The sequence below is a fragment of the Electrona antarctica genome (genome assembly GCF_951216825.1).
Source record: "Electrona antarctica genome assembly, chromosome: 1".
Taxonomy (NCBI): Eukaryota; Metazoa; Chordata; class Actinopteri; order Myctophiformes; family Myctophidae; genus Electrona; species Electrona antarctica.
In genome coordinates this window covers 59,356,182-59,428,270 of record NC_136806.1, presented here as the reverse complement: position 1 = coordinate 59,428,270, position 72,089 = coordinate 59,356,182, and the positions used below count along the sequence as shown (strand labels likewise).

General features: G+C 42.9%; 3 protein-coding genes across 5 annotated transcripts; all 3 read right to left on the bottom strand.

Moving 5' to 3' along the window:
• Positions 1-32,208: 32,208 nt before the first annotated feature.
• Positions 32,209-56,520, bottom strand: cenpi (centromere protein I). Its single transcript, XM_079521237.1, has 20 exons — positions 56,265-56,520; positions 54,088-54,225; positions 53,338-53,462; positions 52,448-52,555; positions 50,130-50,178; positions 49,842-49,888; positions 49,219-49,308; positions 48,972-49,103; positions 48,418-48,564; positions 43,158-43,278; positions 42,586-42,677; positions 41,891-42,008; positions 40,541-40,605; positions 40,042-40,160; positions 37,504-37,639; positions 37,236-37,363; positions 34,640-34,688; positions 33,830-34,033; positions 33,009-33,050; positions 32,209-32,683 (listed from the first exon to the last, which is right to left on the bottom strand). Exons 1-20 carry the CDS (start codon positions 56,416-56,418, stop codon positions 32,552-32,554), a joined length of 2,196 nt encoding a protein of 731 aa, XP_079377363.1. The 5' UTR covers positions 56,419-56,520; the 3' UTR covers positions 32,209-32,551.
• Positions 56,521-58,115: 1,595 nt separating this feature from the next.
• tmem35 (transmembrane protein 35) lies at positions 58,116-60,384 on the bottom strand. Its single transcript, XM_079523668.1, has 2 exons — positions 60,190-60,384; positions 58,116-59,393 (listed from the first exon to the last, which is right to left on the bottom strand). Exons 1-2 carry the CDS (start codon positions 60,307-60,309, stop codon positions 59,025-59,027), a joined length of 489 nt encoding a protein of 162 aa, XP_079379794.1. The 5' UTR covers positions 60,310-60,384; the 3' UTR covers positions 58,116-59,024.
• Positions 60,385-60,648: 264 nt separating this feature from the next.
• arl13a (ADP-ribosylation factor-like 13A) lies at positions 60,649-69,567 on the bottom strand. 3 transcript variants are annotated; one of them, XM_079522324.1, is made up of 10 exons: positions 69,428-69,567; positions 67,238-67,348; positions 67,065-67,135; positions 66,693-66,945; positions 65,529-65,634; positions 63,636-63,844; positions 62,959-63,064; positions 62,566-62,842; positions 61,971-62,087; positions 60,649-61,625 (listed from the first exon to the last, which is right to left on the bottom strand). In XM_079522324.1, exons 1-10 carry the CDS (start codon positions 69,439-69,441, stop codon positions 61,570-61,572), a joined length of 1,320 nt encoding a protein of 439 aa, XP_079378450.1. In that variant the 5' UTR covers positions 69,442-69,567; the 3' UTR covers positions 60,649-61,569. The 3 variants fall into 3 exon arrangements, with proteins under 3 accessions (XP_079378450.1, XP_079378449.1, XP_079378451.1); XM_079522323.1 differs by lacking the exon at positions 69,428-69,567 and adding an exon at positions 69,296-69,404; XM_079522325.1 differs by lacking the exon at positions 69,428-69,567 and adding an exon at positions 68,203-68,221.
• Positions 69,568-72,089: the final 2,522 nt, after the last annotated feature.

Here is a 72,089-nt window from a genome sequence, read left to right as displayed (position 1 = left end):
GATGAGCAGCCATAGCTCAAATCAAAGACCCCAATAAAGCTATTGGGGGGAGCTTTTTTCTGTGGATATTACAACACTGCAATGAGACTGCAGCTTCTTCATTGCCTGGCAACTCCCCACAGGGCCATATTCCGCATTCACAGCTGTGAAATGTCAGGCTTTTTTTTTTGCTCTCATGAAAATTGAACTCCAAAACTCTTCTTTGCCCCCAGGCGGAAAACACTGAAAAATGCCTTGTCATGTTCACATTGTCAAGAGCGCCGAAAAAGTCCTGACATCAGTGGCTAACATACGGACTGAAGGACAGAGGTGGTTGGGTGGGTGCGTGCGTGCGTGCGGAAAAGGGAAAAGTGTGTACATAAGAAAGGGAAACAGAAATAGGAAAGAGACAATAAGAGAGCACGTAGAGAGAGAGAGAGAGAACGTTAGGGGTGAATGAGGATTGCTTTTAATAAATTCCGCCCAACATTTCTTCACTTTATTTATTCGCTTTCATTTTCCACAGAGCGTTCCCCCCCCGGACGGCACAGACTGGGACGTCTTTCATTCTAATTAACCCATTTGGGCCTGACCTCAAAATTTTAAAAAAAAATCTTCTAAATCCTCCAGTTTTCTGAAATAAATATTTTCACGATTTTTCAAAAAATAGCAGACCTACAAGCTCGTAGCGCGCCACTCGGTGGCGCGCTATGAGCTTGTAGATCTGCTATTTTTCAATAGCTAAATTATAACATAATGTTTTAAAACACCAAAAGGGGTTCCCGCCCAAAATGGTTTAAACACCCCTCCCTCCTGTTGCATTCAAAATCATGATGTAATTAGCGCATTTAGTTTAATTTAAATAGCTTGAGTCTTCGTCGTTCCCCCATGCCACAATTTAATTACATACAACAACGTGCCCCTTGTGTCCTTTGCGAGAATTAAGAGAAAAGGGAGTTGCTATAGCAATGACCACCGAGCGCTGCTCTGAAATCCTTCAGAGTAGCAGGCCTTACGCAAGCACACGCTTGCTCAGTTCCTTTCACTCACACACATGTACACACACACACATGTACACACACACACACACACACACACACACACACACACACACACACACACACACACACACACACACACACACACACACACACACACACACACACACACACACACACACACACACACACACACACACACACACACACACACACACACACACACACACACTCAGGGTTCGAATGTTCGCTCGTTAGGGTTGGCACTCGAATCTTAATTAATGGGCTTGAACCATTCGTTTTTTTTTTTTTTGTTGTTTTTCCAACTCTAAAATATATCTCGGCGAGAATGCGATATGCATAATAAGAGTAGGCTACTATGTTTGTTGTGTTTACATGTTCATGTTTAGATGTTATTAATCAGGAGGGGTACACAACCGGTGCGCAGGCATCAAAATGTTTTCTGCTTGGTAGATGCAAGGCTCATTTGCGCCCCAACAGCTGAGATAGTTATGTAGATAAATCTGACAGGCATTCAAAAGGAACTCAAATGAGATGTTAACCTCCTGTAAGTAGACTTAGAAATAAAACTAGTGTTGACTAATCGTGACACACACACACACGCACACACACGCACACACACACACACACACACACACACACACACACCCTCTCACTCTTGGTTAAGCAAGTGTCAAATATGGACATGCATGAATTGGGTCGGTAGTGGTTCTCCTCAGTACACTAAGTTCTGCCGTCTTGTGTGCACCTGGGCACCCTGAATAGGCCTGTGGGTCGTGGGTCAGCTTTCCCCGAGACTGCCCAGTCAAGAAAGGAAATCCCACAAAATTCAGTTTCAAAGAGTTTCAAAGTTGGACTGCTACATTATGACAGCAAAAAGCATCACTAGTACATGTGTGTGACGTTAATCTACCAAGCTGCAATGCGCCACATTCAAACAGATTTTTTTTTTGTAACATAGGTTAGTATGAAAACGTTGCTTGCCTTGACAAAATTAAATTCCTGGTACCGCTACTAGCTTTAATAAGCAGTTTAAAAAAATAACCGCGAGTGAGCGTGTCAATGTTACGTTGCCCGTCAAGATATCTCAGATATCTCTCGGACATGAGATATTGGGCTACAGGAGAACACCGTGAATTTCAGTAGCATGGCACCTGCTCGACCCGTTTCAATCAAAGTCCCACAATGCTCAACATGGTAGATGGCATTTCTGAGGGATCATTTCATTGAGGTTAAAAACAATTATACCACAGGTCGTTTCGAGGAAGCAATCTGATTGGTTGAAACAGCCTTCTAGCCGTGGGTTAAACCAGCACCATTCACCACCTAATCAAAACAAAGAATTCAGCTGCTCTGTTCTCCCAGAGCGCTAGCAAACTCGGTGGCTAGGCTAGCTAGTTTATTGGGACATTTGTGGTCGTAGTGACTACATCTGTCATTAAAAAAATATATTCTTTCAGCGATTTTCTTAGTTTTAAGGGTAACTGTTGTATAATTACTTCAGTGATGCTTGCGGAACTCGACTTCGTCTCGTTCCTCACCGCATCCCTGTCGTGGCAATAATCACGTTAACCCACACCCTCTCGTGTAATATTGCTTAAATCAATTGCCAGTTTTCTTTGCACGGAGACACGCCGTGAGGAGAGAGGAAAGGAGAGAGAAAGGGATACTTATAGCTTAACCCATTTGTGGTTACATACATTATGTTATAATTTAGCTATTGAAAAATAGCAAATCTACAAGTTCATAGCGCGCCACCGAGTGGCGCTCTATGAACTTGTAGGTCTGCTATTTTTGAAAAATCGTTAAAATGTGCCTCAAATCTTTCAGAAAATTGTCATGATTTAGAAAACATTTTTTTTAAATTTCAGGCCTGAATGGGTTAATATAGCTCTCATCCTGTAAGAATGTTTGTGTGACCACTGCATTTTTTTTTTTTACAATTTTATTTATACATTTTCAGGTTTAAAGACAAGACATACATGACAAACATTCACATCACATACACATATACACACAAACACTTCCCACCCCCCCCATTCAAAGGAAAGAAAAATGGAAAAAAAATAATAATAATAATACACTTAGCACAGAAACAAAAACAAAACATACACAAATGAAAATAATACTATACAATAGATCACAGTTAAGAGTTTTAGAAAATAAGAAATAAAATAAAACATGCATGTGCATACATCAGGGGTGTCAAACTGGCGACCGCGGAGCCGTCCAATGCGGCCCGCCGGCCATTTATTTAAAAAAAAAATGAAAAAAATGAAATGAAATGAAATGATTACTATATTTACCCAGGGTATCTGGGCTAAGCTCAAGAACTTGTTTCCAGCCAGGCCCTGCTCATAGAACATTTCATCGTAGTGGTTCAATGCCTTGTTCAAGGGCACTTCAGCGGTGGTAACCATAGTTGTTACAGCTCAGTAGAGTTTCATTTCCCTAACCAAGTGAGGAATATAGTCTACTTACACACGATAGTCAAAGCAAAGAGTTGCAAAGTGTCAGATTTCATGATGGCTACATGTCAATTTGCCATTTTGGATATTTTTGATAAAATAATGATTGCATTTTTAACTATTTTCGAGTGGTTTATTGGGTCTATTTTCCACATCTCATAGCAAACGTCTTGTAGCCTACAACTGTAATACAAATAAAGTCAATTTATGTCAATAAACAGTCTAGAAAACAAAGCCAAGTATCAAGTAGTGTAAGTCAACCCATGTGAGCTGCAACTGGCCGCGGCCCTCATCAAGTCACCTTTCGTGCAATGTGGCCCTTGCCCCAAAATGAGTTTGACACCCCTGGCATACATACTTCGACCACTGCATTTCTTTATGCCTCTGCTTAATGGCCAGCGGTTAGTAGTTGTAAATATCCATATAGAGCTCCCACACAAGGGGCACACAGGGGCGCACGTCTTTGTCATCGTTTTTCAACCCTTTTCATATCAAGGTCCATTATTTATTCAGTATTTGAGGCGAGCCACAGACCACCACTTGATGATATTAATCGCTCAGACCTAAAGCGCAAAACACACACAACGGTTTTAGCGTTCCTCGCAGCAGTGCGATATGTACTGTTGCACGTTGGCGCATGGTGGCACATGTCAACGCAAGTGATTCAATTGGTTCAATTCAATTGTTGCTTGGCTCTACTCTACGTGTGTCCCCTCGCAAGCGGTCGGTAGCAAGGAGTTAGCCTGGCTAATAAGCCAGACTCAAATCACACTGGTGGTATTTGAGTCTGGAGATGCTGTGTATGGATCTTGTTTCCTGGGGGGCGGGTTCAAACATTTTCTCTTTGACGCAATTGGTCAGAGCTACTGTCAGTCAAAGGTCTCAAGCATTGAACGTCACTGTACCAAAGCCCGCCCATATTGCATACCGTGTCCCGATTGGCCACACCAGTTCTCTGGTGTAGGAAATGGGCGTACAATTGAGCCTCTCCAGACCGTAATCCGCCGGCAGGCAATTTTTTTTTTGCCAACGGTTGATTCGGTCTGGCTTATTAGCCAGGCTAGCAAGGAGTTGCATGGCGACCAATTAGTGTGGTTTGGGCTTTAGCCAAACCCTTGGCTTTAGCCAAACCACACCAAAGGGTAGGGTCGGGACAAAACATTTTTTTTAAGGTAAACCACACCAATGCAACTCATTGAGTTGCAATGAGTTGCATTGGTATGAGTTGCATTGGTGTGGTTTACCTTAAAAAACGTTTTGTCCCAAACCGACCCTTTGTACTACTTACTCTATACTTAGAATATTTTTTTTATCATTGGAAAATATCTTGTCAACAATTCCATGCTGTATTGATGTGCGTGCCATAGGAGAGAGAGATAACAGGCAAAAATAACAATCCTTCTATATTCTCTAATTGTACGTAGACTTCTTGTAAATTAAGTAATGCAAATGTTCAACAATAATTTAACACTTGAGAGCGTAGAATGAAACCAAATGGACCCGTAAACCCTTAAGGGTCCATTTGGTTTCATTCTACACTCTCAAGAGTTAAAGATCTATAAGGGTCCATTTGGTTACCAACTCTCCATCATTTAGCTGGGGACCACCTGGAACCCCCTCAAGGACCACTGTTGGTCCCCAGAGAAAATTGGTGGTTTAAACACTTTTGGGCGGGAACCCCTTTTGGTGTTTTAAACATTATGTTATAATTTTTACGTTATAAAATAGCAGATCTACAAGCTCGTAGCGCGCCACCGAGTGGCGCGCTACGAGCTTGTAGGTCTGCTATTTTTTTTTAATTCGTGAAAATATTTATTTCAGAAAACTGGAGGATTTAGAAGATTTTTTTTATTTAAATGTTGAGGTCAGGCCTAAATGGGTTAAATTAAGAAGAACATAAATAAGAACTAGAACTACTTGCGCGTTTTCACACAAGTAGGCCATAAATGTTAATAATTACGATATGTTTTAATATTGGTTGGGTAACAACAGGTAACGTATGTATGTATACATGTATGTAAGTTGAAAGTACTATACTGTGATCGACTGGCTTTTTTTATGTACGTATGCTTGGTTGGTATCAAGGTCCAGTATATATATACCTCCCAAGCTCACGTGCATACGTCCCAACACGACCACAATACTTGCACGCTCTCCTTGCTGCTACAGACTTTCAAATCTCAGCATCTCCGTAAAACATTGGAATTAAACACTAAAGTCGGGTTATAACTGACTGTCAACGGTGACGTAATTATGAAATGTTTTAATATTGGTTCGCTAACAGGTACCGTATGTACGTATATGTAAGTTGTATATATGTATATGTAAGTTGTACGTTGAAAAATCACACCCGTGTGAACTGAGTGGTGCAACTACACATTTATTGTTATAGTGACGTCACATACTAACCATAGCAACCATGCTCGTTTTTCTGATACGAACACGGGTACACGGGTACAAAGCCAGTTGTTGGAGTGGTTTGCACCACTCAAAAATCACCCCCGTGTGAACTGAGTGGTGCAGTGACGTCACACACTAACCATAGCAACCATGCTCACCTGTGCGTGGGGCCACGTACAGGTACAGGTACACGGGTACAGACAAAGCTGGTTGTTGGAGTGGTTTGCACCACTCAAAAGTAGTATTGTGGTCACTTGGGTTGTTTTATGTGTATGCCGTGGTCCACCCGACACTGAAACATATCTTTATTACGTCACCATCGAGAGCCAGTTCTACCCCGGCATTGGTACATATCTTCATTACGTCACCATCGAGAGCCAGTTCTACCCCGGCATTGGTACATATCTTCATTACGTCACCATCGAGAGCCAGTTCTACCCCGGCATTGGTACATATCTTCATTACGTCACTCTCTGAATCAGTATGTGTACCACGGCATGCGCATCAAAGCGCCGCAAAAACCACCTTACTTGCGCGCTCTGCTTGCGCAAGTAACCGAGCGAGAGATTATTAAGTTGGTATATAAGATATCACTGATGTGTCTCACTGGGCAGTTTTAGCCTCAGTCAACAGGGGGGGGGCAAAAATCACAACTGTGTGAAGTGAGTGGTGCAACTGTAGTGTGTGTGGGGGGTCCCCGGGGGCAACATCCAGACCCCCAGGAACACGCCCAGAGGGCTGGCCCGGTTCCGGCGAGCTTTCCCGCGTCCGAAACGGTCGAGAAATGTGCATGCATGCATACATGCATACATGAATGCATGCATACATGCATGCATGCATACATGCATGCATGCATACATGCATGCATGCATACATGCATGCAGTATGCATACATGCATACTCAAACTGCAAAGTACCAAAGCCAATAAAACAATTAACGAACAGCCAGTTGCAAGTAGGCTAAACAAATAATGTATTGAAGGGAATGTCTGTGTGTCAAGATGTGTACCATGCCCTTCACACATTAGGGTGTTGACAGTACATTGCGGCCGTAGGTCGCAGATTACTAGGAAAACTTGCAAAACCCGTCCATCAGTACAGGTCACGCCTCCATATATGGTTGTCATTCCATTCCGTCACGCCTCGTGACACGTCACACCACCATATATGGCCATCAGTCCATCACGCCTCGCGACATCACGGCTCATGACCGAGTATGGCTGTCGGTCCATGACGCCTCGTAACACGCTCCATATATGGCTTGTCTCCATATATGAAGATCACGACACTGACCATCAAAACCTGGATAGCCATACATGGAGAAGACTGACCCATCACTTAGATCTGCATATATGGAGCCGGTCAGCAACTCTACATCTGACCTCAAACCCTTAGATCTCCATATATGGAGACAAGTTGACCTGTTCTGACATTCCAGAGGTTGATTCTTCCCCACCCGTCCTTCCTCTGCAGCCGGTGAAAACTAGAGTTCTCAACAGGCCCGAAAGTTAAAGGCTCGGCCCTACCTGGGCCCTCATCAAACCCTGTACACACAAAACACTGCCCCCTGCTGCCACCCTTAGATCTCCATATATGGAGCTGACCTGTTCTGACATTCCATATGTTGATCTGACCTCATCAAACCCTGTACACGCTGCTTATATGGCCAGTACAGAATTCATGCCATATGATCTGACCCCCCCCCCCCATGCCAAAGCGCCAGCGCTCCCCAAGCAGTCTGCCGTCACCCAGGCGGATGCGTGCCGTGCACGCGACCTCGAGGTCGCTTCTCGTGCTCAGGGCAGTCTTACTGGTTATTGTCTCCACCAGGCCGAAGGCATGGGGAGAGAGTATGTTTTGCACTCCGTCCGTGTGTGTGTGTGTCCTTCCTTCCGTCCGTCCGTCCGTCCGTCCTTCCGTCCGTCCGTTACCAGCTAATCTCCGGCACCGTTGGCCCGATCAATGCCAAACTTTGCACACACACTCCCTGGATGCCAACGATGAACCTCTGCCCCACATTTTCCAGAACGGCCTGTTATAGCGCCACCATGAGGCAGCTTTTCACATTGTTTACCTAAAACTGCACCGATCTGCGTGATACGTTGCATGCACACTCCCTAGAGGCCAAGGACAAACCTTTGACCTGCATTTTCCGCATCTGCCTTTTATAGCGCCACCAGGAGGCCGACTTTTGTAAAACACATTTTTTGATATTACTCCTCCAGATTCTGTCCAAAAATCTCACAAATCGTTACACAGTATCTCTATGGTCATGTGCTCAAGTCGGATCTGTCCGATATTTCATATTCCATCCTAATTGGCTATAATTGGCTTTCACAGTTTGCAAGATTGCCCCGTTTTGAACAAAAGCCTCAAATCATGAACGCAGCATGCAATTTACGTGAAATCTTTCACACATTTTCTTACTAGGCTGAGGAATATATCCCACCCTTTTCACATTGGCCTGTTATAGCGCCACCAACAGGCTGATTTTTGCAAAACACATTTTTGGAACAAAATGCTTCAAAAACATGTTTATATTAATCCTAAACATTTTGCCAAACATCTCACACAGTCATATCCTCCTGGTGGAGACCTGTGCCCAGAAGGGCACTTTTTCTAGTTGTACTTTACTTTGATAGATTTCTGTGACGAAAAGATCATGCTCGTTAACTCCTGCAGTAGACTGGAACTCACCTATGCTTTTTATGGCATAGGCAGCTATTTAAAGAGTAAAACCGTATGATCACTATGAGAACGAGAAAAAGGCTGTTTTGTGCGTGTGTAATGTATGCATGTACAGTTGGAGGCCATCGATATTGTCCTTTTCTTTTTGCTGAGGTTTGCGTTATCTGCGCAAAAGGACAGTTAACCCATTTTGGGCGGGAACCCCTTTTGGTGTTTTAAACATTATGTTATAATTTAGCTATTGAAAAATAGCAGATCTACAAGCTCATAGCGCGCCACCGAGTGGCGCGCTACGAGCTTGTAGGTCTGCTATTTTTGAAAAATCGTGAAAATATTTATTTCAGAAAACTGGAGGATTTAGAAGGATTTTTTTAAATGTTGAGGTCAGGCCTAAATGGGTCAAATAATAAGGGACAATATCGGTGGCACCCAACTGTATGTTAACACGCCGAGCGCACAGGACAAAGTTCTCCGCCCTTTCAATTAGTAACGCCCGACGCCCAGGACGGAGGTTGATCAAAAGGACGGATATTATTGATATCAAAACCGATGGCAATCGCTCCGCAGGCTGGGAGAGTCTGTTGCGCAACATCCGATGCAACAGTGGGACGTCATCGAAAATGTCGTCCCCCCACCCCCCCGTTTAGCCGACGAGACCGAAAATCTTAAAACGTTAATAACTCTTGATCTAAATCATTCCGTCCAATTCTAAGCAAAGATTATGTGTTAGACGGCCCACCGCGGTCCCCGTTAGCTAGTTGCGTTAGAATTAATCATACCTGGCCTGGGCCGTGGCTCAGCGGTCCAGGCACCTTGGCCGGTAGTCCAAGTCTGGCAGTGTGCCGCGGGTTCAACTCCCGATCCCGACGGCCTTTACTGCATGTCACCCCCCCCATCTCTCTCCCCATTTCCTGTCAGCCTACTGTCTGTCCCTCTATAAAAAATTAAAAATAAATGCGAAAGCCACAAAAAATAAACCATAAAAGAAAAATAGAATTAATCATACCTCCCGTTGTTGTCGATCGCCTCTAGAGTGTTTTGGCTACATCTACTGTAGCTACTTCAGTCACATCCGGGATAACATCCGGTCCGTCGGTAAAAGAAAAGTGCTCCGCTGCTATAAATAGCTGGGCGCTATGATTTAACCCATTCTGGACGGGAACCCCTTTTGGTGTTTTAACTAAGCATTATGTTACACTTTAGCTATAGAAAAATAGCAGATCTACAAGCTCATAGCGCGCCACCGAGTGGCGCGCTATGAGCTTGTAGGTCTGCTATTTTTGAAAAATCGTGAAAATGCTTTCATGGAAATCTTTGAATATATATCTATCTTTCAGAAGACATTTATTTTTATTTCGACGTCGGGTCTAAAAATAGGTTAATGGATTAAATAACCCCAGGCGTTCGGGGTGTTAACAAATCCTGACCTGTGTGTGTGTGTGTGTGTGTGTGTGTGTGTGTGTGTGTGTGTGTGTGTGTGTGTGTGTGTGTGTGTGTGTGTGTGCGCGCGCGCGCGTGTGCATATAGTTCCTTCCTATAATATGCTGGCATCCATTAGTTGTTTTATATACTCCCATGTGCATCGTCACACGTGTGGCTCAGGAAGTGTCCAGAGTGGATGTGCTGAGCGACAGTGTGATGTCGAGTTTAATTAGCCAGCCATCCCTGAGGCTCATTACTCATACAGTAAGGCCTCTGGGACGGTAGCGAGCACGTAGGACAGCATGGAGGAAGGAAGCGGGGCCACTGTACCGGGGGGGGGGGGGGGGGGGGAGCAGTCACCACCACCACCAGCTGAGCTTCATCTTCACCTCCTTCTTGGAGAGGCGACAAGACACCAAAATGCACACCTCCCACCCTCTCTCTCCCACGCTCGTCTCACCGAGACCCATGTACAACCTCTACGGATACCGCACTTATTTTCAGTGGCGCACGCAGACTTGGAAAAGCACAAACAAGGAGCCGATACGATGTGTAACACTGAAAACCCCATGCCATACAGCATGGATTTCCCTGCTACACATATTTTAAGCTGCAGCCGTTACCTTGGAAACATACTTTACAACGTGTAACCTTAAGCCATTTTGGGCGGGAACCCCTTTTGGTGTTAGCATTATGTTATGCTTTAGCTATTGAAAAATAGCAGATCTACAAGCTCATAGCGCGCCACCGAGTGGCGCGCTACGAGCTTGTAGGTCTGCTATTTTTGGAAAAAAATCGAAGAACGACTGACATAGAAACATAGCTTTTTCAGAAAACTGTCAGGATGTAGAAGACATTTTTTAGAATCTGATCTCAGGTCAAAATGGGTTAAAGGTTAATTTTGACTGCAAAAACCATACATTTAGTTAATGAAAATGGCAGCTATGTTTTGTATACACGCGTGGAAGTTTGACACGAGGTCTTACTCTTCAGTGTGACATCTCAAACTCAAAACAAAGGGGAGCCTGGAGCGTCAGGTTTGTCTGCCAGCTGCCTCAAGAGCTATAGGGATTAAAATACACAGCTGGAAGAATAATGCTCTTTAACAACAGATCCGTCTTTTTTATCTGTCGGCCATGTGTTCGCCTTCAGGGCCGACGCGGCCATGGTAACAATCCATTCTCAAATCAACACCAACCTCCCTGGCATCATGATCAAACCGATGCGCTTCCAGAACACTAATGTTTTAATACCTGGTCACCTGACCTGACTTAAACCACTGTGTGGTACAATAAAATAAAGGCGCACGGCATCAGACGTCACGGTATACAAATGCAGGGGAAAGTTAAAGTAAAGACCCCAAGTTAAGACGCATGACATTTGACAGTTTGGCCTACACATGATTTATTGAAGAACATAATTGATAGCTTCAACATTGAGAAGGCTTTGAGATTAGATGAAGTTCCAAAGATGGTAATATTGCTACTCCCTCTTACCGCGGAAATCTTAACCCATTCTGGGCGGGAACCCCTTTTGGTGTTTTAAACATGGTTATAATTTAGCTATTGAAAAATAGCAGATCTACAAGCTCATAGCGCGCCACCGAGTGGCGCGCTACGAACTTGTAGGTCTGCTATTTTTTGATTTTTTTTTTAAATTTCGACGTCAGGCCTGAATGGGTTAAGTGTAGCCTAACCTTTGAAGAAATGTGCGTGCGCGCACATTTCGTGCGTGCGTGTGTGTGCGCATGCACAAAGGGTTTGAGAGTAATACTGTAGGTATAACAGCACATGCAATGGGATTAAAGTAATTTGATTCCGAAATGGCAACTGTAATCCTTCATTGGGTGGTCTCAAAGCCAGCAGGGTTAGCCATCCCATTAGCCATGATGGTTTCTGCCGCTAAAACGTTGAGCCAGCCCTTTCACGCCAACGAGGGTCAGTTGTTCCATTAAGGCCGTTTGCTGAGATCAATGTTAAGGTCGTTAGGTGCTGTGGACCAAATGTAAAGTATGTGGGTTTGGTCAGAGGTGAAAGCAGGTTCAACTAGAAAAAGGTGCCCTTCTGGGCAGAGGTCTCTCCGCCAGGAGGATAGGAGTGTGTGTGATGTTTGGCAAAATGTTTAGGAGTAATTTAAACATAATAATAATAATAATAATACATACGATTTATATAGCGCTTTTCTGGGTACCCAAAGTCGCTTTACAGACATTTTAATACAGACATTTTTATTAGAACTAGTTAAAAAGGTTTAAAAGGTTAAAAACTAGAAATCAAAATAAAAAAAAGGACAAACAAGAAGGGTGTGTGTGTGTGTGTGTGTGGGGGGGGGGGGGGGTTATGTAGGGAAAGCCAGTTTGAAAAGGTGGGTTTTGAGTGTGCTTTTGAACATTTCAAAGGTGGGGGCAGATCTGATGTGAGTGAGTTCCAAAGAGAAGGGGCGGCCACTGCGAAGGCCCTGTCTCCCCAAGTGCGTTTGTTGGACTTGTGGGGTTCCAGTTGGTTGGCAGTGCTTGACCTGAGGGAGCGAGAGGGGACATGACGGTGGATGAGTTCAGAGAGGTAGAGGGGGGCCTGGTTGTTGAGGGTTTTGTAGGTGATGGTGAGTATTTTGAAATCAATTCTGGACTTGACTGGGAGCCAGTGGAGTTCACGGAGGACGGGTGTGAGTGTGTGTGTGTGTGTGTGTGTGTGTGTGTGTGTGTGTGTGTGTCGCGACTTGGCCTGTTGTAGCGCCACCATGACGCTGATTTGAAAACGGTCAAGTGGCATTTCTTCCTCAGCCTAGTGGGAATATGCATGCAGAGTTTCACCGCAATCGGACGCTGCGTTGAGGAGTTGCGGCTATTTGTACAAAACGGGTACAAAGCGGGCTACTCCTGAAAACTTTAGAAGCCAATCGTAGCCAATCAGGATGGATTATGAGAAGTCAAACAAACCCGTCTTGATCACATGACTATGAAGAGCATTGTGTACCGATTTGCATGAAATTTTGATAAAATCTGAAGGAGTAATATTACAAAGTGTTTTACATATGTTGACCTCCTGGTGGCGCTATACAGAGCATATGTGAAAATGATCCAGTGGTATTTCTGATTTGCGGCATTTTGTTTGAAACTGAGCACTCTTGCGAACTTTGGAAGCCAATATTAGCCAATCAGGAAAAATCTGAAAGACCCGTTTCGTTGAATGGCTCTAGAGAGACTGTGTACCAATTTGCGTAATGTTCTGTAGGTGTACCGTCCAAAACATTTTTTTGCACAAAGCGGCCTCCTGGTGGCGCTATAAGACGCCAATGTGAAAACCGTGGGGCAGAGGTTCAGCTGTGGCATTCAGGGAGTGTGTGTGCAGAGTATGGCTGCGATCAAGCCAACGGTGCCGGAGATTAGCTGTCCACAGACGGACGGACACACAGACGGACACACACGGACGGACGGAGTGCAAAACATACTCTCTCCCCATGCCTTCGGCCTGGTGGATTCAAAGAGCCAGAACTCTGCCTTAGTGTTGACGAGCTTTCTCATGGCAGAGTGGTCAAAGGTTATGCAAACTGGGCTATCCTTAAATCTTAAACAAGACAGCCTCAGCCTAGCACTTTACCCTTCTTATATTTATATGTTCACTGTGTTGTTTTTTTATACTGTGCTGAATAAATAAATAAATACAGACAAGAAGAATACAGTTAACACGGAGCGTCCGCGCCTGATCTCACCGATGACAGAATGTTAAAATCGGTGAGCTCATTCAGATCGCAAAAAATTAAAAAAAAAAAAATACACGCACTTGACTTGCCTCTCACTTTGAATTTCCTCTATGAACCGGATTCACGAGTTAGAGTGAAACAAGCGTTGCCATTTGCCAAATATCCTGCTTTTTATTAACCTATTTTGGGCGGAACCCCTTTTGGTGTTTTAAACATTATGTTATAATTTAGCTATTGAAAAATAGCAGATCTACAAGCTCATAGCGCGCCACCGAGTGGCGCGCTACGAGCTTGTAGGTCTGCTATTTTTGAAAAATCGTGAAAATATTTATTTCAGAAAACTGGAGGATTTAGAAGATTTTTATTTTATTTCGTGGTCAGGCCTAAATGGGTTAATATGCGCATGAAAGGCTGTGGGGATAAGGACTGCCAGTCTGCGTTCCAGAGATAAGTTTTGATGTCAAAGCGCTATATCCATGGCAGACGCAATCAGGCCAGAGACGACAGAGCAAAAAAAACAAGGCTGGCATTCAGATAAAGGCAGCATGACAGCTTTAGATAAACACTCAGGTGCTATTGAGGTCAACATCCTTCTACACGATTCCTCCATTTTCAATATGCCATCTATTCACCCATCTATCTGTAGCCAGGCGCTGCAGTGCTCTGCTGATGAAATGTCACTGATATAACCGTGTGATATCTATTTTTCCTATATTAAATTGTCGGGTTTAAAAACATGGTGAGAAAAGACTATAAAAGTTCGAGAGACCCGAAACCCCGATGACCAGTCACTTTGTCCCAGGTGCATCCATGCCATGTTTTTGTGTTAGTTATTCTATTTATAGTGACTCATATAGGAATAGACTTATGTGACAACCAGGTATAGTCTGGTGACCACCGGAGAGACGGGTGACAGTGAGCAGTATGGTGAGCAGGATAGGCTAGCGCCCCAGCCTGTGTCCCCCGTGAGGAGGAAGCCCAACAAACCCCCGGTGAGGCCTTTAGGAGGGCCACTCAAGCCACAAGCGGAGCCTGCAGCACCACCTTCCTGCTCAGGTGGAGTCTGCGGAACCATTGCGGCTTAGGAATCCACCACTCACTGAATGAAGCGTCTGGTGCTGGGACTCTGGTGCAACGCACAGGTCCTGGGCCTGGTGAGAGCAGGAGTGGACCTTGTGAGACGTAGGAGGGGCCCGGACAGGAGTCAACCCACTAGAGCCTAGTCCTTCCATGCGCCAGAAGCGTACCTCCCAGCCCTGGCAGAGTAGTTCTGGTAGTTCGAGGGTAGCTACTGGGACTTAAGTCGGGACTTGATCACCCCGGCTGGGTCACCTGAGTGAGGGGTATGATGTTCGAGAGACCCGAAACCCTGATGACCTTGGGATACATCACTGAGGATACGTCCCAGGTGCATCCATGCAACGTTTTTGGTTATACAAATAAAAGATGCTAATGACTGGTATTTCAATAAAGTTTCTCCCACATTGCAATACATTTTCATCATCTCTGCCAGGCTAGACGTTTGAAGGCAGGAGATGAGGTTTAAGAAACAAATAATAAATTCCACATCCGGTTCCTGCCTGTTGTATGTCTCCTAGCAAGCGAGGATCATTCAGACTGTGGCGACGGCAATCGGCATTCATTTCATTCATCACAAATGTTTTTTTCTTCTTTTTTGTTTTGTTTTGCTTGCTTACAGTAGAAGACATAAAAAAACAAGTGTTAAGAATCTGTAGTGGTGTTTCAGCGTGAACTGAAGGTAACCAACAGCAACAAGACTGAGGCTGCCGTGTCATTTTCCTTTGCTTGCGATTATTTTTGAAAATGTATTTAATGGAATTTCTTTTTTTTATAGCTGTAAACTTGTGATGTGACACAAAAATACATAATTACATGCTTTACCTTGACTATTTAACAGTGAACTGGGTCACAGATTGAATATACAGATAATAGTTACCTGTCAAAGGCGTGATGGTTGTGATTAGAAGCTGTATATGTATTGCAAGAAGTATGGGTGCAAACAATTAATCGATTACATCTATTATTACAAAAAAATATATTTTTTAATATTTTTAAATTGGTGAAAGTAGCCTTAAAACGGTTTGTTGGCAACCACTAGGCCCCAATAGGCGGCCCGCGAGCCCCTTGTGGCCCCTGGAAGAATTTTTGAAAAAAAAACACAAAAAGAAACAAAGTGTTTTGTTTTGGGGGGGGTGTCCCAGATATAAATGGCATTAAATGGGGGTCAGTAGCCTATGCATGTCAAACTGGGCACCCCCTCAAGGACCACTGGTGGTCCCCGGACCACTGGTTGAGAACAATTTTTAATTAATGGGAAAAACTGACTGGTTCCCTAGTCAAAATATGGCCCTTGAGGAAAATTAATTGGGGAACCCTGCACTAGGGCAATATCCTGGAGCCAGGGTGTAAAATGCAGTCCATCTTATCTTTTCTTTTGGGCTTGTTTTCATAGACCCGTTTCTTTTTGCAAACTCTGGCAACACTGGTACTGTATCTTCCCTCTGATCTCCTCAGGGAGGCTTGTCCGTCCTCAGGGACACAAGGTGGTGCACAACTGTGTAATGGCATTTCCCAAATGTTTGTGTCGTTTCTTTTTAACCCATTTTGGGCGGAAATCCCTTTTGGTGTTCTAAGCATTATGTTATACTTTAGCTATAGGAAAATAGCAGATCTACAAGCTCATAGCGCGGCACCGAGTGCCGCGCTACGAGCTTGTAGGTCTGCTATTTTTGAAAAGTCGTGAAAATGTTTTTAACTCAAATCTTTGCTTCTGGGGAGGTCCCTGGAACAACATATTTTCAGATGGGGGTCGGCGGCAGCTAGAGGCGGGATCAAGGCAGCACTGTGTATGCCTTGATCCCGCCTCTAGCTGCCACTGATTGGCCAGGCCATTTTGTAGAATCGTCCTCAGGTCTAAACTGGTTAAAGAAATCAACAGCTCATGTGGCTGGAGGCTTGTGCACTGCGGCTGGTACCGTAGAGTCCCATTGGAGACGCTCCCAAATCCAAAACTAGGGTTTTCCCCAACAAGTGCCGTCTGTTCCATTAGGATCTAAGGGATTTTACTAAAGAGAACAAAGTGATAAATGAATCAGTGCAACTTCAATCTGAAAGACAGCAGTCCCGTTCTAACACCAGATCGAGCCCCTTCACTGGTGCCAGTTTCAATGATATCGTCTTCAAGGCTCAAGCTCTAACATAATTGAAATATATTTCCGATTACATTTTGCAACATGTAAATCAGGGGTGCCCAAAAGGTAGATTGCGATCTACCAATAGATCACAAAGGCTGTGCAGGTAGACCACATGATATGCCCCTAAAGAATATTTAATTTAAATATTAAAACACTTTTTGGCATCTGCCACTTGAATTAAGTTGACTTGATCGATTGGCTGACATAAAAAGGGGCCCGTCAGCTCAAACCCATAATGCAATACTGTTTTCAAGAGTGTTGCTGCGCACAATTGTCGGTATAGATTACAAATGAAATGCACAAAAAACCCTCTACCTATTCCATTTCCCCCCTTTCCCATTCCAAGTGCATTTTATTTGTTTTAGATGTAATGCCAGCGCCGCTATTCCAAAGCCATTTTCAGCAACGGTATTATGTTTCCGGTGGGTAGATCTTGTTGAGCTCTCAAGTAAAAAAAAAAAGTGTGGGCACCCCTGATGTAAATGAATGAAAAATTAAATACTGTAATTTGAATCCATGTTACATGAAAAATATGTTGATGTCTGCAGATGTCCATAGTCAATAATCTGCATATCCAAGGGAAATTACCCATTGGTGGGTGTATCACGTGTTGAACTATGCCTCTTAAAAGCTACATTATATACTATATAATTTACTCCTAAGCCAAAGTCATGCCACAGAAACCCCATCACTGCTGCCACAAAGTCCACCGACTGCGTGTTTGCTCATAATAAAGAACATTATACTTGTATTGGAGGAAAAAAAAGCAATGAAGAAATGCGAGCGAGCATTAATGGGAGAATATTGTTAGGGTTCCTCTAACCCATTTTGGGTGGGAACACCCTTTTGGTGTTAGCATTATGCTATAGCTATTGAAAAATAGCAGATCTACAAGCTCATAGCGCGCCACCGAGTGGCGCGCTACGAGCTTGTAGGTCTGCTATTTTTGAAAAATCGAAGAACGGCTGACATAGAAACATAGCTTTTTCAGAAAACTGTCAGGATGTAGAAGACATTTTTTAGAATCTGATCTCAGGTCAAAATGGGCTAACACGATGGGGTTTGACAGTTTTTTGTTCATTGGTTTTAACGTGACTCACTGCCTCCATTGCCGAGACTGAGCGGCTGGAAGAGATTGGCTCTAAAAATAAAAGGGAAGACGTTATTAGCATTTTTTTCCTCACGTACTGTAAATCTCTTCCCACTAGCGACACCACAGCCACCAGAGCAGAAAGCACAAAGAGTCAGACCGCGAGGAACTACCATAATCTCTAGCGGGAGTGGAATTTCTTAGTACAATGTGGAGGACCATTAGGTTAATCTCAAGGTATGCATGTGGTTATGGAAGTTGAGAAAAGAAGAGAGATATCTTCTGTGTGTGTGTGTGTGTGTGTGTGTATTGGGATTGAATTTGTTAATAACCAAGGCAGAGGTTTACAGAAGGCCTCCCGGTGTTCTTGTGAAAAGGACAAAGTGATTGAGAAGAATCCAAAAGGACAGCCCGTTGCAGCTATCGGCCAAGCTGAATCATTGGGATTTAGTCCAGATCAACAGCTCCTCCCGGGCCTGTGATAGAAAAGACCAAACTGAAACTGATGGGAAAGACTCGGTAAAAATCAATGCCCCATTGGCCTGTGATGAAAAAAACAGGGTTTGACATTAATACAGTTGGCAACAGGACAAGAGTTCTATCATCCTGTAACATCTCTCTGACTGCATAAATGGTCTAATAGCGATACATTTGAACTCTAACACCACAGTTTCCATAGGAACTAAGAAAGACAGCTATCGGCTCTCAAAATAGATTGATGAGATGCTCCAAGTAAGAACAGAAGCATCACTGTTTACGTTCAAAAACAGCCACAAGGCAGAGGAATGGATAGTGCATGTTTGTTATTCGGGATTAGGCGCTATAATCTAGCTTCATTAACAAGTGGAAATAACTTCAGGTTTTACATGTTATATTCCTGAGAGTAATAATGCAAAAACTGACGATGCCTTAGGCACGGAATTTGAGACCGTCTGGGGGTCCTCTCAGTTACAACTGAGGGGGGGGGCTGCCAAATATTTGTGTGATTTTTTTTTACATTGACCACATAATCCTAGCTTTCCAATTCTGAGGGGAACATTAGCCGAAAATAGCAGATCGACAAGTTCACAATGCCTTGCAGCTTGTAGATTGAATATTTTGAATAGGTTTGGTGTAGAGGGAGAGGAAAAAAAAGAACAGACCAAGTACATGTTTTCTAAGTATTAAAGGACCACTTCACCACTTTTCAACTTCTCTTCCTATAATTGGTCCTAACTAATGTTCATGATAAAATACCACCATTTTTTCCTACTCAGTCTGTGTCTCATAGGAAGGCTGTGGGCAGTTCAGAAACCCGTCCACCAGTGACATCATCGATGGTGAATCCAAGCTAATAGAAAGTTAGAAACGGCAGGCTTTCTTTTCCTGAAAAGTTGCAATGCAAAAGTTGAAGCCATCGTTCTCACGATAATACAAATCTAAATAGATTTTAAAACTAATCCTGTTTAAAAAAAATCTGCCTAATGATGATGTCACTGGTGGACTGGAGGGGGGTCCGAACTATGAGAGTGCCCTCCTATGAGACACAGACTGAGTAGGAAAAAATGGTGGTGTTTTATCATGAACATTAGTGAGGACCAATTATAGGAAGAGATGTTGAAAAGTGGTAAAGTGGTCCTTTAAGGGTTTAACTGTCAGAGAATACATGAATCCAACACTAATTTGACACACGTCATAGTGCTGTCAAATAAGCTATGAAATCTATGAAAAGCCTTAATCTGCAATAGTTTTGTACAATATCTAAGTGCTCATTGCCTCATCTCTCTCACAGCTAAAGGGGTGAGCTTGGCCTGAAAAACGTTGAAAGACGCCTGATTTACGAGTTATTTGCCATATCTGCACTGTGCACCTTCTGTTTACAAAGCCTAAGAGCCAAGAACGGAATGAAATGTCATTTGTGATTCATAAATGTTCCAATGTTCAAAGACAGAAACACAATTAACTGCAATTATTTGAGCGACAATAATTAATCGTTAATACGTAAAGTTCCAATAACCGTGACAGGTCCTATATAGAGATAGCCTGGCTAATAAGCCAGACTAATATCACACAACACTGTCGCGGTATATCAGTCTGGGCTGGCTCCACTTGGATTTCATTTCCCGGGGGGCGGGTTCAAACATTTTCTCTTTGACGCAATTGGTCAGAGCTACTGTCAGTCAAAGGTCTCAAGCATTGAACGTCACTGTACCAAAGCCCGCCCATATTGCATACCGTGTCCCGATTGGTCCGACCTGTTCTCGATTGTAGGAAAGAGGCGTGCTACTGAGCCTCGCCAGACCGAAATCCGCTGGTAGGCAACTTTTTTTTGCCAACGGCTGATTCGGTCTGGTTTATTAACCAGGCTAATATAGAGAATGGAGTTAAGCCCATTTTGGGCGGGAACCCCTTTTGGTGTTTTAAACATTATGTTAGCTATTGAAAAATAGCAGATCTACAAGCTCATAGAGAGCGTGAAAATATTTATTTCAGAAAACTGGAGGATTTAGAGGATTTTTTTTAAATTTCGACGTCAGGCCTATACTGTATATTGGTATGGATGCCTGCATTCTCCCTTCTACCCCGTCCTGGGGACATCCCGTGTAATGACATATGTCACTAATGGAGCACACTCTCCTGAGGAGGACCAAATAAAAGCAGACAGAATTAATTACAGTCAGCCAGAGTGACCTTTTACGTTTGATAAATCATAAAGCTGGGGAGACTGCCATTAAGGCCTTATGGATGGGAAATACCCAGCTATGAAAAACGACCTCGTCTCTGGGTCTGCAGCTGTATCGACCTGGGCTGCTGGGCAGCTTGCATTTGCAGCGCGCACACGCACGCACACACACACACACACACACACATACACACACACACACACACACACACGCGCACGCACACGCACACACTCTCAGGCAATTGCGAAAAGGATTTTGGGCTACTATTCATGGGTTCTCTTGACAGTCACACAGGACAGGGAGGGTAGCACTCGACTGCCTTGAGGGAAGTCAAATTTATGCTTCATTACTTAAGGAAAACAAAGGGGGAATTCCCTGGGTACTCAATTAGGCTCATCTCTAGACCATATGGTTCATGTACTAGAGAGAGTCATCTCTGGAGCTTGGTGCGTGTACTTGTAGAGCAGTCAACAGGTTATTTTTGAAGAACAGAAATTAATAAATGGTGGTGGGGTGGGGAGTATTTAATCGAATCCTCTGAGAGATTGAGAGGCTTACATCATGAGGCTCTTAACATCCTAAGGAATAAATTGTCACAAATACAATACTGCATCAGTTACAGTATGCATCTCATACTGTAATCACTCAGCAGCACACACACAGTACAGAAATTAATTAGCAGAGTTCTTAAAAGAAACACCCACTAAAAGGCTGGGAGTCAATGTAATGAAAGTTATAGTTTGCCAAAATGTGCAGATTAAATTAATTGTGTTATCTCCAAACGTGCAGGCAGACCCCCAGACACAATAGATCTTCTGTCAGTTGACAATACAAAGAAACTGTTGTCATCTAAGCTGGAGATAGTTGCTGTGAAAGCACGCCAGAAATTAGTTTCTCTCTCTCTCTCTCTCTCTCTCATACGCTCTCGCTGCAGGAAAGAAAGTGAGAAATAGGAGAGGGCGATTGGCAGAAAAGGCACTCGTCAATAAGTCTGTAGTTTAGGCCATTTCTAATGAGTTCATCACCTTCCATGTGAAAATGAGTTACAGCATTTCAACGTGCCATGAATATTCCTTTATGAATCTTAAAGGAGCATTCAGTGATTTGAGTGATTTGGAAAACCACCCAGTCCGCCCCGGTAACAAAATGTGCACATGCACGCTCTACAGTGGGGGGGAAGTGCAACAGGCCAACAGCATGTGCACCAAGGCCCGCCCCCACTCGATCATGATTGGAGGAAGGCCCCTCTCATTCTGATTGGATGAAGGCTTTGCCACCCAAAGCCCAAACCGAAACTAGGGTTTTTTGACCCCAGGGGCTCACTGGGGACAGGGAGGAACTCCTTATATGGTCAGCACACTTTATAGTAGGGAGGATTATCCAAAAAATAAGAAAAAATAAGTGATATTTGAATTAAGTGAAATCACTGAATATACCTTTAAAATGATATGGAACAAGGCAACACATTATCCAAATTAAGATCTCACCAAGCCCATACAAAAGAAACCATACCAGCAGGGACGGTGGTGCAGGTCGATGTCTAGTCTATTTCCTAGGAAAACAAATTATGCACCACCACCGTTGCCCTTACATCGGAATACAATGCACATACGTATGTACATTTGTACATAACCCCTCTTCCGGAGAGTGCACACTGCAGCACACCCTCTGCATATTACCAACAGGCTGCAGAATATTAAGGAGAGAAAAGTGTCTTGCTTCTTCTATACATGACAAGACAGAGTTGGAGCATGAGAAAACCACGTCTGCCCCAGGTCACAGTCGCGTCTGATGAACGACCCTATAGAATCCGATCGCAACGTGGCAGATTTAATTAGAGCACATTAATAAGTGGCCGATGTGATGAAAAGGTTACCATTGAAGAGGAGATGCTGTATCATCATAACCGCTTATCTGACGCAAGACCATCAGGCGGTCTACTTACGTTAACCCATTTTGGGCGGGAACCCCTTTTGGTGTTAGCATTATGTTATGCTTTAGCTATTGAAAAATAGCAGATCTACAAGCTCATAGCGCGCCACCGAGTGGCGCGCTACGAGCTTGTAGGTCTGCTATTTTTGAAAAATCGAAGAACCACTGACACAGAAACATAGCTTTTTCAGAAAACTGTCATGATGTAGAAGACATTTTTTAGAAATCGTTCCCAGGTCAAAATGGGTTAAATAAACATCAAAGGAAACAGTTAATGAAAATATTAATTCACGGCTTTGCAAACTAAATACATGGTGGGATTATGACACAACCCGGGTCATTCATTATGTCGAATTATAGGAGAGACACTATAGTATAGGACCTGCTATTGACCACAAAGGCTCACACAGTGTGAACCTGAACCAACATAGAGAGAACACATTTGGGCAGTGTTCTAATAGACACAGCCTTGCATTTGAATGACACAGCAGCCAGAGGCTGAAATGCACCATTACAGCACTGCAAATTAATGTTTGTAAAAAAAATAAAAGGCCCCTTGGTACACACTACACAGTGAATTTCTGATAGCTCCGAAGAAGGCCTTAATCAGTAAGAATAGACTAACAAATGTATTTATGACTAGGCACCCCCCCCCCCCCCCCTTCTGAAGGGACAAAGCACAGTTAAAAAACAGAACCCAAAGACAAGAACATCAATCGACCATCAGACAGTCTACTTACGTTAACCCATTTTGGGCGGGAACCCCTTTTGGTGTTAGCATTATGTTATGCTTTAGCTATTGAAAAATAGCAGATCTACAAGCTCATAGCGCGCCACCGAGTGGCGCGCTACGAGCTTGTAGGTCTGCTATTTTTGAAAAATCGAAGAACCACCGACACAGAAACATAGCTTTTTCAGAAAACCGTCATGATGTAGAAAAGACTAGACTATCAAATGTATTTATGACTAGGCACCCCCCCCTTCTGAAGGGACAGTTAAAAAACAGAACCCAAAGACAAGAACATCAATCGTCCTCAGGATGACATAGGATTAAAGAAATACAACCTCACCTTCCCCACTGTGTCCATACCCCTCCTCAACTACACCACGCCTGCCTGACAGGCACACACCTGACAGAATGTATGACCTTTTTTTGGAGAGTACAGTGTCCCCTCCACCCTTCTCTCACCAGGAAAGGATTAACATAAAGCAAAACTAGACAGTGTTGGGGGAAGACGGGCAGGCCGACCAGGCACGCCAAACGATCACTCACAGCACACCAAAAGCAAAACAAAAAGAGGGGGGGGTTCAATACCACTGGGCAGTGGGAGTCCCCAGCACCAGTCCTGAAATTAAAACGGTAAAACCGACACTAAAACCACAACAATAAAGAAATGAATAACCAAACACTCCGTTGGCCGTTAAGCCAGAGCTTGAATGGAAGGGGTGTGGGTAGAATTTAAACCAGGACGAGGGCTGACGTTCTTATTGCTCAAATGGTGAAACTATATCCAGGCAAAACAGCAGCGTGTGTCACCGGCCCACGTTTGCGAGCGGGTGCATGCATACGTTGGTTAGACATTCTAACAGTCTGACAGGCATTTAGTCCGGAAACACCGTCGCTCCCGGCATGATGCGTGGCCGGTTAAAACTCACCCATGGCAGGTAAAAACTCACCCATGGCTCCCGACATGCATGGCAGGTAAAAACTCACCCATGGCAGGTAAAAACTCACCCATGGCTCCCGACATGCATGGCAGGTTAAAACTAACCTGTGGCAGGTTAAAACTCACCCATGGCTCCCGACATGCATGGCAGGTTAAAACTAACCCGTGGTAGGTTAAAACTAACCCATGGCTCCCGACATTCGTGGCAGGTTGCAACTAACCTGTGGCAGGTTAAAACTAACCCATGGCTTCCTGTGAGGTTAGGTTTAGGGTCTGGGTAGGGTGTCGGACTAATGCCTGTCGCGCTGTCAGTACGTCTGACCAAACGCATGCACCCCTGCTGCTGCAGGAGAAAGCGAACTGAAATAACAAATGGCCCAATGTTTACATTTACTGTAGTGTCAACGAGATACCAATTGAACGGGTCATACACTGCAGAGAAGGAGGACCACCAGCGTACCTTCTGTGCGTGGTGAAGTGGCACCACAGGCCAGGAGCAAACCACTCCAGAAGTAATGTTTGGTGTAAGCACAGGGGCTATGAATGACAAACGGTCAAGACCGTTCCAAGACCACAATAATATATGCAATAATAGATTGCTTCAACACTTAAGAGACACACTGGTGCATAACTAACGAGACAACAAAACTGAAGCCAACAGCCCGGAGACGCACATGCATGTGGGCAAGCGTGGCCTGCTGCAGCCCAACGAGCCAGGGCTGAGGATGGGCCATGGGCAGAGTGGGACACAACACCCACCCTGCTACACATGGTATGCGTATATGAGCCGAGTGGACCCGCATACGCCTTCTGACGAGGCTGAGGAAGTGAAGTGAAGTGAAGACCCCTGCTGGTGTAAGACTGTGGAGCCGCTGCGACGACGTGACAGGAAACGGAATAATTTGAGACCAACTGCCAAAAGGGAAACTCCAAACTTTACTGCCCAGCAACCAATGGTGTAACTAAATTCTCAGTCAGTCAACCAGAGACTTTCATGTTTATAGGGCTGGCTCGGCTGTTACAGTGCATCCCAAAAATAAACACAGATTTATATACACACACAAACGCAGCTATTAAAGCATGTATATCAACACGATTCAGTGCAGACAAACACACCACACACACTCACATTTGTGCTCTTCCTCTCCATCTCTCTGTACATCCACTGTCATATCCCACACACATGCATGATGCAACATTTGGCCCTCTTCCCATCAAGTTGAGATGTGGTCAGTGCTCCACTCTCCCTCCCGTCCTTCAGTGCTACTGCTCTACAAAAGCGATGTCTTGCCCCCAAAGAGCCACACTGTGAGCTGGCCCTCACTGCAGCTGGGAGAGCAAGGTCTGCAGTGCCCAGGCAATAAATAACCTGCATAAACATGTCTCGGGAGACAACCGGCAGTCGCCAACCCATTTAATGTTAATAGGAGAGCATCGGTTACCAGATTCTAAATAATAGCTCGCAGTCACCACAGTCGGGGAATATAGGTACCCAGGGCACAGGAATTTATGGAGTTAGCAAATTGCTTTTCCATTTCTATTCTTTCCCCATTCATTCCACTTCCCATAGCTCTCAGCTCAGGGGGAAGATGATGGAGAGGTGCTGGTGGTAGGTGATGGGACCCACAGCTTGACTGAACACTGCCGTCTCATGGCCAGAGACCTTGGGATGACGCTCAAAGTTGTAGTAGCGTCGGCCCATCTGGGTCTCAAGACAAGAGCAGCCAGCCACTTGATGGAGCAACCGAGATGTTATTTTATCATTATTCTAGCAGCACCTAAGCGTCGTAACTGGTGGGACATTTGTTGGACACGGTGAGTGTGATTACATGATATTACGCCTATGTTCTGTGTTCGCTAAAATAACCCATTTAGGACTGACTTCAAAATTTAAAAAAAGATATATTCTAAATCCTTTTCTGAAATAAATATTTTCACGATTTTTCAAAAATAGCAGACCTACAAGCTCGTAGCGCGCCACTCGGTGGCGCGCTATGAGCTTGTAGATCTGCTATTTTTCAATAGCTAAATTATAACATAATGTTTAAAACACCAAAAGGGGTTCCCGCCCAAAATGGGATAATAACAGTGTTGTTTACCGTTCTATTCCTGGGGCTCATAGTCAAGCCCGAGTATAATTTTTATGATTTTACATGTACAGCATGTATCCCCCCTACCATCTTCCAACAGTGCACAGTAGAGATGATGAAACAAAAACGGTGATTATGGAACAACACATCGCTGAAGACATGATCTGCTCCGCTGGAGGATGGAGAGGTTACATATAAGGTCATAGGACAGTGTCAACTGTAATTAAATCACAGCAGTTTGACCCCGTGACCCCATGGGGGTAAGCCGCACTTGCATCTCATGAATAATTTACCTCTCTGAGAACAGAGAATAAACGTGTGTGATCTTATTATTCAATACTATGTGTGCCCAAATAGGATGGAGCTAATTATTAAAAGGGATCATGTGAAATCAACCCAGGTAAAGATGGCCCATTAAATATCTAACCTTACCAAACAGTCGATTACTCATTCGTAAAGCTCTCCTGCACTTAATCCATTGAGACCTGGAACGCATCCATGTCACGTTAGCGTTTAACCACATTAACCATTAACCCATTTTGGGGCGGGAACCCCTTTTGGTGTTTTAAACATTGTTATAATTTAGCTATTGAAAAATAGCAGATCTACAAGCTCATAGCGCGCCACCGAGTGGCGCGCTATGAACTTGTAGGTCTGCTATTTTTGAAAAATCGTTGATTTAGAAAACTTTTTTTTTTAAATTTCGACGTCAGGCCTGAATGGGTTAAAGGTTGACTTTAAAGGGCAGGACGTTAAAGTCCCCCCATGTAACTTTTTTTTCTCTTCATGAATACAATTAAATTGTGTCCAATCTCTATGGTAGAGTATGTTATAGGCCCTATAATGTATACAGTTGGGGTGGTTGTAAAGGTCATGTCTCACCTAGACACAGGATCCGACATGAATTTTGACCCAAGGTGGTCAAGATTCAATTTATCCCACGATCAAGCAGGTTAAATGGCAATTGGACTACATTTATATAAAGCGCTTTTCTCCAAAGCACTTTACAATGTACTTCACATTCCCAGACTGACAGCGTAGGAAACCATGCAAGGCACTAGCCTCGGTCCCAGCTGCCAAGAGAAAAGCCTGGTCAGAGAGTGTATCGGGCGGAAGTGTCGATAGGATATATTTTCGACCAATCACAACACTCGTTTCATTCACGGAGAACGTAAACGGATTTGTAAAGTGTCGACGTCATTTCCTTGAGCGGTACTTCCGCCCCAAAAACAATAACAATCTCTAGCTTAGGTCTTGCCCAGCGTGGCAAGGTACCAACCTCCTCATCAGGAGCAATTTGGGGCTAGATGTCTTGGTCAAGGACACTTCCACACTAGCCTGGAACTCACCTATGATTTTTATGGCATAGGCAGCTCCCGGCAGGATCCGCCGGGAGAAACTATGCGCAGCTGCGTGACATGAGACTAATTACTTAGAGCGACAGCGAGAGAGGAGTGTGTGTGTGTGTGTACATGTGTGCGTGTGTGTGTCAATTTAACAAAGGTGCAGACGATCAGAAATCAGCAGATCAGCAATTGAAGTGGACTCTGACCCAGACTTTTTTTTTCTCCCTGAAAAAGAAACGTCTACTTCCACACAAACTCTGGGGGAGCCCAGGTTTGAACTGGGAAACTCCCGTTTCCCAAGCTGCCGTTCTACCTCCTGAGCCACTGCCGCCTAGCCTGGCTCCAGCCCTGAATCGCTAGCCACGCCCATTAAGAAAATATGTTCTGGCGATTCAGGTCTGGAGTCTCTGCCGACGGCGGCGTTGGTGTCGTTCGGAAATCCGATCACAGCAGCTGATTGGCCATCGGCCCCGTCACTCGCCCTTCCACCACCACAAAAAAATAATCACACCCGTGTGAACTGAGTGGTGCAACTCCCCTCTCCCCCTGCCTCTCTCTCTCTCCCTCTCTCTGTAATTAGCAGGCAACAGTGCAACACTATCTCTCTCTCTCCGTTTCCGGCACAACAGTGCCACTTTTGCCCCTACTGGTACTCTAAACATCGGGACACAGTCACATAGGTTAGGACATAGCCGTTCCTTGGAGTGGTTGCACCACTCAAAAAACGGCTCAACAGGGTAGAAGAGCAAAGTTACATAGTGCTTCTTTAATTCAGATGTCTTGAATGAAAAAAAAGAATATAAATATACCTAGTATAACTAAAGCAAAAATACACGCTTTTAAGCACCATCAGACGCAAATAGGGAAAAGGATGAAAGGAATCTGAGCCACCCTTGCTTAGGATGTTGTGCATCAATAGGATTACGCATTTAACCCATTCAGGCCTGACGTCGAAATTTAAAAAAAAAGTTTTCTAAATCATGACAATTTTCGGAAAGATTTGAGGCACATTTTAACGATTTTTCAAAAATAGCAGACCTACAAGTTCATAGCGCGCCACCGAGTGGCGCGCTATGAACTTGTAGATCTGCTATTTTTCAATAGCTAAATTATAACAATGTTTAAAACACCAAAAGGGGTTCCCGCCCCAAAATGGGTTAATGGTTAATGTGGTTAAACGCTAACGTGACATGGATGCGTTCCAGGTCTCAATGGATTAAACACGGCAAGATCCTAGTATAGTCTACAAATAAGAAAAGCATTGCCATGATGAATTGAATATAATTTATATTGTTAAACTGAGAGAAACACGGCCAGGGGGAGGTCGAAAAAAAAAGATGCAGAGCCATGAAACATGTCCAAAGGCCATTCAAAAATGGCAGAAGCAGTAACAGTGAAACATGCTCCTCCTAATCCGTTTAATGTGGCACACATTCACAATGCGCCATACATGGAGGCTGACCGCTAGTATGCAGTCAATCTCTGATTGCTGCAACAGGCAATGAATCACACATCACTATATAGCTACTACTCACTCATGTAGGCCGACTAACCTAAAGGGAACTCCCGAAATGCAAAGGGTAGACATTGTCCTGCCATCTTTTAACGTTTTGTTAACATCTATAGACTACTGCTATGATTGGCCTCCCTCAGTAGTCACTTTCCTGTATGGTTGCGTTAGAAAGAGAAGTCAACATAGCCTGCCGTATAGGACATTGAAAGGAAGCCTTTCAAACAATCAGGGCCAAGGGCAAAGCAATTTGACGGCATCACAGGAATTTCCTCTTTGGTCTTGGTGTGAGCTGAGGACCTCTTACAGAGTGACAACAGTAGGCTATTTCACTTTTCAGTGAAATTTAAGGCAGGGTGTCATGTCGTATATAGGCCTATGCCCATGCAGGGTTGATTGATTGAGGTATTTATTAACAGTTTTGGAGAATTACAGTACATTTCAAGCACAACTCAATACAAGACTGTTAACTGTGGACGACACCATGAGGCATTACACTTGTTTACATAGGGTCCACCATGTTCAATTCATCATAACATTTGCAAGGGTCTCATCATAACATGAGACCTGTCCCTTGCTCACGGCTCAACTCCCTTCAATTCAAGATAGACAGCCATTTACTTGATTGAAAATGCCACAGAGGGTATAGATAAAAGATGAATCTGATAGACCATGCATCACAAAACCTCCTATAAAACAAGCATCAATAGGAGCAATTTCCTACTCTGTGCTGTGTTTAATTATTTCTTTTTAATGGCAGTTAATGTACATTTATTTGAAACATTTAAAAACGAGGTCGCGCAAAGTGGCGCTGTGGTCGCTTACATTTCATGAGCGCTGTTAGGTCAGGTTTCACCTGACAAAAACAACATTTGGTCTGCAATAGCCAGTGCTGTCTCTACAGGGGGGCATTGCCCCCCCAGATTGGATTTTGTGCCCCTCCAGTCCAGATTGGCCAGTAGTACCCTACCCTACTGTACTGTACTGTACCAATATTTTAATGTTTTACAAATGTTAAATCTATAAGTTCTTCATGATTATTGTAAATATATATACATGTTCAAATTAATTGAATGGTTAATAGAAATACAAGGTAATATATGCATGCAGAAGACATTATAATGCTCAACATATTTGTATTTCTTTGTTTGTTGTTGGTGCTGCTGCATAATTGTAGCCTACTTGTAGCCTTTTTCAAGCACTTTGTTAATAGGCGACTATTTGTTATACATAGGGGGGGGGGGTTGAAAAATGGTGTGCCCCCTTTTGAAAAAAGTATGCCCCCCTGCTGATTTGTGCCTGGAGACGGCACTGGCAATAGCTATAAGACAACTGCAAAGATAAGATGCAAGCATTAGGCCTTAAAAGAACAGCGCCCCCTGTTGGTACCCTAAACATACGGACAGACATACGGACGGACATTGCTGGTTCTAGGGTTACAGGTTGCACCACTCAAAAACGTATGCAGTTTATTCAGCCTCTTCAGTCATTTTGACAGCTTTCAAGCTGGCTGCGCGGTATTTTTTTCCATGATTCTACAGTTGCGTAAAAGCAGGTTGCTTCCCCAAATGCCCTACCATATTCGTTATCTGGTTCTGGCAAGCATAACATGTCGTGCGCGACTGCACGTGCAGCATGACACGTCGAATCCTACTTGTCACTTAAATCATTCGTAGCCTACCTGCCTAGGCTGTCTCTCATCAGACCCGACCCGGCTGGGCGCACTTTAAACTAATTAGCCTATAGAATGGTTGCAAATAGCTTGCAGCCTTGCACAAAAGCTTAATTTGCTGCTATGAGACTATGGGCGCGTTCGGAAATAGCGCACTGTGCAATGCAAACTAATAGGCGAGTGTGCTCCCGGTGCGCATTTCCGAACGCAGAGTGAACTTAACACAATATCGCAGGCTTCCAACATGACTCAAAATAAGCGCCGGGGAAAGGGCAATAAAGGCGCGCAGTCAATATTTAGCACAAAATCCACTTCCCTCCATAAATGCACACTGTACGACGGTCGTCGTGCCACGTAATCCCAACCACACACAGGCTATTCGACAAGTCATCCCGTGAATGAATATTATTTGAAATGTCATCCAACAGACAGAAGTGCACCGTTCACGGCTTAAACAAGAGTTGAGAATCATCCAACGAGTGTCCCTTGCCAAAATATCACGTTGGTGTTGCGCACCCTTTGTTTTTAGAGAATGGAGTGGGAGCAGTTCGACCAGTGTTTGTGCGAACAGTCTAGCAATAATATATCGTATTTGTTTAGAGGTCCGTTGCAAACATTAGGCTACAACATATCCTATACAAATAGCTGCGATAACTCGCCATGGGGATAACCTATACGAGCTGCAAGAAGAAAATGTTGACTAAATCTTTTGAACCCCAAGCCAAAGGAAAAAGACCAAATCAAAATGCACGGTTATAGTACCGTTCCGTCCATTAACATCCTTAAAACAGTCTACAAAAAAACAACCTTACCTTGCTCTTCTGTGCTTGGGCAAAGATAGCCTACTGGGATTCATTCAGGTAAGATGACACATCACTTCGGTGTAATCTTTTCGCAGACGGGGCGAGGGAAGCACAACGACTATATTCACACAACAAGGCATCAATGTAAAGAAAGTGAGGAGACAAAGTGGTGCAGATGAAGCGTTCATTCAGAGTCAGACCGACCGAATACCGACTCAGGCTAGAGGAGCGGAATCTCTCTCTGCCCCTCACTGGCGTTGACATCAGAGAAGTGTGGCTCGACCACCAAGGCAAGGATGCTCCTCGCCTGCAACCACGGTTTTGATTGAATTATTATGTATCCATTTACAAAGTAAAATAGGTGGTGGCATTCATTCTAATAAATCAACCTGGAATAGTTTGAATAAAAAAATAAAAAACTTCCGACACAAGTGCGCCATGGTAACGGAAAGAACGAAAATGCGGTCATACATTTCCCCCACATGGGCATTGCGCACCAATCATTACAATGAATGAGATGACTACACACACACACAAATCTCCAAGTGTTCTTTCAAAATGAAAAGACCATGGCAGGCATGGCTTTTTAATAGGTTATTTTTTTTTTAAGTTATGGAAATACCTGAAAATTTTCACTCTAAAAAATAAAATAAAATAAAAACATAAAACATATTTTTATGCTGCACGGTCTGCACCCATCATGTTCCAAGTTAGCCTGATTATCAGACTGTAGCTTTCTGCAGTCCACTCAGAGAGTGGGCGGGGTCTTTGGGCTGGATCCAGGCTAGTTCCAAGTTAGTTGGGGAGCCAATTTGGGCCTATTAACCATCCAGATGGGTCTCTCAATTAAGGGGAAATGCTGTTTTCCAAGATTGGGTGAGGCTGTCAATGTGGTCCTTGCTTCAGTGGGGTCATCACTCGAGACACTCGTTGGTTGATCATGCTGGTCGCAAACTCCTTAAGGCCCTCAAAGCGGTCATACAGATACTCCTTGTACCAATACCACACTTTGGGAGACTGACACACACACACACACACACACACACACACACACACACACACACACACACACACACACACACACACACACACACACACACACACACACACACACACACACACACACACACACACACACACACACACACACACACACACACACACACACACACACACACACACACACACACACACACACACACACACACACACGATTATTGAGTGTGTGAGATTTAAAGACACACAAAGTCATACAACTTAAATGACAGTTAAAACTCGCATCACTGCAACTACAGGAAAACACGTTAGAAAAGGTGAAAATGATAAGGGCTTTTTTTCATACCTTTATGGAATTGAGGTCTATGTCTCTGCTCTCTGGCCAGCACTGATAAAGAAACATAAATATTCATAGTCAGCCCTCTCTCTCCAGTAAAAATCTCAGCAGAACATTGCTGGTTGCTGCAGTCCAACCAAAAAAAAAGGTATGTGTATTATTAAACATGATAAGAACTCAGCTCCCATGCATGAATAATAAAAAGTGCTTCTTTATTAATGGTTCTTCAATGAAAGATACATTAACCCATTCTGGGCGGGAACCCCTTTGTGTTTTAAGCATTCTGTTACACTATTGAAACAGAATGCTATTGAAAAATAGCAGATCTACAAGCTCATAGCGTGCCACCGAGTGGCGCGCTATGAACTTGTAAGTCTGCTATTTATCGTGAAAATGTGCCTCAAATGTTTGAATATATATTCTTTCAGAGTTTCAGTTTTAAACTCAAATCTTTGCTTTTGGGGGGTTCCTGGAACAACATATTTTCAGATGGGGGTCGGCAGCCAATTACATATAATTTTTGGGGTCCTTGACATATTGAGAACCACGGATACAGAAACATGAGGTTTTTCAGATTTATTTTTTTAAAGGACATTTTTTAAATTTCGACGTCAGGCCTAAATGGGTTAATATCACATTTGTATCCTTGTCTAGTCCAGTTTATTACCCAAGCTGGAGGGAGTGGCTTTCAAGGAACACATATTTTTTGCGATACACTGCTGTGACCCCAATTTGGTTAACCGGTCTCTTGACTGCAACGCACCAGACAGGATCATTATGCAAATTCTTTCACGCGTGATGTGACAAAACATAAACCAAAAGCAGCCGACCTGGTGATGAAAGTCGATGGCGTAAATCAAGAATGCGGGATGTTGGCTCAGGTCAAAACCGGGCACTTTGCCTCTGGACAGCTGTTCTTGTGATATCGGCAAGTCCGTGCCCGTCTGTAACGGCTTGACGTTCCACAGGCAGTTGATCATGCATATGGCATAGTAGTTGAACTCCTGCCACGTCTGACGGCTGAAGTGAACGTCCTGTTTAAAAAAAAAAAAAAAAGGAGTGAGGAAGGGAGGAGAAAAGCAGCGTGAGGGAACAGACAGAGAAGGTTCTAATTAAACCACTCAAGTTAGTACCTATGAATTTCATCAAGGTCAAATAATAACACTGCCGTGCCATCCATGATCTGTGATACTATAGGAGCACTCTGGAATTTACATGGCGTTTACTGGGCCCATTTTTCTTCATAGGAAGTGCTGACATTTTCAGTTGAGCGGCATCTACTTATAAATTAATTCAATAAAGTGGAAGTGCTTTACAAAACCATCTATTTTTGCCCTTAATACAAAGCTAATATCTATCAATCGATCGTTTATTAACGGCAGGTCTAGATCAGTACAAAATGAACTACAAAGTACCTAGAAAAGTGCTATAGATATTGGATGTATTATTAAAGCCAACTACGGTATGCTAATATAACAAGCAGCATTTTGACTAAGTGACGGAAGTCCTAATACACAGTTCTCTCCAATTAAAAAGGTTTTATACAGTTCTTTCCTATTAAAGTGGTTTTATTCAGCCTTCCTTAAACTACGCATGTTTATGTAGAAATTAAGTTACACAGAAAGAAAATAAGTTATGACCTTTGTCTGTCGCTCTTGTTCCTTGGCTGCAATCAAGTTCATCTTGTACCTGAAGAAACCAAGTGCATTTATTATCAACAAAGACCAAAACAACATATATTTTCTCTGTTAGGCACATTAAACTCTAGATCAGGGGTGGGCAACTTTGACGATGGAGAGGGCCACTATATTTCCATACTCACTCCCTATAGGGCCATATATTGCTGTCGTAGCAAAAATAGCCGATCTAGATCGGCTATTTTTGCAATGTTCAAATTGAAATCTTGAATTTCTTAATTGGAATCCTGAAAATTAACATTTTTATGTCATTTCAAATGCCTTTAATTATTCTTGTGTTGAGCATTGAGCTACTAATTTAGACTGAAGTAATTACAGCGGGTCATGTTTGCATGTTGTGGAATTGTAAACAGCTGAAACCAATAATATATCAGTATTCTGACATTAACCTGAGGGCCGCATTAAGTGAAGGTGGGGGCCGCCTGTGGCCCCCGGGCCGCCAGTTGCCCACCACTGCTCTAGATTTAACAGGCCTTTCCTCCAATCACTAACCATATTCAGGCACACGACGTAGTCAGAACGACCATAAAATACAGTAAGTTTCAACTATGTACGAGCGCTAGTCTTGTTCTGATAAATGTCATGTAAATGTTTACAATCTATGCAAAATAGTTGTACCAAGGTTACACCATAAATACTGCTCTTATTCAGCATATATTAAAAAAAGGCAGGAGAGTGCTTAAGTGCAGTGCTTCTTGGACTCTCATCATCATAAATCATAAATGTCAGATGAGGAAGTTTGACAGCCATTTCTGATTTCAAATCCTTTTCAGCATCAAATATGCATGCATAAGTGGTATTTAACAAGCAGAGTGTTTTGTGCACAATATGGAACCAACAGGCTTTGGAATCAACATTGAACCTGTGTGTGTGTGTGTGTGTGTGTGGCCTGAACTGTGCATATTTCTATTGATTCGCCCAAATCAATACATGAGAGTGATTCCCGCACACATTTACAGCGATGTTATTAACATAATTATGAATATAAATGTGAATGCAGGAACAACTGGACGAAGTGTCACATTAATTCCAGAAGGCTGTGGCCCTGGCTAGATCATCGTGATGGGAGTATGACGAGCAGTTTTCAGTGTGAAATTTAAAGTGTTGAAATTAACATAATTTAAAGGGGAACCGCTCCGGAAAACAACCAGACCCCGAAAGCACTGGTGCAAAAACAATGATGACAATAACATTGTTAAAACCCTGGTTCCTGAAGCCCGATTTATACTTTGTTGCAACAGAGCATAAAATCAGACTTCAGACAGATAACAATGAAAGTAAATGGCACAAATTAAAGCAACAGTGCCAATGCTCTGGATCCTAAGCAGATGACAGCAATGTTACCGATGGTGAAGAATCAGCCAAAAGACAAGATTTAGCCTAACTGGGTGTCTGGGTCACAATTATATCCATGGCAAAGTGAGCAAAGACTGATGACCTCATGTGAGCATTTAATGTTTGTATAACATTAGGTGAATATGAAGCAGAGTGGAGGAGACCACCATGAAAAAGAAACTCACGACATCAGTCTGTGTACACTTGCCATCAGGAACGTTGTAAAATACACATTAAAACATAGTTCATTAAATTCCTGATGCCAACCAAGGGAGTAAAGACTGATGTCTTGTGAGCAGTTTGCAGGGCTTAATTAAAGCCAAAAAAATCCCATGACTGAAAATGATTTTCGCAAGTGCACTGATCTCATTAAACGACCCCTAATATGAAATCCTCAGGACTGAAATCCATCCCCAGGACTGAGAACTTTAAGCCCAGAGTTTGATTATCATATTTATGTCTAATGTGCCGACTATATTTTCTTACGTTTCAACAAAGTTGTACATGAAGCAGAGGATAATAGAGTACAAGAATAGAGCATGAAGACAAAAGAGTGCCACCATAAGAACCACTAGGTAAAAGTAGAAAGAGGCATAGTTAGAAACCCTGAGTTGGAGCAGGGCTATTCAACTGGCGGCCCGCAGGCCGCAGCGCCCCCTAGTGGCCCTTGGAATACTTAAAACAGACTGCAGTCTGTGTGTGTCTGTGTGTGTGTTTGTATTTTCAGCTAGTGCTCGTTGACGCTCGTTCTGTCAAATAGGTCTATTCTAAAAGGTATAGCATATACTTGTAAAGACATATATCAACCTGTGCTCAATATTGTGAACAAATGTATTAGCCTACATAGATCTGTGTGTTTGAACACAAAATGCATTTGTAGAATCCAAAAAGGTTTGCGCTTCGCGCGCACGCTGTGCGGCCCTCCACACACACACACACACACACACACACAATCATTCTACAGTTGTGGCCCCCGACCTAATCTAGTTCAATACCCCTGGAGTAGAGCAACGCAAAGCAATGCAATCAGAGGTAATAATAAGGAAACGTATGACCTTTTAGTTAAGCTCACAAGTAATACCTCTTCTCTCACCCCAAAGTGGATGAATCCATCCCTATTTGAAGCATAAGGCGGGAATTCCCCATTTAAAAAAAATGCATTTCAGGCCTGCCTACATGCGTGGAGGTGACAGCAGGTCCTGACCTGTACATGATGTGGGCCATTCTGTCCACGCTGATGGGTTCTGTAGTACAAAGCAGGGCCGGGTAGAAAACCCCTTTTGGGGGCATTACCACCAGGGGGAGCCCATACTTCATAAAGATGTCACACACCTAGAACAAGAGAAGAAAATGTTCAGGATTCATGCGTGTACATAAAAAAGATGTGTTACCATAAAAACCAATCACACTGAAGCTGTTTTTATAGGCATGGTTTTACAGAATTATGTAGAGAACAGAGAACAATCAGTTACCATCTCATAGAAGTCCAGGGAAATGCTGAGGAGCAGGCCATGACAGTGCTCGAGCTGCAGTCCCAAGGAGCTCAGGCGGCCCACAAAGTTAACCACCTCCATCACAGAATCCTTGAACGCTGACAACGTCATGTTCCTTTGGAAGAGAGCAGAATGGATAGTCAGAGTTTCTGTTTATTAACCCATTTTAGCTATTGAAAAATAGCAGATCTACAAGCTCATAGCGCGCCACCGAGTGGCGCGCTACGAGCTTGTAGGTCTGCTATTTTTGAAAAATCGAAGAACGACTGACATAGAAACAGCTTTTTCAGAAAACTGTCAGGATGTAGAAGACATTTTTAGAATCTGATCTCAGGTCAAAATGGGTTAAAGAGCTGGAGAGACAGGGAGACCCCCGTTACTGAACAAACATATAGCAATGATTACCATCAGAATATAGTGCCTTAACCTTAAAAAAAAAAGTTTTGTTTTAAGCAAAACGTGAAGGTAAGACCTAAAGTATGCCCTAAATGGTATTGTTGAAGGCTGCTCTAAACAAATCAAGAGCCCAGCAAAGAGGCTTGTGCTCAAAATACCGATGAATTGGCAATTTTGGGAGAATAGTTATCTATCTATTATGTCAATAATACAAGTCTTTTCACAGCATCATTGCACCCACTGCCGCACTCGTTTTTCTTTCTTTAGGTGCACAGTGACATGGTCTTTTTTTTGGATTACCCATTTCAAGAAAGTCTTTGCAAGATGATTTTCATACCACACTGAAATGAATGCAATTCCACAGCTTCCTCAATAACCAAACAAACTGTATAAATGGTCAGTAAAAGTATAATGTTAAAGGACCACTTTTCAACCTATCTTCATATAATAGGTCCTCACTAATAATCATGAAAAGAATGGCGATTTTTTTTTCTACTCCGTCGTCTGTGTCTCATAGGAGGGCTGTGGGCAGTTCAGAAACCGCCCTCCAGTGACATCATCAATGTGGAATACAAGCCAATAGAAACTGCAGGCTTTCTAGTCCTGAAAAGTTGCAATGCGAAAATGGAAGCCATCGTTCTCACGATAATGAATAATAAAAAAAATCTGCCTAATGATGATGTCACTGGAGGACGGTTTCTAAACTGCCCACAGCCCTCCTATGAGACAGACAAATTGTGCCATTTTATCATGATTATTAGTGAGGACCTATTATATGAAGATAGGTTAAAAAGTGGTTCTTTAAGTAGCTAGCTATACTGTGAATCATAGTCAGGCTAAACATGCCAAACCACCAGTAGTGTCATTTAAGGAGAGCACAGCTGCACAATGTACTTAGATTTCCATTCTCATGCCTGAGCTGTTGTGCCAGTGGCAGCCGGGGGCATGTTTGTAAATGTGAGAATGAATACAAAACATTTTTGTGTCCTTGGTTATGGGTTCGGTATTATCGGCTTACTGTTGAGCAGAGGCGAATACTTCTTATAACTGTCATGGATGCCTCCCCTCCCACCACAGCGGGGAGAAAAGAAGTGGTGCAACCACTTCCTTAAGTGACTATGTGTGTGGCTGGGTGGGTCAGGGTGGGTGGGTGAGTCTGAGCACGAAAACAGCATGGTTGTTTTTCAACCTAACACACACACACGCACATATTAACAGTATATTTTGGGTGTGCCAGTACAGTACAGTGAAGGGTACAGTAGAGGTACCCCCACACGGTAACTGTCATTTCTCAACCGTTTCGGACGCGGGGCGGCTCGCCGGAATCGGGACGGCACCCTGGGTGCGTTCATGTGGGTCTGGAACCCCCCCCCCCCCGGGACCCCCACACAGAGTTTCACCACTTACTTCACACAGGTGTGATTTTTTTTTGTTTTGTTGGGTACTTAATTTACAGTTTGCTAATAAACACAGTGGTACGATTTCAGTTCACAACAAACACATGATTCACTCATGACTTGTTTCAGCATCTTGTTTCAACATTTCAGCACCATAACAGTAGTAATGAACGATCAACAGTAAAGTAAAGAATTAAATGAATGTCTATTGTAGCGTTAATTGTGGCGGTCGCTTGTTCACGTACCACCATATTCGCATTTGAATGCCCGTTCTGAAAAAGGGGACAGGCAACGCCAACCCCCCCAGTGGCCCCCGCCCCCGTAAAGGTGTGACTATGTGACAAAACGACAGGCATGGGGGAGGGGAAGCTCACAGGGGTGCATATTTGTGTTCCTATTTTCTTCATGGGTGCTCAAACGCCGACGCACCCACGTAGTCGGCCGCGCCTGCTGTTGAGGACTGAATGCTGAGCAGCCAGGAACAATCAACCACAGCAATTAACTACAAATGCACTCTGTCGAGGTGCCAACTTGTGCTCAAGCAGAGCGCGCAAGTACTGCTACTTAACCCATTTTGACCTGAGATCAGATTCTAAAAATGTCTTCTACATCCTGACATCCATGTCAGTCGTTCTTAGATTTTACAAAAATAGCAGACCTACAAGCTCCTATGAGCTTGTAGATCTGCTATTTTTCAATAGCTTGACTACGAGACGAGACTCACTTGGGGTTATCGTGACTGTGGAGGCTGATGTCCAGACTGTTGCTGTTGGCGACGGCGTACACCGAGTGCCAGGTCAACCACCTCTGAAGCATGTTTTTCATACTGTCAATCACACCGCACTATAGAGACGGACACACACACACACACACACACACACACACACACACACACACACACACACACACACACGGAATGATCACAGGTTACACACACTCGGAAGATGGCAATAGGCACAATGAGGGCAGTATTATGCGTGTCTTAAGTACCAGGTCTTATTACTTAACTTAAGACCTGGAGGCGTGGTCAATGCCGTTTGGCCACTCAGAATAGCCAAATGGCATTGATCACGCCTCCAGGTCTTAAGTTAAGTAATAAGACCTGGTACTTAAGACACGCATAATACTGAGTATCTAATGAATTCAAAGATGGCAGCGAGTTTCTATTAAATGAAGTTTAAAAAAAAAAGGCATTTCTTCTTCTTGCCTTGCCCATTACTTGCCTTAAAAAACACTGTGGAGGTACAGAACAGCTGCATGATGGGCTCGAACAGAAGCTGCTTCATATCTGTGGATAGAGGATAGAGGATTACACATGCATGTAATGAAATATAATTAAATATGTGCAACCCCCCAGTGTGCATGTGGCAGCATATATATATATATATATATATATATATCTGTAAATGGTAAATTTATATAGCGCCTTTATCCAAGGTGCTTTACATAGATTGGGTGAATTCACCCATTCACACACACACATTCACACACCGATTGCGGCGGGGAAGCCATGCAAGGTACCAACCAGCACATCGGGAGCAATTTGGGGTTCAGTGTCTTGCCCAAGGACACGTCGACATGTAGACAGGAGGAGCCGGGATTCGAACCGCCGACCCATGGATCATTGGACGACCTGCTCTACCTCCTGAGCCACAGTCAAACGAAGCCACCGGGTGGAACTGGGAACCTCATGTATGTCCAAAACAGTCAAACAAAATGTGAGGCGGCTTATAGTTCTCCTTTTGCTACTTTTGTGTGACACCGAGGTATGACGAAGTAGAGCATTCATTTAGTCCTTAGATGCTCCATGTCTGTGAGCATGCTCAATTACTGTATATATGTAAACACAAAGTCATAACTTAGTAGATATGTGATAGATACATAGATATGTGGATAATAATAATAATGAATTGCATTTTTATAGAGCTTTTCCAAGTGCTCAAAGCGCTTTACAATGGTTCATTCATTCATTCATACATTGGGAGGTGAAGCGGCGAACAGTCGACGCCGGCGTCCTCCCTTCCCACATTCACACACCAGTGGTGGCGAGCTCACACCGACCAACTCATTGGAGGCAATGTAGGGTTCAGTGTCTTGCCCTTAAGGACACTTCCGACATGTGGACAGGAGGAGCCGGGATTCGAACCGCCGACCCAGGGATCATTGGACGACCTGCTCTACCTCCTGAGCCACAGCCGCCCCAAACACTATAGAGCATACATGTGCCTGACACAGAGATAAAGAGCAACAGGTAAGGCCTCACTCAGACCTTTACTGCATTGCTGTATGCTTGTTGGATGAATGTTGTGTAGTGTCATGGCCGCCCCAATGCATTTCCAATGGAAGTCACATGGTTTGTAGTCCACATTTTGGACTACAAGCTGTTGTATGGCTTTCGGCTGTGTTTCGACTGCGCCCCTCCCCCTCATACAACACAAATGTTGTGTCAAACCATGTGACTCCCATTGGAAATGCATTGGGGCGGCCATGACACTACACAACATTCATCCAACAAGCATACAGCGATGCAGTAAAGGTCTGAGCGAGGCCTAAGAGTGGTGGCAGCAACTCACGGGACATGGGAACCACAGGGTAGAAGCTCAGCAGACGCAGGATCTGTGGGCGGAGGTGGGAACCATCCCAAACGCTGAGAAAACTGTTGAGGAAGATCTCGGTGCTGGAGAGACCCTCCTGGGTGAGTAAAAAAGACAGGGGATGAAAAGAGACATGGGTGTGACATTTACATTTTGTCTCCTGACAGTGTGTCAACATTACCATGACAAAAAAAGGACCTTTTTGTCATGTTCTTTGCCATGCCTTAACTTCCAATAAAATACTTTTTTTCACCTCACGGGAACAGAGTGCCTTGGATTTAACCCATTTTGGGGCGGGAACCCCTTTTGGTGTTTTAAACATTATGTTATAATTTAGCGATTGAAACTGGAGGATTTAGAAGATTTTTTTTTAATTTCGAGGTCAGGCCTAAATGGGTTAACCTCGCCAACGAGCACCTGTATTCAGTTCAACAAACAAAGGACCACGGCAGCGCTCCCCTCTTCTTCTATTTAACGTTATGTAATTATTATTTTAAACGGAAAGGAAACAAATCAAAATGTTAAAGAAAATCTAACTTTTTTTTTTTTTTTTAAAGAACAAGACATATCAAAACATATCGCATCACAAGACGTCGTGAGCCATTGTGTGTCCCTGGGAGACTCCCTTCGGGGGTCTCGAGCTTATAACTAAACGTTCGGGATCCACTGCTCACCTGGAGGAAGCTCTGCGCCGTCAGCAACCGCTCTAAAAAATGCACAGCATCTTCTGCACTGGAGGGCTCTTCATCGCTACGGCATAAAACCTCTAAAAATATAGGAAAATAAAAGGTTTTTAAAAGGTTAAATTGTGGAGGGAAATTATATTAGAAAACAGCAGTATGTAGAGTATGACATCATATGCAAGTTTCACAGAAAGAAAATACAACTCCTCCCCACCCACCCACCATCTTCCCCCACGAGGCCAGACATACAAACAACATAAATTATATACAGGTATAAAACCAATAAGTTGAGTACATAACTAAGATACACATAACATATATACAGGTATAAAACCAATTGAGTACATAACTAAGATACAAAGAAAGGGATCACATGGTTATGTTCACAGAAATAATTAATAAACAACTTAAAAGGGGGGGGGGGGGGGGGGGTAAAATAAGAGAAGAGTTTCTTAGATATGCCAAGCACAGGTAATGTTGTCTGGGGTTCATCTCAGGGGTGAGAATGCATTTTGAAAGTCTATCCCCACCCAGTACTCCCTCTCTGAGCTACTACTACCTACCTTCAGCAAGGGCATTTCCTACCCAGGCGTTGAGGCGTAAGTAGGCTGAATCATCCTGTACGCAGTCCAGGTAATGCAGCGCCAGATGGGAGCCCAGTAGAGAGCCCATCTGAGCTGGCAGCTGATGGAAAAGGAAGAAACACGTATGTAGTATAAACAAACACCATGAATGCTGTTAACCCATTTTGGGCGGGAACCCCTTTTGGTGTTTTAAGCATTAGGTTATAATTTAGCTATTGAAAAATAGCAGATCTAAGCAGATTTAAGCAGATCTGACATTCACTCTTATATGCTAATAAACATCACTCAACGCTACACCACCAAATGACAGCTTGTCTGTGAATAAATCACCTCAATCAATCAGGGTTGCAGGGTTTGAAGAAATTAATGATCAGGAACCATTTCAAATATATTAAGTCTATTATGTTCTATTGACTGTGTCTCCAACTCAATTAGACTTTAACCCATTTTGGGCGGGAACCCCTTTTGGTGTTTTAAACATTATGTTATAATTTAGCTATTGAAAAATAGCAGATCTACAAGCTACGAGCTTGTAGGTCTGCTATTTTTGAAAAATCGTGAAAATATTTATTTCAGAAAACTGGGGGATTTAGAAGATTTTTTTATTTATTTCGAGGTCAGGCCTAAATGGGTTAAGAAGCTATAGCCAGTACAGTCAAAGACGCAGAGCATCCACACAGATCAAATTTTTTAAAAAAAACTCTCGCTCTCTCTCTCTCTGGGGCTCACATAGATAAACACACATATTATGAAACACAAGGCCAGAGCACAAAGCTTTTCCATGTTTTACTGGGGTTTTTTCCACCTTGTTGTATATTTGTATCTCTATACACTATGTTTTTTGTCTTTGACTCATGCGATTTTGTGCACTTTTATTTGTGTTTATGATGTTATGTAAAGCACTTTGGTCAACTCTGTTGTTTTTGAATGTGCTCCATGAATAAAGTTGGATTGGATAGGATTGGACAACAGGATGTAGGCCCGTTTTGGTCCCTCCTCTTCCAGTTGGTCTTTCTGCAGAGATTAAAATAGGGTGCATTTTGCGTCCCAAAACGCAGTATTGTTTATAGTTAACACATCGTGTGCCCAAGACATCTGTGGACGTGTTGGGTATTACCGCACATGCAGTGCCCAAGACGTCCGTGGACGTCTTTGAAAAAAAAAAAAAAAAAAAAAAAATGTTTGTTTGTTTTTTTAATACGTGGTGCCAAAGTTTGTGTTTTCGCCATTGAGAATGCATTGGGCGTTTAAATTAAATAACTCAGAAACTATAAAACATTTCAAAGTAAAAAGTTCCAGCATGTGTCTCCACTGAATTTAAAAAAAGAAATAAAGGATTTTCTAGGTGAAAGTGATTTTCACCCACTTTTGCGTGGGCACACAAAGTGTTTTAAGGGACGCAATAAAACAACGACCTCTCTACTGTTTTTTATTCTAGTTTATTTTTGCTAGCTTTAGTTATAATAATCATTTCTTCTTCGGTTTTCTACATGAATATAACCACATTATAACCATATAAAATGAAATGGGAGTTAAATGCTGCAATTTGTAAAAATGGCAAAATATGACTCCTAACGTCGTTGAAGTGGGACTCATAAAATGTCCCTGGGACTCATCTAAAAGACCATCGCTGCATCCCGGGACTCATTACATTGAAAACATATTTACATCACTGCTTTCGGTTTACATTCCTAACTCGACACGTTGTAGGAGCTGCAGACAGATCCTGCTGCGGAGCTCTGACTCCGTCATGAGAGATTACATTTCCTTATGTATGACAAGCTGTCTCGCATTGGGGACATTGTACATTGTATAGTATATATTAAAAGAAAAGAAAAAAGAAAACAGACTGTCAGACACACACAGTCCTCACAATAATAGTGTGCAGCAGAAGCGTCGTTCATCTAAAAATGGGAGCAACATGTGCTTTTATTGAGGAACAAGGGTGCAAGGATGACAGAACACTGATTGGAGGAATCGTTGTTCTGTCATCCTGCACCCTTGTTCCCGTCATGTCATGGCTGCACAATTCCAGGTGGATGATCAACCGTGCACAGCCCGCCCATTAGTCTCCGGTGTCCCATTAGACAAACCTCTCTCATCGGCCATGGAAAACGGCCAAATGGTGGCGAGTTAATACAGCACAAGGCACAAAACGTCATACCGCTCGAGAAGATTTATTTAAATCGGGTTGATGCATCTGCTGAGTAAACACGCATTCATGTGGAGACCTTTTATCACGTGGTTCACTTCACAACATTATCAGCGGGTTCGTGGCCATTTGTATGTTCTCTACTTACGGCAGATCATAAACAAAGCCATGATTTAAGTCTGTGAACTGAGCAATGGCCCATTTACAGAACAAACTAGAAAAAGTGCCCCTCGGGGCACATGTCTTCACAGGTCAGGTTGTGGCCTCCTGGTGGCGCTACAATAAGCCAATGTGAAAAGGGTGCCATTTCTTCTGACGCCGGCCTTGGATGGCAATTTGGACAATTGTTCCAAAAATGTGTTTTGCAAATTCCACCTGTTGGTGGCGCTATAACAGGCCAATGTGAAAAAAGGGTGGGATATATGCCTCAGCCTAGTAGGAACGTCTGTGAAAGATTTCACGTAAATTGCACGCTGCGTTCATGATTTGAGGCTTTTTGTTCAAAACGGGCCAATCCTGCAAACTTTGAAAGCCAATGTTAGCCAATCGGGATGGAATATGAAATATCGGACAGATCTGTCTTGAGCACATGACTATAGAGCGTCGCAGTCCCGCCTCCTACCCTGGACCAGGAAATGAAACCCAATGCATTATTCTCATAGACATTTCTTAAAGTATTTATTTAAAGACGGTTACGCCGCGGACAAAGCCAACTCGAGTCGTGACAACTCATGACAACACAAACAATATTTTGGACCAAACAAATAATTAGAAAGAAGAAAAAAACGGAAGGTTACAACACTTTTTTTGTTGTTTTTCTTCTTTGTAATTATTTGTTTGGTCCAAAATATTGTTTGTGTTGTCATGAGTTGTCACGACTCGAGTTGTCTTTGTCCGCGGCGTAACCGTCTTTAAATAAATACTTTAAGAAATGTCTATGAGAATAATGCATTGGGTTTCATTTCCTGGTCCAGGGTAGGAGGCGGGACTGCGACGCTCTATAGAGATACTGTGTAACGATTTGTGTACAAAAGTTGGCCTCCTGGTGGCACTATAACGGGTAGTTCTGGAAAAGTTGGGGCAGAGGTTCATCGTTGGCATCCAGGAAGTGTGTGTGCAAAGTTTGGCATCGACTGGGTTAACGGTGCTGGAGATTAGCTGTACAGACGGACATACACACACACGGACGGACACACACCACACACACACACGGACTGAGTGCAAAACATACACTCTCCCCACGCCTTCGGCCTGGTGGAGACAACAAGCTAAGCATAATGGGGCAGGTTTAGTGTTGAATCTAATAAACAAATAAGCCTCCCAGGCCAGCTAGTAGTTTGTGTGGCAGAAGATTGTTGATGGGTCTGCTATTTACTAGTATTTAGCTTTGACTGCAAGTAGCACAGTGCCCCCATGTGGCCACGGTGAGCCACCACAACTACAATTGACAGAGGTCATGCCTTCTAATGGATTGGGAGGGCTGGCTGTCATACTAATGCTTTATCCTGATGCCTACATTTCCATCCACCGTCTGGCCTAATTCCAGACATCTCAGAGATATCGCGCCATCTCACAAACGCTGGGTGGAGGATGTTATGTCACATCTCAAACTCGAAGAACTTAAATATACAATCAGGGGCTTCACTCAGAAATATATCAGAGTTTGGCAACCATTTCTAACCTACTTTGCGGTAGTATTTTCTACGTAGTCATTGGCCATCTCCCCCCCCTGTATTTTTGAGTGGTGTAAACCACTCCTACAACTGGCTTTGTTAGTCTGTCTGTCTGTCTGTCTGTGCTCAAAAAATGAGCATGGTTGTTTGTATTTTATGTCAGTTAGTCGATTTCATTAATGTACAATTTGTGGTTTTTTACATTGTATTTCAGACTTTTTTATTTCATACATGAATGTTGAGTACTGGTGTTGTTGTTTTGTCCTGTATCTGTTTTGTAATTGTTATGCATCTGTTGTTTGTCCTGTCTCAAACTTCAATAAAAATACTTGAATAATCTCAGAGATATCGCACTAACCTAGAAACTGGGGGAGGGGGTCTGGAGGTGGATAGAGGGGAAAGGTATCGCACGCAAAAGGCAAGAGAGAGAATGAGATGCAGCAACTGAGAAAAAATAAATAAAAATACATCGCATGGCCATGGATGCACCTGGGACGTACAGTTGGGTGCCACCGATATTGTCCCTTATCATTTGACCCATTTAGGCCTGACCTCAAAATTTAAAAAAAATCCTTCTAAATCCTCCAGTTTTCTGAAATAAATATTTTCACGATTTTTCAAAAATAGCAGACCTACAAGCTCGTAGCGCGCCACTCGGTGGCGCGCTATGAGCTTGTAGATCTGCTATTTTTCAATAGCTAAATTATAACATAATGTTTAAAACACCAAAAGGGGTTCCCGCCCAAAATGGGTTAACTGTCCTTTTGCGCAGAGCACGCAAACCTCAGCAAAAAAAAAGGACAATATCGATGGCCTCCAACTGTATCTTCAGTGATGTTTCCTGAGGTCAACGGGGTTTCGGGTCTTCCAACATCATACCCCTCACTCAGGCGACCCAGCCGGGGTTGATCAAATCCCGACTTACGTCCCAGTATAGCTACCCTTGATCAGTCCATTAGGGAATGAGCAAGGCCACACAATCCGTTGCTCCGGAACTACTCTGCCGGTACTGGGAGAACCAAAATCTGGCGCGTGGAGGGACTAGGCTCTGTGGGTTTGACTCCTGACCGGGCCCCTCCTACGTCTCACCAGGTCCACTCCTGCTCTCCCCAGGCCCAGGACCTGTGCGTTGCACCAGACTCCCAGTACCAGGCACTGCATTCAGGAGTGGTGGACTATAATGGCACGCCTAAAGGCCTCACCGAGGGTTTGTTGGGCTTCCTCCTCACGGAGGACACAGGCTGGGGGCGCTAGCCCATACTGCTCCCCTCCTCACGGAGGACACAGGCTGGGGCGCTAACCCATACTGCTCACCCGGGCGCCGTCTACATTCCGAAAGTATCATTTGGCAATAAATAGGCAGGCGAGAAAATGAGAGTGAGCAACTGAGAAATAGAAAAGAGAGAGAACTTACTTCAATGTTGCCCAAATTATTCAGCAGTTCAGAGAAGGACTGAATCTGTATCATGGGGACCAACTTCTTCCTGTGGAAGGGATGGTTCTGCGTCTCCATCTGGGCCGCGGCACATAGCACAGGCAACTCCAGGTGTGCTCGATGTTTCTGATAGGAAAAACAGCCCCGTTAACCCATTGAGACCTGGAACGCATCCATGTCACGTTAGCGTTTAACCACATTAACCATTAACCCATTTTGGGGCGGGAACCCGTTTTGGTGTTTTAAACATTGTTATAATTTAGCTATTGAAAAATAGCAGATCTACAAGCTCATAGCGCGCCACCGAGTGGCGCGCTATGAACTTGTAGGTCTGCTATTTTTGAAAAATCGTTAAAATGTGCCTCAAATCTTTCCGAAAATTGTCATGATTAAAACTTCTTTTTTTTAAATTTCGACGTCAGGCCTGAATGGGTTAAAGGCTAGGAACTCTGTACCGTTTTGAAAACCCCACCATCAGTTGGTTCTTCCATGCAGTCAAAACAGAAAATGGAATAAAAATCTGGCCTCCATACCCTTTTCCTAGATATGGTCTTCTTGGCCGTCGCCCCAGAGGGCAAGCAGACAGAGGCGACTGTACAGGCATTGCTCTTCTGGACAGCGGCCAGTGACGTTTTCCACGCAGAATCGTAGTTCCTAAAACGAGCCTGACGGACCAAGCAGGAATAGATTCACAGATAGTTCAGAGACCAGAGATAATGATTTAAATGTCATAAGAATAAGAGTGGGAAAAGAGCAATGAAATGCAGTCAATGTACAAACCTTCATTTTTGACGAAAAGGAGGATGGCACCAGCTCAGGGCAAAACATTTTGTAGAGCGCTAGAAGGTGTAAGAGTACTGGCTGCTGACCCTGAGGGAAAAAGTGTAGAATACAGTAGAATATGTAAAAGGTGCTACTACTGTACACATTCCCGCATGTAACTGCCAAGTGTGATTGATGTCTGTAATAATTACACAATTGCATGGCAGGATAAAACTACTTACAGGGTGAAACATACATTATATCAAACAAGTATGGCAATATTACAAAAATAAAAATAAAATAAAAAAACGTTCGCTCTGAAAGAATATATATATTCAAAGATTTGTGCCGCATTTGTACGATTTTTCAAAAATAGCAGATCTACAAGCTCGTAGCGCGCCACCGAGTGGCGCGCTATGAGCTTGTAGATCTGCTATTTTTCAATAGCTAAAGTATAACCAAAAGGGGTTCCCGCCTAGACTGGGTTAAAAGGAGTAATGGGCTACGTTTGATAGATATGGCTGCAAGCAGAACACACTGCATGCAGCACATATAGTGCATTTACTTGGATGCTGAAGACAAACAAGAGCTGAAAATTACATCCGATTATGAAAAGTCAATATGACGACAAAGATGCTTACCAATCTAGACTGTAGCTCCAATAACTTCCTTACTCTGTAGAGCCGCACTGTGTTCAGGACAAAAATAAAGCAAAAATAAATTACGGTATCTTACTCAATGGTCGCCAAGGACTTATTTAACTTCTTTTTCATGATGTCCTGGAGCGCCAAGGACGTGTTTTTCGTGTTTTTGAAAAAAATAAAAATATATAAAATAAAATATATTTGGGACTTTTGGCGCCCCCTGGTGGCGGTGAATGTTTACAAAATTGCTGTGGAGACGAGATAAACAAAACAGGGCAGACTTACCACATTCCTTCCTCGTCAAAAGGCAGAGCAGGTGACCGACATAAGGCCACTGTGGAAAAAAAACAGCACACCTTTATATTAATTTATATTATTAATAAAAGGTTGCTTTGTTTTCATCTGATCCGAGTTTGAGTCGTGGATACCAATAAGTCATGACTCATGAAATTACAATTGACACAGGACTGAATTGGTCAGGGTCTTGATTAAGCCTCTTATCTGGTTGCTACAAGTGATAAACACTATAACTACCCATATTATTTGGAGGTTTGATGTACTTTTGTCGCCTATACATTATAAAGTATATAAACTAGGCATGTAACGAGATATCGTATATCGATATATATCGATATTAATCCCGACGATATGAATCGATTCATTGAAATAAATAAAAAATCACGATTTTCATTTATTTATTTTTTTATGGGGGGGGGGCTAGTGTGTGATGTGAAATGTGAGCTTTAGTCATATTCCATCATATTCAAGTGCTTTTGGAGAGAAATGATAGTCACTTTCAGTAGTAGAGCACTGTAGAGGGGAGCTGTGTGTCTGTGACTGTGCCCAGGTGATGATGGTCGTTGATGCTCATCAAGGAAGGCAATTATGTTTCTGCACTGTCAAAAGTAACTTCTTAACAACTTCTTCTTGTCAAAAGTAAGCTACTTCTTTTGCAATGTAGTTAAATAAAAAAATTCAGGGGGGAATTATATAAAATATAAATATATAAATTATATAAAATTAAAACGGTAATTTCTCATTAAAATATATATATTTTTTAATATCGTGAAAGATCGTATCGTGAACCTCATATCGTGATACGAATCGTATCGTGAGTTGAGTGAATCGTTACATGCCTAATATAAACTAACAAGATAAAGTGCACTCCGAGAAGTGCATACTCCCACCAGGCCAGGTTTGCCTACAACAGGACCTGCAACATTTGGAAGGCAGTCATAGTCAATGCTTGCTGTCGGCCATTCCAGCCTGACCTGGCTTGGTTAATAAGTTGAACAACATACATCAATGGCCTAGCATTCCAGTCAGTGCCATTGACGGTGTCTGTTAGCCTGGCTAATAAGCCAGACTCAAATCACACTGTCGTGTGGTATTTGAGTCTGGAGATGCTGTGCATGGATCTTGTTTCCCGGGGGGCGGGTTCAAACATTTTCTCTTTGACGCAATTGGTCAGAGCTACTGTCAGTCAAAGGTTTCAAGGTACAAAGGTTTGGTCACTGTACCAAAGCCCGCCCATATTGCATACCGTGTCCCGATTGGCCACACCAGTTCTCTGGTGTAGGAAATGGGCGTACAATTGAGCCTCTCCAGACCGTAATCCGCCGGCAGGCCATTTTTTTTTGCCAACGGCTGATTCGGTCTGGCTTATTAGCCAGGCTAGGTGTCTGTATGCCTTGCATATGGCACACACACAGTACATGTAAAGCTGGATAGGTTCCCCAATTTGATTTTCAAACCATGCCAAACAAATTTGAATTATTAAACATTAACTGTACACTAGGGATGCACAATATAGATTTTTTGAAACCGATATCGATAACTTCCTGCTTCTCAAAAAGCAGTTACACTAAAGCACGGTAAACAACCGAAAACAAACCAAAACAAATATCAGCGAGATATCTTGCTTCGTTGCTCAGAAATCAATCATATAAAATAGCCTCCATGTTGTCATTGACTTGCACTGCACAGTGAAACTGGTCTCAAAAATCACTTTTTCAACAAATGAAAAAAAAACTGTTGATTTAGCCATTTGTATTAGGAAGAAGAGCTGGACTGGATCTGTAGATCCGGATCTTCAAACAGTAAAACCAACACAAAGTTGAGATTTGCCGTACAGAACTGACATTGTTTATCAGTTTGTTTATATGCTACAGGTGACTTTGAGAGCTGTTTTACTGGGCAATATAAGTCAATTTTGTCCTATATCAATTCTTAACCCATTTTGGGGCGGGAACCCCTTTTGGTGTTAGCATTATGTTATGCTTTAGCTATTGAAAAATAGCAGATCTACAAGCTCATAGCACGCCACCGAGTGGCGCGCTACGAGCTTGTAGATCTGCTATTTTTGAAAAATCGAAGAACCACTGACATAGAAACATAGCTTTTTCAGAAAACTGTCAGGATGTAGAAGACATTTTTAGAATCTGATCTCAGGTCAAAATGGCAAGATATCTTGCCCAGATTTGTTGTTACAGGAGTAGCACATCATGGCATAGTAACTACACAACCAAAACTTTTACAAAAGTGTCATTGTGCTTTAATACATTTTAGTCATTTCATATACTCCGGAATCTTAATTCACATACCAGATCTGAATCCGTCACCAAGCTGAACAGGAAGCCGTACATAGATCGAAGATGATCCTTAGAATCGATCGTGTCATACATGGTCAGCACCCATTTCATGAAAATAATCTGGAAACCACAAGCATAAACAGTTTACGACAGATACACACAGCTTGTGTGTACAGAAATATATAGATGTTTCCAGTTTCCACCCACCTTTTATGCAAATTCTATATAATAAAAGATGGTGGATTTACTTTTTTTTCTTTTATAATTTTTATCCCACGATTTTGTAACCCATTTTTCACCCCTGTGTCAATTATCTAATGTGATCCTGGGCTCTACACACCCTCCGCCAACCTAGTCCCCATATATGGGGGACATGGGGAGAGCAACGGACTTGAACTCATGCTTCCTTAATGCCCGAGTGTCCAAGTTGCTCCTTTACACCCGACAGGGGGGAGTTTCCCTGGTTGGACGTAGCGCGTGGAAGGAACACGTTATTCCAACCAGTTCCTTTCCCCTCCATCAGGCACCCCGGCTGGCCAGGGGGGAGGCAGTTTAGAGACCAGGATTACTGCATGTTTTTTGTGAGGGTACCTACCCTAGGGGACACGGGGAGAACATGCAAACTCACAGCAATGATTTGATGGGCTGATTTGATGGGCTGAGGGCTTAAAAAGTGAAGATAAAAAGTGAGGACAGAAAAGTGAGGACGCCAAAACTAAGAGATTGGCCGGAATGTGATGATGAAGATGTATGATGATAAGAGCGCCCCTCACTTCACACGAGTGTGAATTTTTATTGCGGCATCCATGTATTCATTATGACCACGGGTATGGTCTAAAAGTGTGAACATTTTATTGCACTTAACATTAAGAGAATCATAAATCAATTGCCAAATTCTTTACCTGTGCAGAAACGGGTATCTTCCCAACAAATATCCAAACCACGGCACGACAAACGGCCTCCTGTGGCACCACAGTGGCAGGGATGAGACACTTCAGCACACGTACAAATAAACTCGAACGGGAACCTACACAGAGCACAGCACCACAGAGACGAATACACAAGCAGAGAGAACGATAAAGATACAGTACCTCCTGCGAGAACACATTATTACTAATATGTACACACCATTCAAGAAATGTGTGTATACAGTACTACTTGGGAATTGGGATGGGACGATAGTTATTATAGTTTATCATGATTAACCCATTTAGGCCTGACGTCGGGAAAAAAAAAAAACGTTTTGTGATTTGTGCCGCATTTTTACAATTTTTCAAAAAAATAGCAGACCTACAAGTTCATAGCGCGCCACTCGGTGGCGCGCTATGAGCTTGTAGATCTGCTATTTTTCAACACTCACACTAATCGTATCGTGGAGATTTAAATTTATCGTGAAGTGGTTAACAAAAGAGGCATTTTTTTTTAACCCTCCAAGCATATTGTGTTAACTAATTTATTTTCATACAGTCCCATCCCTAGTATACAGACAATTTGACCTCCCACTTTGCTGTAGCTCCGGTGCCAAATTAATACAGAAGCGCGTTACTGATCTGCCACTGATCTGTAATGGGCTTCCGTGTAAAAATTAGCACCAGCTGTGAGAAAACCCCATTTAAAAAACAACAACTATTAAACACAGAAAAGCAGCATACCGATGCGGGAGCTCATGGTCAACTCCAGCATGACTGAGATTGCCTCCGGGGGGAGTCCTTTACTATAAGCCACACTCTCCACCAGGGCCAGGTTATCTTCCAGCACATGGTTTCCGTAGACTACAGTGCCTGCTTCAACTATGGGGGAGCAAAGGGAAACACAGGTCATTACGTCACATAGGTCATTTGACATTTGGTTGAGGTGTGAGTTAACAACAAACACGTTGGGCAACAAAATGAGTTTCAGAAATTGGAACGTTACTTCTTTGACAATGTTGGGCAGAAGCTTGGCTATAAAATCTGTACGTAGTTTAAACTAGTATTTAACATAACTAATATAGCTACATTCCCCAGTAACTTGTGGGCAGCCACTACTACTCTTAGGCTGGGTTGTACCAAAAAGTTTGAGTTGTGTTGCACCACTTATTATTTAACAAATCTGTGATTAAAACCTGAACGTGATCACAACCTTGACTGGAGATGATGATGGATTGGCCATAAACAGCACAAATGTTACTCAAATAAGAACATGAGGTTATTTTTTATGTTCCATTGTATATTCCTGTAGTCATCTTGCGACCCAGCCCTGTACAGACTATAGTCTAAGTCTACTTACATCTTGTGTTATGTACAGGACTACAGGTACATTAGAGTAACTAAAAGAAGAAATTGTATCCTTCCCATTAACCCATCCATCCATCCATCTTCAACTGCTTATCCGTAGTCGGGTCGCGGGGGCAACAGCTCCACCAGAGTGCTCCAGGCTTCCCTATCCAGAGCAACATCCTCCTGGGGTATCCCCGAGACGTTCCAAGGCCAGCGAGTTGATGCGTTTCCTCCAACTGTGCCTTGGTCTGCCCTGGGGTCTCCTCCCAGTGGGACGTGCCTCAAGGACCTCCCTAGGGAGACGCCCGAGAGGCATCCTAACCAGATGCCCGAACCACCTGGCTCCTTTCCAGGCAAAGAAGCAGCGACTCTACTCCGAGTCTCTCTCTCGCGTGACTGAACTTCTCACCCTATCTCTAAGGGAGATGCCAGCCACCCGTTGAGGAAAACTCATTTCCGCCGCTTGTATTCGCGACCTTATTCTTTCGGTCATGACCCACACTTCATGACCATAGCCGAGAGTAGGAACAAAGATTGCTCTGTAGTAGACAGAGAGTTTTGCCTTCTGGCTCAGCTCTCTTTTCGTCACAACAGTGTGATACAATGACTGCAATACCGTCCCTGCCGCTCCGATTCTCCGGCTGATCTCTTTCTCCGTCCTCCCCTCACTTGTGAACAAGACCCTGAGATACTTGAACTCCTTCACCTGGGGTAATGCCTCATTCCCTACCCGGACTGCACAATCCACCCGTTTGTTACATTAGACTAGAGTAACTAAAAGAAGAAATTGTACCTTAATTGTAATTGAATATATTAAATTACATTGATTGATTGAAATATGTATTAACAGTTTGCAGAATTACAGTACATTTCAAGCACAAACTCAATACAAAGACTGTTAACTGTGAGTGGACGACCCAATTAAGCATTACACTTGTTTACAAGAGGGTCCACCTTGTTCAATTCATCAAATACAGTACAGTATAAAGAGATAGTCACGTTTAAGTAATTAGTGGTTGTTATTATTAAAGATGGCTCTTCTATTGCTTCAGTCGTCAAATCAAATGATGTAGGCCTACTGTACTTTTAGCTTTTTAATGGATCCTATTAGTAAAGCCTGATACAAGTATCAAACTCCCCAAATCCACCAGAATACTGGAAATTACATCTACTTTGTTGCAAATTTTCTGAAAACAATCCGACAGTGTAAAGTTGATTGTAATCGTCAGGTATCAAGCCAAACACACGTGCGTGGACCCAGCTGACCGTTTTTTGTTGTTGTTTTTAGCCAGCTGGACTAAATGGAACAACCTACCGTTGCTTACTGTACTCATAGCTCTGGTCCATAGCATTACTGCTCTTGCTGCCGTTGCGGCATTAGATCTATGGAACAGATCGCTACTGTACTCATAGTAAGCTATACAAACTGTTGGTAGAAACAAGTTGTCAACTTGGTTCCGCTATATCGCAATGGGTAAGGGGTCTACCGTCTACGTGCATGTTTATAAACATGCACGTATAGGGTACACCCCTTATATTAGTTATAAAGCAACCATCGTGTCCCAACTCACAATTTGAGAAGTAGTTCATCGCCACAACAAATGGATCGTCCGCCTCCTTCTTTCTTCTTTCCCTTTCCGCGATTCGAAGACTTCGATTCGATGTTTGACTGGAGATAGATTCATTGCTGCTGCATGAAGTTGAATGTGAGTCCAAATCGTCCATAGCTAAAGCTTACGAGTAGCCTAACTATCGTAAACTACTATTCCATTCAACGATTCATTTCAAAAGCAAAACAATGCTTGGCAGGAACTGGGAGTTGCTTTTGAACCGCGCGACCGTTTGCTCCAGTCCGCGCATGCGTAGTGTACTCCATTCGACAATGAAAAAATCTTGCTGGTTATTGTAGTCCATTATTTAACCAACCAAGTACAAACCTTTTACAGTCTATGGTACAAACCAATTAAACATCATCATCTTGAATCTGATTGATTGATTGATTGATTAATGATTGATTGATTGATTAATGATTGATTGATTGATTGATTGAATGCTATATTAACAGTATGTATGTACTGTTCCCCCCTTTTCCCTCACTGTATACCCCCCTTTTCCCTCACTGTATATGTTTCTTTTCCCTTTTTACCTCCCTTATGATGAATTCCTGTTCTGTTCTTTGTCTATATAGACGTGTCTATTTGTACGTCTCTAAATGTTTTGATGAATTGAACATGGTGGACCCTCTTGTAAACAAGTGTAATGCTTATTTGGGTCGTCCACTCACAGTTAACAGCCTTTGTATTGAGTTTGTGCTTGAAATGTACTGTAATTCTGCAAACTGTTAATAAATATTTCAATCAATCAATCAATGTAGGCCTACTGTATATGTAGGCTATGTATGTATGTATGTATGTATGTATGTATGTATGTATGTATGTATGTATGTATGTATGTATGTATGTGATTAAAATAGGTGAGGTTTAAAAAGGCAAAAGCATGCTCTATTCATGCACTGGCCTAAAAATGGGTCCTTAAAAACTTAAACATTCTGAGATTTGTATTCGGTTTATTGGCCACCAGATGGCATACCTTGTAAAGTCCAAGCTTGTGTATGTATGTATGTATGTATGTATGTATGTGATTAAAATAGGTGAGGTTTAAAAAAGGCAAAAGCATGCTCTATTCATGCACTGGCCTAAAAATGGGTCCTTAAAAACTTAAACATTCTGAGATTTGTATTCGGTTTATTGGCCACCAGATGGCATACCTTGTAAGCTTATGTATGTATGTATGTGCCTCTGGGGGGCCTCTGTCTCTTACTCTGGGGGTGGCTTATCCCTGGGGTACTGGAAGATATACCAGAACAAAAGACTCGTGCCCAGAAGCCCTGCCTGACGGCCAGTCTGCTCGGTCCAGGGACTAATGTTGCATGGTGTGTTTGCTTAGACTATTTGGGGGGTTTGTCAACGTTTATTATTTTTATTCTAACAATATTCTATAACATTTGTATGTACATAAATTGTACTTTACTAGGCTACAGTAAGGTACAGTACAATGCAGTGCAGCCAGTGAGCAGTCCACATGCACTGCACTTGCCTAGTAGTCTGTGGCGCAGTGCCAGGCAAGTTGTGTCGTTTCTTCAGTACGAACCTGGTGTCTGGTACTCCTTTCCCAACCCCAGAGAATGACCTTTTTTTCTCTCTCCGTCATTAGGACAACTATATACACGTATGTTTTTTTATTTGCTACCCTTAGCTGTATTTCCTTTTCTCTATCCATCATCCTGTGTCTTTACAAGTTGATTGACGACTGAATTTCCCCCAAGGGATCAAAGGACACACACACACACACACGGACACACACACACCCCCACACACACACACACACACACACACACACACACACACACACGAGACAATGAATGAATGTAAGGCTTTATTCATTGACAGCAAAATTGTAAAATCCAATTCAATTTGGGCTAGTATAGGACACCTGAGGCACAGCACCTGTTCACTGTCCTTTTCAGCTCTATAACCTCAATGTAATAATTCTAATTGAAATGATCTAGGCATTTTAAGGAAAAGTATTCACTGAGTTGGGGTTGGGGGGGGTGGGGGCTCTAAAATGTAAGGAAATTTGAGGGAAAGCCTCATTTCACGGCCCTGAAAAAATAAATATCAGTGGTTCATCAATATATTTGAACTGTAGAAGTAGTCCTAAAGGTTTTCAGCAGTGCTCGTTTAGTTGTAATTCATAAAATGCCAAATAAACATGCTTGAACAACTGTAAAACAATGTACTTCAAATCTTCATTATATATTCTACAACATAAAAAAAAAATCTTAAAAAAAGAGCAGTCTACAAATTCATGTAAAACAGCATTCTCAAATCAACTTGTAGCCGAAACACTGAAACGGATTTCATATTGTGAACATAAAAAAAAAAACACATTTTTAATACATTGTAATTGTGAAATAAATAGGGACAAAACGAGGAAGAACGGAGGGATGGACTTGAGCATCCAGAGTGTGACAATGAACCGAGCTCGTTACAGTTTCCAGGGATGATTGTCCACAGGTACGTTATTGAATGTACCGGACCAGACCCAAGAGTTACCAATATTACGATCAGAGTGCAGAGTAGTGGGTGAGAGTAATCTGTAAAAACCAGTCAGCCAACAGGGGGACGGCACAAAAAACGGATGTGAACGAGCTGCGCCATTCTTGGTGGTGACCCGTTTCCCTTTCAGAATCAGTATTGCCAACGATCCAAAGAAACACCCGGGTGGTTCCCTTTCGCTAGTAGCCCGGTCCAAAGTGGGAACATGTGCGCTCAGGACTGCTTGACCTTGTTTTTTTCCTGATCGTTAACGTGCTGCTCTTCCCTGCTTCCCTCCTCCCTCTCTGGTCGGTCGTCACCCTGGCGGGCGATGAGGAGTCGGCAGGTGAGCAGAATACCAAACACTAGAGCGTGGGCGTATCGTTTCAGGGGATCTCCCACCAGCTGGTGGAAGAAGAGCACGGCGAGCATGACCAACAGCAACAGGAAGTTCGCCACGTCTTTGGGTCTACCCGGCACCAGGGTAAGAACCACACCACAGCCCACCTCCAATGAGCCAATGATCTTACGGAGCAGCACGGAGGTTATGCCAATCTTTTTCAGGCCTGGCAAAGCCTTGGCGTAGCTCTTGTATGCCCTTTTCTGGAAAACAGAACACAATAATGTTTCGATTAATTAGTAGAACATATATTTCAGTTGATAGGACAAAAGCTGTGAAAGTTTAGTGTTTCTCCATTAAAGTGCGTGCGCACACACACACGCACACACACACGCGCGAGAGCTATTCAACATCAGCACCAGCAGGTGCACCGTAGAATTTGCTCGAATCTCTGGCTCCAGTGCGTCGCCATTGCACATGTAGCAGGCTAAAGGAGGCTATTATATTACTACTATTCGGTTATTGTCTTGCGGTTAGAATGTTGTTTTCTGCACTTTTTTAAATAAAACTGTTGATTGGGCGATTGTAAATCGATATCAGTTAGCTACAAGATTAACAAGGAATTAATGTATCTAGACTAAGGTATCATTGGGCTATTGATTTGACTCGGATGTGTAATTGCTTTTTCTTTCAATACAGTAGCTAACGTTATCCAAAGCCAACAATCAACACAATGGTCTGTTAAGATTTATAGGCTAATTGGGAATAATTTGTAAGCTAACTGTATAGGCTAGCAGGTTCAATCGGGATGCCTCAGAATTGTAAGACGAGGCGCCTGCCCTGATCGCTCACCTCGCCTCACTAAAATATGTTATTTATAACTATTTGTACGGAGTGTAATTCTCTTCCTAGATTTTGCGAATTTGGGTCAGCATCGCCGCATATTATTGGAGCGTGAGTGAGTGAGAGCCTCGTACCGCGCGTCTGCAGCATCCAATGCAGAACAATGGCCTTTATTTCCTTGTGCATCTACAGTTTGAGACGGCACCATTTACTCACCATTTCACTGTACGCATCCTTGCTTAGTCTTGGGGTGAGCTTAATGGTTCCCATGAAGACGAAGAACAGACCCAGAGCAAACGAAAGGGCTACAATAGTTATTGTCCTTGGCGAGGCCATGTTTCGTGTCCCAACGCCACCGTCGTGTAGCAGCTGTATGTATCCACTGAATCATGCACTGGCTGCCACCGTGAAGATGAGCCAATAATAAGGGGGACGGGCTTCTGGATGAGCGACGAAAATGGCGATGTAGGGGGTCCGAATCATGTCCGAATAGTTGCGTGTTCCCCCGTGGTGTCCCTATTGTCCCATCTATTGTTATTCCGTCCTTTACAGTCAGACTATAATTGTTGAAACTGAATGAGTTCAAAACCACTTGAGGCAACAACAAAACAAAAAACGAATACAAATTATTCGTGACTATAATAGTGAATACAATAAAAAAAAATAAGAATGATATAAAACAATATGCTCATTTTATTAGACCTGTAAAAACACAAAACAGTGACAGAAGAATATTTATTGTAGCCTATAATTCCATACACACATAATGTTTAATACATTTCTGGAAAACTCATTGCTTGGACAGTTTATAAAAAACTATATACACATAAAAAAAAAACATGCTTCCCTTTCAATCAACATAATAATAATACAAAATCGTACAAACATCGACAAACAACTATTCAAACAGTTTAGAAATGTAGCCTACAAGTTGAAACTTGAAAGCTTTCTTTTGTCAATAGGATTTGTTAACGGATACACAGAACACATCACTGCACGTTGTATGCTGCAGTCGGTTGGTTCTCATTGGCATCTCGCAGGCTTCAGCATTGGCATACTTTAATTTATGAAGCCATTCTGGGTGACCTGCCGTCTTACATTTCATCCAAATTCGACTTGGTCCAAAATGGCCTCAACCTCAGGTCAAATGCTTGGCTGTGGTGTAGTCCCAGCATTCAAATCCGAGGGGGGTAAAAAAAAAATGTCTGGCCTTCTCTGGCCCTCGGTCGTGGAACGATCTACAGTCCAGACTAAAATTGGCTTTGAAAGTTCCCTTGAGAAGTTTCAAAAGGATCGTCTTAGATGTACAGTCCAACACCTGCACATGTTTGGATATGTACTAGCCTATGTTCATGCCTATATATGTATTATATCGGTTCAGGTGTGTGTGTGTGTGTGTGTGTGTGTGTGTGTGTGTGTGTGTGTGTGTGTGTGTGTGTGTGTGTGTGTGTGTGTGTGTGCACGTGCGTGTGTGCGTGCGTGTTGCAGCATGACCATATCTGACCATGATCATTGCTGGCCTGTATCCTTTGCAGCAGGGCACACATCCTCTCTCGTGGGGACTGCATGGCATGGCTCACCCAGCAGGAACCCCTTTCACTGGCCCTGATCCTGACGTTCCTTCAGGGCCAGAATGGCTTTTCGATAAAGATCTGTCAGGAAACAGATACTCTTTTAAAAGACTGGACTTCATCATGGAGTCCATGCAACAGTGTCATTGTCATTTGAGTATAGAGAGTATGCGCGTGACATCATCATCAAACCCGGAAGTTATGCAGGAATGCCTATACCGAGTGGCAAAAAACTACTTTCTGGCCTTGACAGCCCATATATCCAAACAGAAAAGTCCTATCTGATTGCATTAAACAACGTTAAACAATGTTAAACTCACTTTGCATGTTGCTTTGCCACTCGCTTTGCCACTCGATGTGCCATTCACTTTAAGCATGCGCATACCCTCTATAGGGGAGACTAATGAAGTGGCTGCTGGGGCTCACCAAATGTGGCAGACAGGTCCACGGGTTGTGTGTAACCTGGAGGCACCTCCTCTGTAGTGATCTTGTTCTTCCTTTTTACTTTCACCACTTTCTTCTTTTTCTTCTTTTCCCCCTTTGCTATATGAGATAAAAGAAAGAGATGTGTCATTATTTTTCCATTACGAATATGTATAGGCCTCTTTAACCCATTCACGGGGGAACCCCTTTTGGTGTTTTAAAGCATTACGTTATACTTTAGCTATTGAAAAATAGCAGATCTACAAGCTCATAGCGCGTCACCGAGTGGCGCGCTACGAGCTTGTAGACTGCTATTTTTGAAAGGTCGTGAACATGTGGTGCAAATCTTTGAATATATATTCTAACGTTTTTAACTCAAATCTTTGCATCTGGGGGAGTCCCTGGAACAACACATTTTCAGATGGGGGTCGGCGGCATATTACATATAATTTTTGGTGTCCTCGACATGAAATATTGAGCACCACTGATAAAAAAACACAGGTATTTCAGAAAACTGTCAGCATTTAGAAGACATTTTTTAAATTTTGACGTCAGGCCTAAATGGATTAAGAACGTCGGAGAACTGATCGATAGACACCTTTAGAGGCCTTTTCTTCGTTGTCAGGTGCCTCCTCCTCCGGCACATCCACAGTTTTCACCGTCGCCGCCTTGCATTTGACTTTGCCTCGTTTCGGGGGAATCAGAGCACTGCTGGCTTTCTCTTTCTGTCCCTGCAGTTGCTCTCGCTCACCGCCATGGCCTTCACCCTCCTCCTGCTCTTGTTCATTCTCTACGACGTCTTTATCCATTTCGTTGACTTTGATCTTTGTTCGTTTCTTCGTCCTCCTCTTTAGCTTCTTCTTTAGTGTGTGCTCCTGCGAAATCAATATGTGTCAACAGCAATCATCATAATAAAAATACATGAGAATGCGCATGCCTTGAAATATTGCTGATTTAAGAGACAGACGCATGCACAAACTTTGGTGTTAACCTTTTGTAGAATGTTTTGAATGGGTAGTTTGTCTCCGGCGTTGGACCTTTTCTCTCTGTCTTGTGTCCGGTGAGATTGGCGAAGCTCAGACTTACTGGAGCGCTTTCTAAAGGGGAGAAAATATTTCCTATGAAATATATATCAAACAATTGTGTAGTGTTTTTTTTATGGGATACCGAAGTTCTTCTTAAAGATGGAGTGCCACGATTTTTTTCCACCCTAAAACATGATCATCAGGTATTATTACAATATAAGGGGGAAGAACTTTTTCCAAAAAGTGTACAGTATTTGTTAAAATCATGCTTTTATGTGGACACGCCCACCAGTTCATTAAGTATGCCTGGTGGGTGGTGATGGGTGGTGATCCACCTGAACTGAAGCCACACCCACAACTGTAGTTGTATGATAAAGGGGGAGGGGTTAGGGGAGGGGCTGATAGTGTGGTGTCACTATATTACGGTTTATTTCATTGGCCCGTTTGATTGTCAAGGGTTCAGCCTCCAGGAAGAAACCCTAAATACAAAGTTAATACACCATTGCACATAAAAACAACTCCAGGGTGTCTAATGAAGTACTGTCACCTCATAAACACATGAAAAACTGGAAAAAATACAAAAATTGTGGCACTCCATCTTTAATTAGTTCACTTGTCATGCATGTGCACAACGCTCACTCACCGCTCCTCCTTGGATTTTCTGTGGTCTTTCATCGATTTCCCACGTTGCTTTTGTGTCTCTTCAGATATCAAAGGCCCCCTGCTGTCCAGGGCGATACGGGCACAGAGATCTGGGTAATCAAGACACACAGCGCGCAGCAGCCAGCGCAGACCCCGGAGGGTCTTCCTGTCTGACCAGCGACGCAGGTCCATTAAGGCCGAGCAAGGCTCCTGAAAAGGGACAGAAGAGAACTGTCAAATCAAGGAAAGTCTATTTCATTCATTGCTTTCATTTCGGCTTCTCTAATTTGTGTATCTGCATTCTACAATCTCATGGCAGTCAGCCTGTCATTCTGTATATCTGTCTATATACAGTTGGGTGCCACCGATATTGTCCCTTATCATTTGACCCATTTAGGCCTGACCTCAAAATTTAAAAAAATCCTTATAAATCCGCTATGAGCTTGTAGATCTGCTATTTTTCAATAGCTAAATTATAACATAATGTTTAAAACACCAAAAGGGGTTCCCGCCCAAAATGGGTTAACTGTCCTTTTGCGCAGATCACGCAAACCTCAGCAAAAAGAAAAGGACAATATCGATGGCCTCCAACTGTAGACCCGAATGGCTTTCAATTCAAATTACCCAATGTATGTTTTGCCAAAGGGACTTTCGTTGTAGCATATTTTATCTGTCAAGCTTGGGAAAGAAGGCAGAGTACTCTGTATACATCCGAGGTGTAATATAATGAATGATGTAATGTAAAACATGCTGTAATTGCAACTGTGAAATGGTGTCTTATAAACCCAAATAAATAAACAATCAATCAATCAACCCCCCCCCCCAGTTAACCAGGATAAAACAGAAGTAGAGAGAGACACTGAGCTAACAATTAATTGCAAATTTACAACACCTCATGCAACAATATAAGGAATATGACCAAAACAGCACTATCAAGTATTAAAGAATAGTATAGGCACTACTAGTCTGTAATAAATTGCTCTCAAGCCTACCTGCCAAAAAAAGACTATAAAACAGAATGCCACTGCCAGAATTTTAAATGTCAGAGTCCTAGTTTTAGAATAGATTTAAAGATGACTTGCTTATAAAGCTTCACACAGACTGATTATTTTATTGATAAACTGCCAAAATCTGTCCCTGGAAGAGCCTTCAGATCCACTTCTCTCGATGGCAAAACAAAGACAAAGATCCACTGTATTCCTTGTCTTTTCTGTTCCTTTTTTTCCCTGAAAACTACAAATGATGGGTACTTGTATGAAAAGATTATTCACACTTCTTAAACACCTGTAAACATGTGATATTACAAATAAAGTTGAAGTTGAGTTGAAATTGAAGTTACTGTATGGTGAAGCTGCTACTCTAATCTAAGCCTCCTTGATCTGTGGTTAGAGTGTCCACCCTGAAACTGGGAGGTCGGGGTTCGATCCCCATCCGGGTCATACCAAAGACTGTAGAAATGGGACCCAATGCCTCCCTGCTTGGCACTCAGCATCGAAGGTTGGATTGGGGGGTCAAATAAACTAATCAAATGATTCCCGAGCGCGGCACGGCTGCAGCTCACCGCTCCTTGCGGCTCACATACCGCTCCAAGAGATGGGTCAAATACGGAGAACAAATTTCACTGCGTGAAAATGTGTGACAAATTGTACGACTTTGACTTTAAGGACAACTTCAGTGAAAGTTTTAAACACCAACTCAAAACACATTTGTGTAAAAGTTTGCTTTTAAATAGTTGAATTTAATTGGAAACAACGAATCTCCTTTCAAATCTTTATTTTATGTATTCTCTGTCCGTTTGAATTGTCTATTTTAATATTTAATTTAGTTTATTCTGTAAATAAAGTTTGATGGGTTCATTGATAAGATCTCAGTACAGTTTTAGGACAATACTTACAATATGGCACAGTGAGCGGCTCTGGTTAACAAGCCTCTCCAGAGACAGTATCTCGATCAGCTCACTTCCCAGCAAAGCATTCATTTTGTCCTGTTTATTGGCCAACCTGGAAAATTAAACAGAAAGACAATGCTGCCGATCACAATAACAGACTAGAAAAGTAAACTCCTCGGAGCGCAGATCTCTGCCAGGCCGGGTTGGCCAAATATCAAAGTTAAAATCATTGCCAATGATAATGGAATATGAAACATCTGACTGATACATCTTGATCACATGACTCCAGAGATAATGTTTACCGATTTGTATGAGTTTTGGACACAAACTGTACAAATAGTAGGAACAAATTGGCGGGGCCCTATAGGCTATATGGGAGTTGCTTGTGGCATGGCCAAAATGGCCAAAATGTTCGATCAGATCAGCTTTCAGGATTTGCCAACTTTGGTAAAAATAAAAAATTGTAAAATGGTGCATTTATATAACGCCTTTATCCAAGGCGCTTTACATAGATTGTGCATTACATTCACCCATTCACACACACATTCATACACCGATTGCAGCGGAAGCCATGCAAGGTACCAACCAGCACATCGGGAGCAATTTGGGGTTCAGTGTCTTGCCCAAGGACACTTCGACATGTAGACAGGAGGAGCCGGGATTCGAACCGCCGACCCATGGATCATTGGACGACCTGCTCTACCTCTTGAGCCACAGTAGTGGCTGGTAGTCAAACGTTTTTTACTGTAGACCTACGACCTACGGTTCAAGAGTTATTTGGACAAAACATGAAGCGGCAAGTTATATATGCCTATTGTAAATGCCTGAGAGGCACTTCCTTGGTCTAGGGACTAGGGAGTATGTATGCCTTTTGTGCAATGTTGAATGCCGATCAGTCCAACAGTGCCAGAGATTAGCTGTTCACAGACAAACAGACACACGGACGGAGGGACGGGCGGACAGGCCTGAAACATAATTGCCAGCCATGGGTCGTCTGGTCTGGTGCAGATAATACTGTGTACATTTTGTGTCTTGCTTATTCTTACCAAGTTAGTTCACACAGTTACTCCTGTTTTTCTCTCAACGGCCACTAGAGTGCGCCGTGTATCCTATAATATTTTGTAAAACCACAATGACGCTCTCATCCAGCTTTGAAACAGTGCTGCTTACACTAGTATAGGTTTTCCTGCCACTTGTGGGTGCTTCAGCAAGTCTGCCAGCAGCTCTTTGACCTCCTTTATCCTCGGCCTGTCGCTGGAATCAACCACAAAGATGATCCCATGGACGTCTCTGTAGTGGTCCCGCCAGACTCGCCGCCACTGTGGGGCTCCCCCTATCTCTAGCAGAGTGACCAGGTAGTTCTCCACCCTGAGTTCTGTCCGCACACACCCCTGGGTGGGACCCACGTCCGTTCCTGGGGCCACTGGTGTACACAGAGAAAATCTTGAGACACTGTGAAGCTGCACATACACAATGTTACACATACTTTGTACACTCATTTGTTGATCTGTTATTTTAGCTCCAAAGTCGTGACTGAAATACCTCTCAACATTCCCTTGATAGAGGATGTTTTTCCTGCTTTGTCAAGACCAACCACAAGAACTATCACCTTCCTGTGTAAAGAAATGTATCTTTTAAATTGTATATCAATCATACATCACTCATCAAACATTGTCAGGCTAATAAGCAAACCAAGAGGTTTCTTTTGGCCTTGCCTGATGGGTTCCTGGATCTTGGAGATCCAGGTGCAGCAGTTGCTCATCAGGTTGAACATGTTTAGTTGACGTGAGGAAGGCGAGCACAGTGGCCACCATTTTTTCTCGAGCCTGAAAACAGATGGCAGTCCTTGTGTGACACAGAAACATATGAACACATTTGTGCACACACACACACACACACACACACACACACACACACACACACACACACACACACACACACACACACACACACACACACACACACACACACACACACACACACACACACACACACACACACACACACACACACACACACACACACACACACACACACACACACACACACATCACAGGGGGGGGGGTCATGACCGGGCCCAATACAAAGATGGAGTGTGTCTGGCTCCCACAGGTTTTAGGAAGCTGTTACAGATGGACACTCGAGGCCATGCTTTGACTGCCAAATAATGTCTCCTATACCTCATGGATATACCAGTCCCCCCCCCCCCCCCCCCCCCAAAAAAAACAATGTTTGTGTTTGCTAAAATATTAGCCAATCATATTTTAGCAAACACAAAAATTGGAGTATGGAGTATGGACTAGTGTTTATCAACCGGGTGTGTTAGGAGGTGATCAGCGGTGATTGTGTGCACCTGCACCATGTCACCACTCCTTAAAAGGAACCAACATTCAGTCACACTCCACACTGATGAAGGCTGGATAGCCGAAACGTTTGTCATATCTATGGTTTGAAATACAACTTTTTCAACCACAGTCTTGGTGTGTGCGACCCATCTCCTTGATCCTGATATGGAGTATGGACTAAAAATCAATTTGGGTAGCCATTTTGGGTTCATTTTTACACTCCGAGGTAAATTAACACTTTGGTATTTAGTGTAATGTGTACATGCAGTAAAACCTTTAATTCCTGTTCTTTAAAAATTTAAAATGTCTGGCTTTTCACTACTAGATTAACATACTAGTCATAGTTCTTTCGTCTTCAGTTGTCCTGAGTGAATAGGGATAGATGACTACTCTCGATGACATCATGCTGGTACCAGCCTGCTGCCATAACACATAAGACACACACACACACACACACACACACAGAGAGAGACAGAGAGAGAGACAGAGAGAGAGAGAGACAGAGACAGAGACAGAGAGAGAGACAGAGAGAAAGAGAGACAGAGACAGAGAGACAGAGAGAGAGAGACAGAGAGAGAGAGAGAGAGAGACAGAGACAGAGAGAGACAGAGACAGAGAGAGACAGAGACAGAGACAGACAGACAGACACACAGACAGTGTGTTTTAGGTGTGTGTGTGTAAGATCGACAGGTGCTAAAAAGAAAACCCAAACCAAGCAGGTTCTTTCAGCCCTTTGATCACTGCCTCTGCTCAGGCTCCATAATCTGCTAAAGCCCATTGTGGTGAGCAAACTGACCCCGAGTCTGTTGATGACTGGAGAAGGTACACAACACGCTATAAGCCTGAGCACTGAAGTAAAGGTCTATTAAAAAGTAAATAAAAGCCCAGCTTCAGAAACAACAGGAAAACCTGTGATGCCACAGATGACTAAATCATATTGATTAAAGGTGATTAACAACATTTATCAATATCATTAGTACAGTACATTTAACAACTTCATGTTAAACTCTCCACAGAAATACAAACCACAAACCAGCACAGGTTCAATATTGTGCTCAAACTTCAAATATTGGAGGATAAAATGTCTTTGCATGGTGAAACGTGTGGAGGAGAAGATGTTAGCATTATAGCACACTAACAACATCTATCAACTAAGTTTGACGGCGACTATTTGATGTTTTCCAAGATAGTCATGGCATGAGCCTGTGAGTTTCTGAAGACTATAATGCAAAGTGTATTTGTTTAATAATGAGTAGCAAAAATAACATGTGACAATAAATAATATTGATTTTTATAATTAATTCCCACAGACCTACACAGGACATCCTAAAACAATCCTATAAAAAAAATTATTAAAACAAATTCATATATAATGACCAATCATAATGTAAGCCGTTGCCAAAAAGCATTCCCCAGCACTCACACTACCTGTGGTAGACTTGCATTCTCACTAATTCAACCAGTATTGCATCTCCAATGTACCACTCACTAAGCTACATGAAAGGCATGCAAAATTTGAAAAAGTCTAAAGGGACTGTGATAAATTCTGGGAATACTCACAGAAAGATGTCCATGCATTTGTTAGTGTTGTATATCTCTCAATTGACATCTTGCACCATCCAGTTACAATACTAATCAGGCTCAAACTAAGCCCTGGTCACCTCATGTGGGAGGTGCTATCCAGGGAGCACGGCGTTAGGTGGGATTGCCAGCCAATCCTACCTTTCTTAAAGGGTGCTTGGTCCTTTAACTGGACCAGATCAAGGTGGATATCTTAGCTGTGTCTACTGTGGTGTGATGAGGTGTAACGTGTCTGTGTTGTTGTGTATGAAAGCAGCATAACTACTATGACGACAGTGGAGTAAATAACCTTGTTTTTGATTACAGTGGTCATGTGGTGTCACAACTCACAACACACACAGTGAGTGCACACTGGAAGTTCATCCCGGATTGCAGGTATTATTGGAGCCACAAATCTGTTTGGTTTCTTTGTTCTGGCATATGTGCTCCTTTGTCAGATACACCTTGAATTGAATTGGATGAGCGCAATACGTGTAGAATAAGGACAGAAAGAAAAAGATCTCTGATAGCCAGTTGACCCATTATAAATTGAAATCTAGTCTATTAAAAGCAGGGTACATAATGATTTCTTTGGTTAAAATAAGTGTTTCTCGTTTTTTTGTGTCATCACTTTCAATTTCACTTCATGAATCTGTATCCTGTCCGAGTTCTCTATCCTGATTTGATCAAATGCATTTTCTGTTTAACAAAGAGCTGGAGAGACACAGAGACTCCTGTTATTGAATAAACATTAAACACTCTATACTACACCATAGCAATGCGTATCAAAATAAAGAGGCATTTAATACTTATTTTAACCAAAGAAAATCACTTACCCTACCTCTAAATATATAATCATATTGACCTAAAATAATGATAAAACATACACACGTGCACTACAAGCTGTGGGTTATGTTATGGACTACATAAGAGGCAGTAAGTTAGCATGAGTCATGACCATATAGTCAGGTCATGACTCATGACCTGACTATATGGTCATGACACAGTGAAGCTTGCAAACATTGCTGCTTTCAGTGACATAGCGGTGTTTGTTTTAAGCCACTAGATGGACTCATTGTCAAATGTTCTAGATTTCTACCTCTACGGGTTGTCATTGAACCGAACGTCTGCCTTGGTGCATATTTTTAGTAGCTCACTGTTGTCGTCCTTGAAAACTTACATGAGCTGAAGGATGAATTTTGCCCTTGAACTAAATCACATTTATAACTCAGACGTGATTTAGATACTTTAAATGCCAACCTGGTTAACCACAAATCAACAACACAAATGACTATTAGGCAAATAGCCTAATAGTCAAATTGACACAATCCTGAGGGCAGGGCCCAGTGACTGTGGTGAGAGATCTACATACCGGATAGCCAATGAAACACAGAAACATTCTACATTCAACAATCTACAGACTTTGTTGAGAGCAGGGTTCTTGTGGGAGGGATTTTACTGGCATGGTGTCCATTTTTACATTAAATAATAGCACTGTACTATTAGTTTGAGTGACCCAAGTAACTCATTTCCTGGTGATAATTACTTACTACTAGTTGTTTACTCCTATGTGGTACTGTATGTGCATACATACATGCATTTGTTCATAGAGAAGGCATGGCAGTTACGTTGGAGAACGATGTATCCATGAGTAACTGTCTATTTGTGTATATGTATCATTATATATGTACAATTTTGTGAGTGTCTTGTAAGCCTGTGCGGGCTGGGCATCTTATGATGTAGGACACTTTAATAAAAACTCTATCTATCTATCTATCTATCTATCAATCATGTTTGTGTACTTTTAAGAACAGCTTTTGGTTTTCAGTGCACACATATACTTTATCCCTGTTGACAGTCAAAAATTTATTTTCAATTAATTATCATCAATCTTTTGGTGCACCTCCTGCTGAAAACATTTGGCACCTGTGTCCTATAGCATTATTTACATAATTAAATTAAACTGTTGTACAGGAGTGACGTCATCTCCGGGTCAGGAAAAGTATTTTGTCAGTTCTGATCTCATTAAGTTATTTTCCTGGTGGTGACCAATCAGGCATGCACCTCCTCATCTGCTGACTAGACTCATCCGGGACTCTGGCCACATTGTCAGCTGCCAGTGACTCAGTCTCACACACACACACACACACACACACACACACACACACACACACACACACACACACGCACACACACACACAAACACGCACGCATGCATGCTCGTACACACACACACACACACACACAGAAACACACACACAGCATCAACTCAGCATAGTGACCAGGCAGCCTTGCTCATTTGATCCAGCATGAGACGAATAACATACTAATTATCCATAATGTTTACTTTAAACCTTGTATAAGGGGTCACGGCAGATGGGCCTTTTCGGGGAGGGGTCAGAATAAATTATGGACTTATATGGTTATTTGTCTCAACTGCTATTGTGCACAGCTTTGTGTTCTGTTTAAGAGTGGACCCCCCAGGGCTGATAGTGTTGGCCAGTGACGCTGTGTATGTGGTGGGGGGCCTCCGTGCATGCTGTAAGGCTGACCGGTTGGATTAAGACGAGCCTTAAGACTTCCCCATGACTCCACAAAGTATATAGGATGTGGAGTCAGTGACCATTACTAATGCTGCACCACCAGACACATGCATTAATAA

What these genes read in the sequence shown, in the direction of transcription:
- cenpi (XM_079521237.1), bottom strand. Translation starts at nt 56,418, where the DNA reads ATGGACGATTTGGACTCACATTCAACTTCATGCAGCAGCAATGAATCT. An exon ending in CCCTGTGGTTCCCATGTCCC is followed by an intron (nt 40,606 to 41,890) that starts GTGAGTTGCTGC and finishes CTCTATCCACAG; the next exon opens with ATATGAAGCAGCTTCTGTTC. An exon ending in CCATCGACTTTCATCACCAG is followed by an intron (nt 33,051 to 33,829) that starts GTCGGCTGCTTT and finishes TTTCTTTATCAG; the next exon opens with TGCTGGCCAGAGAGCAGAGA.
- tmem35 (XM_079523668.1), bottom strand. Translation starts at nt 60,309, where the DNA reads ATGGCCTCGCCAAGGACAATAACTATTGTAGCCCTTTCGTTTGCTCTG. An exon ending in AGGATGCGTACAGTGAAATG is followed by an intron (nt 59,394 to 60,189) that starts GTGAGTAAATGG and finishes TCTGTTTTCCAG; the next exon opens with AAAAGGGCATACAAGAGCTA.
- arl13a (XM_079522323.1), bottom strand. An exon ending in TATCAAGGGAATGTTGAGAG is followed by an intron (nt 66,946 to 67,064) that starts GTATTTCAGTCA and finishes TGTGTACACCAG; the next exon opens with TGGCCCCAGGAACGGACGTG. An exon ending in TTCAAAACATTCTACAAAAG is followed by an intron (nt 62,843 to 62,958) that starts GTTAACACCAAA and finishes TTGATTTCGCAG; the next exon opens with GAGCACACACTAAAGAAGAA.